General features: G+C 46.6%; 1 protein-coding gene across 2 annotated transcripts; it reads right to left on the reverse strand.

Annotated features, from left to right (window-relative positions):
• Positions 1-8,528: 8,528 nt before the first annotated feature.
• HLX (H2.0 like homeobox) lies at positions 8,529-18,790 on the reverse strand. 2 transcript variants are annotated; one of them, XM_053383116.1, is made up of 4 exons: positions 18,044-18,790; positions 15,301-15,480; positions 14,181-14,365; positions 8,529-9,488 (listed from the first exon to the last, which is right to left on the reverse strand). In XM_053383116.1, the coding sequence occupies exons 1-4, from the start codon at positions 18,558-18,560 to the stop codon at positions 9,090-9,092; spliced, it is 1,281 nt and encodes a 426-aa protein (XP_053239091.1). In that variant the 5' UTR covers positions 18,561-18,790; the 3' UTR covers positions 8,529-9,089. The 2 variants fall into 2 exon arrangements, with proteins under 2 accessions (XP_053239091.1, XP_053239092.1); XM_053383117.1 differs by lacking the exon at positions 15,301-15,480 and having other exon boundaries at positions 18,044-18,628.
• Between the last annotated feature and the right edge of the window lie 42,435 nt (positions 18,791-61,225).

A 61,225-nucleotide genomic window follows, 5' to 3' on the forward strand; every position in this document is an offset into this window, starting at 1 on the left:
AGCAGGTACTCCTCGCCTGAGCCTCCAGTGATAAAGATGGATCAAGGAGCACCGACCCCCATGCTACATACCTGTCCCTTCAGAGGAAGTGCAACCCTATGCAGAAGCAGTCAGCACCCCAACTCCTGAACCTGGAAACCTGTTGCCCACAGAGTCTCCATCTTATCAGGACTCAGAATCAGGTTATTGGCCTTCATCCAGCTCACCAACCACAAGTTCTGAAGAGTCATAGCCTCTCCTGACCAAAATGTAACAGAAACAGAGCTGGATGTCACCAGCATGCTGGTGAAATTGTGCCCCAGTGTCTTCATGACCTCCCCCAATGGCTTATTATAGATCTTAAATAGCACTAGGGACAAAATAGGGCCTGATGCCCAATCCCCAAACCCTGTTCTCTGAACCCAGCCTCATAAGTAGGAGTGGGACCACTGTATAAAACAGGGCCAACAACTCATAACTCTTTGAGATGGTCCAGGAGGATACCATGGGCAGCAGTATCGAAAGCAAAGAGCAACAAGATCAGGCTCCTGCTTTCCCCCCAAAGGAGGTCATCCATCAGGCCAGCCAACGTTGATTCGGACCCCAAACTAGGCCCGAATCTAGACTGCAATGGTCAAGGCAATCCGTTTCCCCCAGGGGTGTCTGCAGCTGGAGTGCCGCCACCCTCCCCAACCCCTTACTTCTAAGGAAGGTATTTATGACTTGGTGGCAGTTGTCAGGTCAGACCTCTGGTGCCTAACAAAACAAATGGTAAGTGGGAGTTTCAACACTAGGAAAGAAATCGGACCAGGCCATTTCTGGGGAGAAGGGCCGCTTAGTTGGCCCAAGTACTGTAGATCCAGGCTAAGTAAGACACGTTTGACATGCAAAGGAGCAGCTCCCCTGCCCACTCGGAGGGGTTGCCTCTTCCAATTAAGCGCTCCTAAGATCGCGGCCGCTTTCTTTGGAAGGAAAGCCCCACCAACTTTCAGGGGCGGGAATGTCCTGCCAAGGAAAGCGAGCGGAGAGCTTCCGACCGAAGTGCATTTCAAGGAGAAAGTGCCCGGGATTTCTTTGAGCCTTCTCCAAAGCCATTTCGAAAGATATACATTTTTAAAACCACCATTTTCTCTCTCGCTCTCTGGGCCGGGTTGAATAAATGGGGTTCCTCTTTTCAGAGAGTTTTTCTTTTTATTTTTGCCTGCTGAGCACGGAAAGCCAAGACCGCGTTGGAGAGAGACTGCCTGCTTCCCCTTTGAACGCATCTCGCGGGCCTTTCTCCTCCAAGTCCTGGAGAAGCCACCCATCGCCACGTTGGCACCGCCGGGCTGAAGCGACGTGGGCTTGGGAGTCAGTCCCTCGCCCTGATCTCAATGGCAACTCACTTCCAAGGAAGGTTGGTGGGGTCCCAACCTAAAGAAGCAGTCTGTAAATTCGGATTTAGGAACAAAACTTAGCTGCTGCTGCAGCTGCTACTGCTGCTGCTTTTATCAGCGTCATCTAAAACAGCGGTGCCCAAAGCGACAGTGGGGGGCGCTACGAGGCAAAGGGCGCTGGGGGGTAATTGGCTATCAGACTTTGAAAAGCTGGTGTCACTGGATCAAGTTCATCAGTTTTGTTGAATTAATTAACTAATAGTTTTAACTGGATTTCGAATAAACGTGCAATTTATTATTACTATTTTGAACTTTAGTGTGTCGCGCAAACCGCTATTCTGAATAGGGTAGGGACATTGGGATGAGTTTCTGGAATCAAGGGGGAACCAATGATATAAAATATTCCGCCGCTACTTTATTCAATGTCCCGCTGGTATCCTTCCCCAACAATGGCGATACTACACTCGCTTACTTGGAAATAAATCCCACTGAACTTTGTCGGCCTTACTTCCACGAAAAGGTGTCATGCGCATATAACTCTACTTTCTGCAGTGAAAATCGTTTCGCAGCGGTGTGGCCCTGAGACTCGTGTATTTGGGACGACCAGCCCGCCTACTTCAGAGTAGTCCCAGAGGTCGGTCAGGCTGATCCTAGGAAAATGATTTCAACGAGATATGCTTCACATTTCAGATCTCCTCTTCCTCCGGTATATTTTCAGATCTTTTTGTAAACCAAAATAAAAAAACTTAAAAATTAAAATTCTGCAGATCGTTGAGTCTTCCCTTTCCAGCGCAACAAAGCCAATATATATGGATTTCCCTGGTTGTGTTTCTTCAATAACGTTTGGATAACTAGTTAGTTACTTTTATAATGCCTTCCTAGGATGTCTTCTCCGAAAAGAGCTTAGCCGCATTCAATGGGCCTTAGACCCAGATAAATGTGCACAGGATTGTAACCTGACAATGCAAGCTTATACGTGTCTACTCAGAAGTAAGCCCCACTGAGTTCCACAGGATTTACTCCCACATAACTCTCAATAGAATTACAGCCTTCACCGTCCTAATGAGCTCTAATGGGCAATATTAAACACAGGCCGAAATCATACCCATATAAACTAATGGGGCCTGAACGTTTAGGAACAGCACAGCTACACAGATCCTCTTAAATGTCACTATTTCTGTATAACTGGGTGGTGAATCGAAATGTTAATTCCTAAAACATCGAACGACGCACCGTATTAGGTTGTATTTTTAATAGCAATGAAAAATACTCCCTATAGGGCGAATATCACCCCAGTCCTTTATTTAGTGGCGTCCTGGTCCTTTCTCAGACGCTGGACTTTCTCGCCTTGACCTGCGATGAAAGGGACGCGCCAAACCCTTTCCTTTGACAAGCCGGATCGTCGCCAAAGCTGTTAGTGCACCACTTGGTTCCGAATCAGTCTTCCCAGAGCGGTTTTGCTGCTTATTAAGAGTCCCCCTAGCCTGGGAACCTAACTTAGCGGTTAGGCTACAATCTTATACACATACTTGGGAGTAAATCCCTCTCATATTCAATGGGGCTTACTCCGGGAGTAAACCTGTTCTGGAAATGTGCCAGTTCCCGCCCAGCCTTAGGGACGCTTACTCCGAAGGTCGTCTCAGTTAGTTCTGTGGGACTTACTCCCTGGTAGGTTTGCACAGGATCGTGACCTCAGCCCCAACACCACTTACCTACTAGGGACTGCGTCCGATTTAGTTTAGTAAGACTTACTCCCGAGTAAACAGTCTTACGATTGCACTGTGGTATCTGAGGACTGTTTTTGTTCTGCACTCCCTTCCTTATACAGATATCTAGATAGATATATTTCAAAAAGCGAGGTCTCTCAGCTCCTGGAATCGGGATTATATATACACGTTTCCAACCCAGTGTGTGTCTGTTTGTAGACACGCAAACACATTGAATTGGAAGCGTGCATAGTCCCCGGCCCAGGGTCTAGAAGACTTCCCTTAAAGAAAAGGAAAAAAGACTTTCCTTAAAGGGAAAAAATTATAGATATCTATCATTTTAATCTGCCAGCGCAGCTCTTGAGAGACGCTTTATGCAGGGTAAAAAGCAAGCCTGCGAGGCCGTCCTCAAACCATGCATTAATTCCAGATTATTGTGCCGTTGCCCGCTTCTTGACGGACAAATATGAAATTTGCAGGAGGCACACCCTCACAAAAAATGTTTCCTTGGCTTCGCTTCGCCAGCAACTATATTTGTGTGACTCCTTATTTCATACGTGTGTGCACAGTACGTATATATGGGCATATATTCGGCAATTCGCTTTAGCAATCGGGCCCGATCCCGCCCATAGTAAGCGTTGTACCATTTATTTATTCTTTGGAATCTGAGTATTAAGCAGGTGGTTTCCAACCCTCTCCTTGAAATCAACAGGACTTTTCCAACATTTTTCACTTCAGCTGCGCACAGAGGTCCATTGTGTTTCTGGGAAAGGGAGGGGGAACGCTCGAATCTTTATGAATATGAAATTATGGCATTCGTGGCTGGGCTCCTGTAACAGACGGAGCCCCCAAGTGAGCAGCGGGAGATGTTGTCTTTGGGGAGAAACCCCAGAGCCTCCTGCTCACCGCAGATTGAGCCGAGGGGCCCACAAAGCAAGCTGGGCCGGCTCACCACATTTTGGAAGAAGGAATTGGGGACGACCCCAAATCCCTTAAATATCATATAGTGCAGAGTCTAAAATTTCCTGCGCCATGACCAGTAAGGCTGAAATTCTCCATCCTCAATACCTATTCAATATCCTAATTTTAGGAGTTTACCCCCGCCTTTCTGTCCCGAGCGTGAACCCCCGAAGCGACTGAGAAACAGAGTTAATATTAAAAACAAGAACTTATTTACCCCCCCAGCCCCCAGTCCTAAGCAGATGTTGGAATCGGGCCCGCCCGGGACGCGCGCAAACGCCGAGCGCGCCGGGAAGGGACCCTCTTTGCATTTCAAAGCGCCTTGTTGTGTGTTTAAGATGGAGAGGCTACCCAGGAAAAAAAGAATCATCACAGCTTTCTATTTCACTCTGAAATAATGTTCCACGCGGGCGAGTCATGGAATCATATATTGTTTAGCCTGCATATGCGAACTCTGGGATTTCCCTTCTCTGAAAAGTGCTTTTCGAGCGGCGCGCTAGCGGGACCTCCCTCTCGCGCCATCCCAAAGGCTACACGTTCAATCCGGGAAACATTTCGATGCAAGTCAGTCTCTGGCCTGAAATTGTACCATTGACCGCCTGGATGCTTTTCAGATTTCGACGGGTCGTTTGACCCTTATCCTACCTGGATATGGGACAGTTTAAATATATGGCAAGGCTCGCTCGTTCGGTCGAGTGAAACTCGCTTGCAATTACTTCCAAGCTGAATTCAGCGTGATTGACCTCTCCAGCTCTTGAGTACCTGAAGCTTAAATCTCAGTCCTTTTTCTGCGGCAGATGTCCCCCTTTTTCCTGAGAAGGGACTCAGCCTCCAAACGGAGGAGAATTCAAGAGCTCGCCTCGACTCCAGCGCCCCCAGTCCGAGTCTGCGCGCCCAGTTGGCATCTCTGGTCGGAGAGACCGGATCCTAAACGCCTTGTCTGGGAAATAAATCCCAGTCTTTGTGCCTTTCAAAGAAAGGTGTGGCGCATCTGACGCTACGAAGCTTATACGAGGAACGTCATATTTCAAGAGGATGAAAAGGGACAATTAAAAAAATAAATCAAAAGGTGATTTTTTAAAAAATTCGAGGGGTTTTTGCGACGGCGGCGATCTTTTTGAGACGGACTCCTGTACCCGATTGCTTGCTAAATTGTCCTCCATCTCACCAGTCAAAATCTGAACCAAAAAAACAGCCGAGGTCGTAAGAACACACACGTGTGTGTTTCAACGACACGCGTCAAGCAAAACACGCCCGTTTCTGGGAAGCGTGAACTACGCTGCCGCTTCATTCCAGGCAATGTGGAAGGTGGCTGGAGTTTGCTTAGTCCATTTATTCTTAACTCAATAAAATGACGCTTTGGGGAAAGGCCTAGGAACCGAATGAGTTCTATCTTTCCATATCCTGTTTTCGTCCTTCGGATCTCCTAAACCAAAGACGAAGTCCCTGTTCTTAAAGAAACCGATTTTTTTTTCGGTAGGCTTTATATTTTAACAGACTCTGGAACCACCCGCACCCCTTGTATGGGAGGTTGAAGCAAAGAAAGAAAATGAGGAATTTGTTTTGTGGTGTGTATGTGTGTATTTGTGTCTTAATTTCCTGCGAAGCCAGGAAAAAGTCAGACTGGAAAATATCACTTCCTGGCTAAGCCACGAGAACTATCTACCTTACCAACTCCGAAGTAAGTCCAACTGAGTTCAGCGAGGCCAACTCTCCAGCCAGCGCTCAGAAGATAACGACGCCAGTTTACAGGCACCTGTTGGACGCTTTGGAGAGCCTGCCTGGGTATCTAGTTCAATCTGTAACTCTAGATGAACTTAGATTTGACTTTCCACTCTCTTTAGTGCTTTTATAATGGAGGGCCATATTTATGCTGGGCCAGAGAAGGGTGACCCGCTTACAGGTGGAAGAACAAGACCTCATCTAGCCAGCAAACAGATCGGGTGGCTCGGATCGAATTATAGAAATGATGTGGAGGCTCCGTTTAGGCTCCGATTATTAGGCTCATTGCCTGGGGAAGGAAGACGTCTATGGGAAGTCAGACTCTCGCAGCTTTCCTCAACCACGGAGGAAGTAGACTAGGCCAACTGGTGGGAACCGATGACGCCTTCTGTGGACTTCTTCGGCTGGTGTTCCTCAACCTCCTTGGGTCCTCCGATGATGTTGGACTACAACTCCCATCATGCCCAGACAGTTTAGCCAATGGACACGGATGATGAGAGTTGTAGTCCAGCAACATCTAGGGACCCAACATGGAAGTCCAGGCGTGTGAACCGTTTGGACTGAATCCAGACTTGAGTCATCCTTTAGAGCAGACCCACTAAATCAATGGGACTCGTTTGTCACGGCTAACTAAAACTTCATCTATTTCAGTGGATCTGCTCTCAAGAATGAGTAAGTTTGGCTCGGAATTTCTGAACCTTTAATGTGAGCCAGATAATTAGCAGGTTCTTTTGCCTAACCCGGGGAAATCTCCAGAGCTCGTGCGACCTGTCTCGTGGGCTTGCATGGAGATTCAGCACGAGTAACATAAAGACAGAACAGATGCATTCATAGAGTGCATTGTCGGGAAAGGGGGACGAGAGAGAGGGCGAGAGCTAGCTTTCAGTCTTAATTTAATTTCCAGTTTGTGATTCAGGTAATAATTCAGGTGGGGAGCTCCACCTATTTTTAAGATTTATCCCCTACAAATTTGGTTGTACTGTAATCTAAGAGCGTTACTATCTAAGTGATGCTGCCTCATTTAGATGCTGAATCCTTTTATCTCCAACGTAAAATAAACACATTGACTCAAATATTCTTTCCACAGAGTTCAACAAGACTTGGGATTCATTCTAGTGCATTCAGAAATTACTCTGTGTTCCATAGGGCTTATTCCTAGGTACGTGTGCAGACTAAGGTTCCAATCCTATACACACCTACATGGAAGGAAGCACCATGAAACACTGTCGGACTCAAAGTGCAAGCCAAGCATGCCAACTCAGAAGTAAGACCTATTGAATTCAATGATGCTTACTCTCAGGTAAGTGCAGAAAAGGCTGCAGACTAGTTTCTAACTCCAGGAGCATGAGATCCAGTTGTTTAGAAACTGTTCTTAGGATTGCCTGTGTGGCACCAATTCTTTTATTTTAAATATTTCTTTTGGGTTTATTATTAAAACATTTATTATTATAATGGCAGCTTTCAACTACAGTAAAGCCACATCTACTAGAAATAAAAAATGAGAAAGGTGACAGCCCCTTAGTGATCAGTTATATTTAAATGCAATTTCTTATGACAAAACCATTGGTTTTATTTAACCTATTAAAAGAAAAGGGCCTTACTCACTGCAGCGTAAGATAATCTAAGGTCCACTAAACGTTTAGAAGCGTAAAGGAGCAAAGCGAAAGCATACCAACTGCGGCTTCCTCAGCTCAAGAACTGAAGCTGATTTAGTCCAGAAATTTCTCTTTGATGTTTAAAATTATTTTTTAAAGCAGTCATCATAAGAGGAATGTCTGTTCCTGCTGCTGATACGGTGAGTGAGAATTGGGTGGAAGGGTTGAATTTAGGGCAGGGACTATGTGGCCCTCTATAAGCATAGCCAAGATTCACAAATATAATTGAAAAGCATTGAAATTACTCAATTATCTGAGGTTCTGTCCCCCTTTAGCAGAAGCCTGCCCCACATGAAGTCATCTTTATGGAGCGATTTCCTTTAAAAAAATGCTCAACAACTTTGACTCCCCCCCCCCCACAAAATTACTGGTGATGCCCATGTGGCCTTTTAAATGTTGCTGGACTACCATTCCCATCATACCTGGCTATTGGCCAGGCCATGATGGCTGATACTGATGGCAATTGGAGACCAACATCATTTGGCGGGCCACAGGTTTTCCACCCTGGAAAAAAGACTTCAGTCAAGGAGTTGTCTCACTCTAAGTGTCCCAGCAGGGCTGGATTAACCATTAAGCAAAATAAGCACGTGCTTAGGGCATCATGGGAAGGGGGGCACCACAGAATTTTTCCATTGCTGGATTTTTAACATTAATAGTCACAAATTGCTCAGCTGAGCGTTCATTTTCTCAGTTGAAGTATATTAAAAATCACAACAGAACAACTATGCCAATAGGGCAGGATGGATGCCTTAGCTCTACTAAGTATAGAAGCAGATGTGTTATGTAAAATTAGTTCTGAGGATCTGATCAAAGACTTTGCAATTAGAAAAAAAGTAAAAAAATTAATTCAAATATAAATAAAGTGGAAGTATATAAAAATAAACATTATTTTCCATCTTGCTGCAGGTTTTGTTTCATTTTGGAAAATAAAATTTTATTTTATGGTTTATTATTGTTCATATTTTGAATTAGATATATATGAGAGTACCAAACCTCTCTTTCTTAATACTGTTTTTATTTATTTTTATGGTACAGAAGATAATTTGGAGCCTCTAAAGGTCTTAATTGTGTCCCAGTTGTGGATCAACCCAACTAGGCTGTTCTATCTAGTAACAAAACCAGACATCACAAATTAAACAAACAATTTATTTACAGTCTACTTTTCTGTTCTTTTTTTCAGTGCAGTATTTCTTGGCCAGATTACACAAAGCAACACATTTTGGCAAGGGGTTGGGGTTGGTGAAATACTTCACATTGTGAATGAGGGGAGGAAGGTGGGGGAGTTAAGAGAAGGACAAAGAAGAAGACATGGTCTCTGTGATTTCCTGGACCCGGGAAGGCTCCTCTGCCAGCAAAGATGGGAAAGGTCTCCCCTGAGCTACTTCTGTGAGTTTCCTTCCTATTAGATCCTGAGGCTGAGCAGGACTGCCCTCTCGCCACAGCCCACTCACTGCTGTGGGCTGATGCCCTACATAGTTCGAGAAACCTCTGATCTTCCCACCTGCAGCAGAGGTTAGTACCCCAAATCTGGTAGTTCAGAGGTAGTTTACCTCATAAAGAATAACATATTTCCTAGGGGTTATTGTACCCCACACCCACCTGCAGTTAGGGGGTGCTACTATTTCCCAAGCGGGGCGATCACTTGGCTTTTGGCGGCTTCCCAAACTGATAGCTGGTTCTCTGAGAGGCAGTCATGGGGAGTCCCGTAGGCAAAAAGAAGGCTCCAGGCGCCTTAGAGGTTCTCTGCCTTGGTCCAGGCCTGTGGGAGCCAAAGGCGGCTCAGGGTGAACTGCAGTCTCCGATCCGGCCGGGTGTTGCAGCTCGGGGCTGTGCCGTTGCAGGGCCTGCTCGGTGTCGGCCCCCACCTCAGTCCGTTCCGCATCGCTGCCGGGCTCCAGATCCAGGGATTCGGCCTCGCTGCTTTCGCTCTCGCCTTCTGAGCGGCTAGGGCTGCGCTCCACCTCTCCCTCGACTGTCAGCGCAGCGCCCCCTGCTGGCTTCTCTTCTGGCTCCTTCTCTTTGTCCTTCTGCGCCTGCGCCTCCTTGGAGTGCCTCCATTTCATGCGCCTGTTCTGGAACCAGACTTTCACCTGCAAGTGAACCAGAGAGCAGAGACACACAGGGCATCAGATGGGGGGCCTGAGGCTAGACTGCGATTCTCCCTCTCCTAAGGTCCAGGGCACCACTAACCTCCAGCCCATGTTCTTGTACCCCTGGCCCAGAGATATAAAAATAAGGAATTCATGTTTTAAAAGAGTAAAACATTCTAGTCTTCATGGGCATAGGAAAATAAATAAATTTCAGGGTTCAATTCTGAACACGTGTGAAATATTGTGTGAGTTTTCCTTTATTTTTTATTAGAAGGTCTTACGAGCGTAGAGAAAATATTTTCTCCGTCCACAACTTAGCTGTATTATAGTACCCCCTCTATTCCCTACTCCAATAATTTTTGCCATCACAGGAATCATGGGCACTTGATCCCATTGTGCTGAGTAGATCTGTGAAAGAGTGGCCCACAAGCCCAAGCTTAAGCAGAAATGAGCAGATCTGAATTTAATAAGAAAAGCACTCGTTTCCAGTTTTTGAACAAAAATGAATTAGAGAAGATAGGAAGTATGTTCAAAAGACAAAGACTTATTATTACTCTGGCCTCTCTTATTTCGATCTTTTAAAATAATTACCTTAAATTAAAACAGTTATGTAAAAAAAAATTTGAAATAAGGGAAAGAAATAACCGTAAATGCAGTTGTCGTCTTGATTTTTCATAATAGGCTCCCATGAAAATTGAACACATTGTTTAAAATACAGCATCGAGAGGCTATAGCAAAACCTAGAATGGTTCTTCCAAAGTGGATGGGTAGCAGTGCCAATCCTACTGTTTACTCAGAAGTAAGCCCTAAAGATTTCAGTGGAACTGCTAGGCAAGTACACACACAACTGCAGTCCAAAGATGTTTACTCTTTACTTAGTAATCTCCTCCCTAAGTGCACTTGGGTATTCTGTTGAAATCGATGGGACCTGCACTCAAATGATAATATGTCTGGTATTCCTGTATTAATCTAGAAGAGGTGTTTTCCTGGCAACTAGCCACAAAATCCCCATTGAGGTTTTTCTTCTCTGCCACCGGAGTGCTTTGTAGTTCTCTCTTGGGGTTGAGTATATTGAATGGACACACTTCAATTAAAAAGGAAAAGAAAGCCAGTCTGCTGTAACGAAAGGGCTTGCATCTAACTCAGATATACTCAGAGCAAACTCACAGGAATTAATGGGCCTAAGCGAGTTGATTTCAATGGATGTACTTGGAATAGATCTAAATGTTGAATAAACAACTCAATGTATATTACATGGATGGCAGTTGCTATCCCTACATTATGCAGGCAAATATCAACCATTCATTGAGGAAGTGATCTTTTGAAATCAATGTGTCTACCGTATAGTTTATTAGGCCTTCCACATTGTCACAATAGAACAGCACAGTCCCTTATTCCCCACTCCCTCCAATCTCATGCCCCCCTCTCTCTCTTTTAGCTAAAAGTATTTTCATCACTGATATTTAGTTGTTTAGCAGGCTCTACAGTACAGTGCTCAGCTTTGCAAGCTCACATAAGGGTTAGGATAAATTATTGCCAATTTTCTACTGGAGTCCCAGATTCACTGCTACCAGACTCACTTGGGTGGCAAGGCAACAGCAGACCAGCTGCACTTTGAAATCAATGTTGCTGGCTTTGTGGCTGATCTCTAATATTCCATAGGCAAAAGCTACTTGAACATAAATATTTTAACACCGACGATTTGGGGCTGCACTTCTTCATGTATGTGTGTCTTTCCCAACTGACAGTAGGATTGTCCTTATAGAAACCAAGGGCACAGACCAAGACAAGCTCTTTCAAACCCCACTGCTTTCAACCAGGAGAGATTTATGCTGCAATCCTATACACACTTTCCTGGGAGTGAGTCCCATTGAAGTCAATGGGGCTTACTTCTGAACCAATGTGCATATGATCACACTGGTAAACATATATGAACTCTCCCACTGAAATCAGTGGGGCTGGAGTGTGCATGATTTTGTTTAGATCATGTCCTAGATGTCTCCTTTATTTGTGCTTGTTCTCTTAGGTGCAAGAGGTTACATGATATTGATTTATTTATATTTAATTAATGTATTTTATAGATACAGATTTAGCAGCTATAGGTGACTGCCTTTCTCAAGTTCAGTGGTCACAATTATACAGTTATCAACATGGTGAAGTCTAATCCTGCATGGGATTGGGCCCCACTGAATAGAACTCTGATGTTCAGTAGGACATGCACAGCACTGCAGTCATAGTGTATTCTTTATTATACCTATATGCCCCTTCATCCCACAAAATATAGTCATGAGCTTAATCCTAACCATGTCTACTCAGAAGTAAAGCCTATTGAATTCAATGGGGCTTACTCTCAGGTAACCTAATTTATCCCGTTACTTTTGGTGCACCCTGAAGCATAACCCTATATATGTTTACTCAAAAGTATTGATTGGTTGCTTCTGAAAATTAACTTTAATTGGATTGGGACCAGTTTATGCACTGGTAACCTGATCCTTTTTAAAGGTAGGGTACAGCATATAATTATGTTAACATGAATGAAAATAGTACATGTGGTACAATGGTTAGTGTGTCCAGGTTTCAAATCTCCACTCAGGCCTTAAACTCACTGGGTGACCTTGGGCCTGTTGCTCGCTCTCAGCCTAACATATCCCACAGGGTTGTTGTGGGGATTAAATAAGAACTATGGACCCTCGTACCCACAGGACCACCTCTCCTGGTATACACTGCGGAGGACCTTATGGTCCATAAATAACAACACATTGGAGGTCCGAAGCCTCAAAGAAGTTAGATTGGTCTCAACTAGGGCCAGGGCCTTTTCAGCACTGGTCCCGACGTGGTGGAATGCTCTGTCACAAGAGACTAGGGCCCTGTGGGGTTTGACGCCTGGCCTTTGGCTTAGACTTACTCTGACCCCTTATATGGGATTTGGTATACAAATTTTCCCTTGGCTTTTTTGCTGGCCCATGTAGGACCAGCATGGATAGCTGGCTCGGGTGAATATCTGATGTTTCCTCCCTTTATGGTCTTGATTTATGGGCTACTACTAAAATGAGGCTGCATTTTCAGCTGTATTTTAATTAACTGCTTGTTTGTTTCTTTGTGGGGGTTTTTCCTGTTACGTTTTATTGTAATTCATGTTTGGTGTTGGCCGCCCTGAGCCCAGCCCTGTCCAGGGAGGGCGGGGTATAAATAAAATTTTATTATTTATTATTATTATTACTATGCAATCCACCGTCAACTCCTTAGAGAAAAAGGCAGGATGTAAAAGAAATGAATAAATAAATAAATAAACGTTCCTCAGTACACCTTAACATTCTGTGTGTATTCAGGAAGAAATATATTCCAATATATTTCCCTAGACTCCGAAACACACACACCACAAACATATAGATTTAGATTCTATTACACCGCTCAGGTTCTATTGCCAAGGGGAAATATTCTCTGTGTGCAAGGGATATAATTCCTCCTATAGAATATTTTCCATTACAATGAAATAAGGGGCTGGAAAAGTACTTTGAAAAATCCCTTGATGATATCCATGAGTCCTGCTGGACTGTTCTACAGCTCATTCGAGGGTGGGGAGAGGCTGGTCTCTCGAGGAGAAAGGTGTTTGGCTTGCAAGATTTTGCACCCATAAGCAGCATTTGTGTTTTTTCACCCCCACCAGAAACACCTCGACCTTGTCTAACAGTCAGCAGCTTGCCTCCAAAGCAGCATTTCACAAGACCGAAATATCACGCGGCCTCCCCCGCTTCTTTAGTTGCGTTTCCTACCAGGGCTGCGCTTCACAGTCAAAGCCCCCAAATCCTCATCTCCCTTCGCAGCCAATTTCGTCCTTCCTCGCTGGCTTTTCCCACTCGCAGCCAAAACAAACAATCCGGGTGTAACTGACATAAATCTTGGCGTGAACTTCTGGTCCCTTCCCCCCTTTGCTCGCTTCAGCAAATCGACATGTATTTACTGCATTACTAAGCACGAAGCAATGTGAAGATACCTCATATTAACGCTGCAATACTTTACAAATTAAGCCCGAGGCCAGGGGGGTGGGGAGCGCAAGTATCTCAATGCCTCTCTTCTCTCCGCCTGCCCACGGTTGTCTAATCCCCTCCGTCCCAAACGCGCAGCCCGATCCTTTACTGATTCCGCACCAACGGTGCGGCTGGACGCAAAGGGGGCTAGTTCGCAAGATTGCAGTGGTGGGAAGGGGGGAACCTCCGCTTTGGTTTACGCGGAAGCAAACGCAAACAAACTCGGCAACGAAAGATGCAAGGCTTAGCGATTCAGGGGAACTTCTCTTGGGGGAAATGCGCACAGGATCGAGCGCACGCTTTGCAGGGAAATCCTAAACGTGTCCTGGATTGTAGCCTTAGTGGACGAGGTTCCCGTTTATTTCACTACGTGGGTTCTCTAGTTCAAGAAAGCTTATACCACAATCAAACAGTTTTTAAAGTGGCGTAAGGCTCGTGTGTGTGTGTGTGAGTGTGTCACCCCTACTTCTCTGGAATTTGTAAAACATCATAAAGATGATGATGATTAAAGGCCTGCCCTCTTGAAATAAAGGGGAAATGTCCTCTCATCCAGACTTTTACTGATACTACATTTCACTGATTGTTAAGTTAACCCGATCCTAACCTTAGGCTCTTTTTCCCTGGCGCGTCGAACCAGGGATCCGCGCCCCGCGCAAGCTCTTACCTGCGCGTCCGTGAGTCCCAGCATGGCTGCCAGCTGTTTTCTGTCCGGTTTGGTGACGTACTTCTGGATTTCGAAGCGCTTCTCCAAGCCTTTCCTTTGGAGGTTGGAGAAAACCGCTCGGGACCACGAGCGCTTCCGCTTGTAGGTCTGAGGCAGCGTGTCTTTGGTGAGCACCGCGTAAGGCCCTGCAGGGTGGAAGGAAGGCACCAAGGAAGGAGGGAGGAATAGAGGAATGGAGAGAGAGAGAGAGAGAGAGAGAGAGAGAGAGAGAGAGAGAGGTGTTGAATGAGGGGCCGAGGCGCCAAAGAAGCAAAGGGCGAAGCGCGTTCAGTGGGGCGCACTGGTAGCCCAACAACTTCAGGATTCGGGCACTAATAAAAGACCCATGGGTCTCTTAGGAAATAGCCTAACAATAGATGTCACCTTTTTTTGCAAAATAACACTTAAAGGGTACTCTCGATTTATTTCAAAGCACTCACCCCACCCTCCCACCCCACTTTATAAGTTCACCCCACACATGAGTTCGACCTTTCTTTTACTTTTAGGCACCGTCAGTGTTGGAGATCAGGTCTGTTGAAGATCGTGCCCCCCTTATATCCCCTCCCATTCCCCGATTCTTCCTGAAGGTGAGCTACCTGTAAACTCATGACTTTCCAAACAGCACCTACTTCTCTTTGCAGTGTAAGCATGATCCCATGGGAACATTTCTTCCAAGTATGAACAGCCTTTTAGGCAAGGCCGAGGGGGGCCAAATTCTCGCAAGCACCCCCTCTCAATCCTCAAGGCTCTCTCTCTTACCACATCGTTCCTACACACACGGTTAGGGGCTGGGCACTCACAGCCCGCCGCCACCACCGAAAACTCGCAATGGCGCCCTACCGCGATCCTAAAGAACGCGCGCTTGGACGGCGCGGTTGTTAGGATCTGGCGCCTAATCGAGCCTTCTGCAGGTTTGCTTGACCGTAAGTCCCATTGACTCCCACGGCCCTTACTCCCAAGTAAACCGCGCGCGTTCCTGGGAATGCGAACGCCGGAGAGCAGAGCGAAAGGATGGCTTGGGGCAGAAGGGGGTCGCCCCGTGCGCGCTGGATGCGGGTTTAAAAGAAGGGTGCGTCTGTACCTGGAAAAGTGTCTTGAAACTGGTGCTGAACGGAATTCCTTGGGGTTGTGTTTAAAGGCCCCAGGACCGCGGAGGTCTCGTTAATGGGCTCTAGAGACGCGAAGAACTGGCCGGCCGGAGGCTGTAAGGCGGGGAGATGAACCCCAGATGGGCGACTGGTGGTTAATAAGGAAGTCAAATCTGCGGGCACAGGAACAAGGAGAGCTCGGTTACAGAAGAAGGCAAGGAGAGAGAAAAGGCGCACGTTCCCTTACAGCCAGGTTAAGGCAGTTTAGACTCTGGGCAGAATTAGGTCTTGTGGAGAGGCCCTTCTTTGGGATCCCCCGCCCGGTCGTGCCTTTTGCTTCCCTCACTTGGAAATACGGGGAGCCAATCCTGCTGTTCTTGGGGAGCCTCCTGCTCATTTGCTGAGGGGGGGCTCCACTTCTAACCCCCCCAAAGTCCTACCCTGCCGGGAGCGCGGCTTACCCTTGTCTAGACAGACGGGAAGAATGGTGGGCTTTTGCACGACGTTGTTGGACGGTGGCGAGGCTGCTAATTACACCCAGAAGGAGCACCGTTCCGTTCAATGGTTTTACTCCCGAGTAAATGTGGGCGGAGGAGCCTTGAAGCTGCCTTTTCCACTCACACCCACCCACGGTGTTACAGATATTTAATTTTATTTTTGACTTGGAAGCGAGCCGTCCCCACCCCCGTCCGGTTGAAAGCAATGGGACTATCCTCCCGGGTAAACCTTCTTAGGTTCAGGATGCGGGCGGTGGGTTGTTCTGGTTTTGCTTAGGATGGGTTGCAATCCCCAACTTTTTTCCTGCGGAGGTACTCCGGACTGAAGTCGAGAAGTAACCCAGAGAACTAACCCTGTGTTATCAGGGCAGGTTTGATGGCAATAAATGGGAACATTAACTTCCCCCAATTAAGCTCTTTGGCTCGGGGTGGTTTGAACGATCCTCCTATTTCGCAAGGTCCAGGGCAGAAGGTGTTGGGAGAAAGATCAAGGAAGAAGCAGAGGGGATTGGCGGATCAGAGCAGAATCTCCAAACCAACATTATTGGGGTATAGAGGCGCTTTACCGCGAAAACACACGCCTTTCTCTCAGCACCCCCGCCCCTGTTAAAAAGCTGCGTTCACTCTCTGCAATTATTAGTTTCACTAACACGTCTGGATTGAGCTCCCGCTCGTGATCCGGCACACTTTTAACCCGACACTCTTGGATTTATGTCCGAAGGGAATGGCGAACGTATTGACTTGGCAGAGAAGTTCCGTTGGGGTCAAGGGATTTTTATTTTTTAGCCAAGCGTGTAGAGGAGGATTTGGGGCCCACTGAGTTTTGATCCAAGCGATTTGCCTTAGCTATGGTGTGGATCTGGCACGGTTCCGAGAGAGAATAACAACAATAACAACAGCAACAACAATAATGACTTGGGGGGGGTGGCTCTCAAAAATCCCACTGGAAGGGAAGAGGTCTGTCTGTGAGTCACCCTCGGAATCCAAGCGTTGACGACCCATTTACCAAATGGAGAAGTGAAACCACCTTGGGTACAGTTCCTACTTGTTCGCATCAATGGGAATATTTAGCCCTGACTGCAATGGGATATTATTTCCATCCAGTGCCCCAGGCCTCCATGCTAGAGTTGGCAGTCTTTGGGGTGGATATGCCCCCAAGGTCATTTTCTCTCTCCCCAGACCCCACTACCCCAAAGAACAATTCCAAGATTGAGCTTGTTTGGGGATGGGACAAAAGAAATACGTCGATGATTTAAGTCGCACTGGTTTCAGAAGAAAGTGAGCTTAAGCATGCTTTCACTGCAATGTCGAAATCCAAGAAACTTACTTCCAAGTAAATACGTGCCGGAATGGGGAGGCTGGCGGCCTCTGTTTGTTGCTGCTGCTGCTGCTGCTGCTTTCTGAAACTTTTAAGCAAGCCGATTGCTCAACTGGGCGCTCCGTTGAGCAACAACCAGCACAAATATGAAGGCGCTGGGTTCCTTCCCCACCCGAAAAGCACGTCGATTACGCGATGAAACTTACGTTTCACCCAGCACAAATACTCTACCTATCCACGAACTGGTGAAGGCCGCCAGAATCACCCTGAGAACATTAGAAGCGCCCAGCCGGATCAGACCAAAGGACAATCCAGCCCACCGTGGTCAACTCAGATGCCCGGGGGGCACCCACATGAAGGGCAGGGGCGAAATAACGCTCGCCTTCCTGGCTAGGGTACCCACCACAGCCCTTCTCCAGGGGCCCTGAAATGCCAGGAGCTGAACCGGGCTGCATAGCTGTCAACTTTCCCCTTTTTTAAAGGGAAATTCCCTTATTCCGAATAGGATTCCTCGCAAGAAAAGGGAAAAGTTGACAGCTATGCCGGGCTGTCATTTTTCTAAGGCACGAATCTTTTAAATTATGGACATGGCTATCATTTAATATTTCCATACATATAATTCCAGGAATCAAACTCCGAAATCGGAGGGGCTTGCCTATCTGTCTCACTGCCTCCCTATTTAATTATCCATAGAGTCATGCATTTTTATACAAACAGACACACGCACGAGATCGATACAGCTATGAGCACGATCGACGGCGAAATTGCGCTCAACGTCCATTGGAATGAATGAGGGTTCCCTGTCAATCCCCTTTCCTGCTTCAGAAGCAGGACTCCTTAAATTCACCAGTGGGGTGGGGATGGGGAAGAGGGTGGGGATTTAAAAAATAAAACAAAATAAACCCTCGGCTTTCTCTCTACCTCTCAGCGTGTTGCTTTCCTTGAGTTTCGGGTCAAACTCGGCGGATAAAATGCGGTCAATCCCAAACTTCAAGTCTTTGCTGGAGGGCGCGGGCGCCGAGCCGGGATGAGTCTGGTGGCTGGGGCCCCTGCCTCCTCCGGGAGAGCGGTGCTGCTGCGGGTGAGGGTGGTGGAAAGCAGCGGAGAGAGGCGACAGGCGGGCGGGGAAGGCGACGGCCCCGTCGGGGGCCACCAGGGGCGTGGGCCGGAGCGGGGAGGCCGCGGCGTGGAACTGCGAGTGGGCATGCACGGCCCCCAGGTGGGCGGCCAGCGCGGGCGCTCCGGGCAGCCCGTCCACCGACGACGCCTCCCCGGCGGCGCTGGCGGCGGCGTGCAGAATGTCCGCGATGCAGAAGGAAGGTTTCTTGAGCCCCGACGGATCCAGCGGGAAGCAGCCGGGCCCCGACGGGGCGCAGTAAGCCGCCGACCACAGGCTGAAGTTGGAGGCGTAAAAGGGCGCCAGGCCGGCCGTGTACATCCTGCCGGGGCCCAGGGAGAGCCCTCCACGCCCGGCTCCGGCTGCTGTTGCTGCTGCCGCTGGAGGAAAAGTTCAGCGGCCGTCGAAGGAAGGTCGTCAGCGCCCACTAAGTGCCTCTCGGCCTGCGCGCATCGCTGGAGGAGCCGAGCGGGGACACGCAGCGCTGTGCGAGGCGAGCCGGCGGGGAAAGACAGGCGCGTCAAACCAAATAACAACAACTAGGCGCGGGGGAGAAAGAAGGAGGGGAACGCCGAGACAAGGAAAAGGAGCCGCCCGCCCACCTCGCTCCGCCAAGCAGCGCCTCCCCCCGAACCCAGGTTTTTTTTCTTTTCTGTTTTCCCTCCTTCGAACGCGGCGTCAAAAGAGCAAACACTTCTCCTGGCACAGCGGATTGGGCGGCCGGCGACCAATCGGAGGAGCGGAGGTGTAGCCGAGGAAGGACGAAGGGGCGGGGCGGCGGCGAGCCACGCCTCCTGCGCGCCCAGGAGGAGGAAGAGGCAGGGATGCCCGCTGCTTCTGCCTGCGCCAAGGAGAAGGGGGAAGATTCTGGCTCAACAGCCTGTAATGGCCCTTCTTTGCTGCACCCTCTCAAAGGACGAGGCGCAAAGAGGTCCGACGCAGGGCTGTCTTGCCTTTCTTTCCGTTTCCTGGAGGCGGTGAACAATCCGGAGTCAATTCGCATTCCTCCCAACGCCGCTTTCAAAGAGGAAGAGGGAGCGAAGAGGCCTCGTTAGCGAGAGGGGGGGTAGCTGGACCACGATTCTCACCATCCTGGACCTTTGGGGTGAGGGCTGCTGGGAGTCAGAGTCCAGTAGTATCAGGCGCTGCCACAGATTTTCGATCTCTATAATTTAATAAAAAGGGCGTCTCCTTCCCTAATTCAGTCTAAAATTTTGCGGATTGGGAAGAAAGATTAAACCTTCCTAAAAAGTTTTGCTTCCTAAAAACAAAATGAGCTTCTGAATTGTTCGGGCAGGGCAGAAAGGCCCCGTCTGGTGGCTCTTGCTTTGCATGCAGAATCGCGGGTTCAATCCCGGGCATCTCCAGGTAGCGTAGAAAAAAATGTAGAGTTCCTGCAAACATAGTTGGAGAGTCGCTGTTAAGTGTAGATAAGACCAATGCAGTACTGAGCTAGGTGGACTAATGGTCTGGCCCGGAAAAGGCAGGTTCGTATAATGTGCAGTAAAACACTTTAATATTTTATTGAGAGAAAGAGAGAGACCTCGCCAAGAGAGAGAGCGGTAGCGCAAACAATAGGAACCTTTGCTTCAGAATGCGCTACAAACAAAAAATATCAGCCCAGATAAGTGACCTTTGATTTGTATGTGATAAAAATGTAAATGTGCATCCTATGTATGTTTAATCAGACATGAGTCCCATAGAGTTCAATAGAGATTATTTCCGACAGTATGCCTAGGACAACCACGGCAGTCGAATTCGCAATATTCTACTAGATCATCCAAAGTTCTATTCCACTGAGTTCACTTGGAATGTTTAAATGGTGCTTAATTTTCAGTGCTTAACTCTCCCGTTTAAGTCAGTGGATCCTCAAAGTGATGAACTTTAAATGTCTGGTATCCTATTTTTTAAAAAAAAATAATGCCAAAGTCAAAGGTTTACAGTATGCTTCCTGCAGATCCAGCAACTAGTTAAGACGAAATAATCCCATTTAGACAAAAAAAGTCTGGGCTTAAACAGAAATACTAGAAGAGTGCGCTTCTCTCAAGTGAATGAGAATCCTATTAAAAGGTTGCTTTTTATTTTAAAATTACGTTTTAAAATCTATCATCAGTTAAGTTTGTTTTCCCACAAAACCAGTAGGCATACATACACTTCATAAGGCTGCGATCCTATTTACACTTTCCTGGCAGTGCACAGTGGGACTTACTTCCGAGTAAGCGTGCCTAGGATTGCACTGTAAATTGTGCATACGGTTTAAACAGAGACAGGAGCTGACATTTGCTTGAGAACGTATGCATTTAATCTATCTTTTCTGTGTACTGACAGCCATAGTCGAAGCAGAAGTAGTGCCATTAACTTCAGAAGGGTTTCTTGTAATGCGCCGAGGATAAAGTGGAAGTTATTTAAAGACATTTGCATTCAGGCAGTCAATTTATTTTTAAATGGTTGAATGTTGAGGAAATGGCAAGATTTTTCACTGAGCAGGTAGAGACTGAAAAGACCAAAAAAAAAACAACAACAGTCACACAAGTTTTGCATGGAATGAGGCACTGATTTCCACGGGAGAGGGTTTGCTACCTGCGCGTCATTTCCCCACTGACGTCAAGGGGGCTTAAATGGCCTTAGCCATGGCTGGCTGGGCTGTGTGCAGCTCTTTTGAAAATTCGCGCGCGCGTGCGCACACAAGGATACACAGAGAAAGAGAGAGAGGGAGAGAGGGGACAGAGAGAGAGAAAGAGTTGTTGAATGGAAGCCTCACAATCCTCGATTTAACTAACGCAGGAGTAAAAGAGTGTTTCTCTGGACGTGGCTGCGAGAGAATAAGCACATCTTTCGGCGTGCTATTTGAATATCAAGTGCCGGGAAGACGTATCCCAGCGTTAAAAGTATTTCATGAATCTCCTGCATAGATTTTAACATTTCACCTGTCAAAACTGCAGAGTCGGTTGTGCCAAAAGCCACTCCGTTTTTCTCCCACTTGTCACCTTTTCCTGCAGCCTGTTAATTTCCCTTAGTATCCGCCCCGCACCTGGATGAAACTGGGGTCTCTTTAGGTTTAACATGTTTCCATCCTTCTGAACAGGACGAAGCTTAGCTGATTCAAACCTTTCGAGGTACCCTTCCCCTGTCCGATAAAACCGACGTGTCCATACATCTTTCTGAACTGGGGGGGGGGGGGAATAACAATCTCTTGCTATCGCGTGCAGACTTTTCAGGGAGCAAGGGCCATTTAGCTCTTTGGGAGCTGTTTTTCCTTTGTTGCAAGAATCAAAATTACGCGCGGGTTAATGTACAGATTTGTGCACGATTCACTCATAATGGCACACGATTGTGCTTCGGGAGGGAGGTGCGGCCTCTCAGCAGCCAGAAGAGAAAAATGGGTTGCATTCTTGGACGCCTAGTTTTTAATCACTGCAGCTTCTAACTTCTGATCAATTGCAATTGTGGTTTTCTATTAATATACGATGAATATTATTAGGCTGAAACTGACACAGCAGGCAGTCCTCTGAAGAATACGGGAGGGCGCCTGCATCCGAAGGAGAAGAATCAAGACTTCCCTGAGGATCATGGATATGATCGGCGACTTGATCACCAGCCCTATTTGGCTACTGGATCCTAGGGGTGGTGGCTCAATTTCGACGGAACTCCTCCAGTTATCAAGCTAGCGTAGTTAGGATCACAGCCCAAATATCAATAATGTAAGGCCATGAGTGAAAGAGAAAACCAATTCTTTCGGGGGGGGGACCACATTATTCACAGAGAGAGAGGAGTTGCAAAACTTCACCTTGCAAAGTTCCTACACAAACATTGAGGATTTATTTTAATAAATAGCACCCCTATCCAAATGCCTGTTACAATAAAGCAGGCGGGTTTTCGGGGAATTCTAAAGGTAAATCCCAGTGGTTTGCTTCCCAAGAATTAGTGTTTTGGTATGAAGGAGCTCCTAACCCTGAGTATCTTTACTTGAGAGTAAATGCCACCGAAGATAATTGGAATTGCTTCAGTGTAACGATCCCCGCCTCTAAAAATTAAGGGAAGCCGTCCGTTTCAAAGTTGGGATTCCGCTGGTTTCAACCGCGTATGTGACTAAAGGACTTTCCCCCTGAAATCAAAATCGATTTATTTCTTTGGATCATGGCCCAGGGACTTCGCTTACACCTGGATGAGGGCCGGCTTGCGTGGCTGCAGCCCTTTTCCATGACAGCTAGTGGAAGAATTGCCAGTGGGTGAGGGGGATGAAAGTCCCATTTATTGATTTACTGAAAACGAAAACATTACAAAAGCCCAATTAACTGCTAAGTGGGTGGATTTCGAATAGCAAAAACAGCCCTTTTCTCAATCCGGTGAAGAGGATGAAAAAGGCAGAGGTTGGACAAATTCTGGAGGATTGCTCGCATTCCCAGAATTCCCATTCTGGACCAGGAATTGGGAATCGGAGTCACTCCAGATCTTTATGGACTCCAGCTCCCATCAGCCTCATTCAAGGTCAGGGAGGATAGGAATCGTAGTCCAACAATATCTGGAGGGTCGCAGGCTCTCTATTCCTGTTCTAGCAGAAATGTTTTTAAAAAACAAACTCTTAAAAAGCAAAATGATAAGTCATTCGCCTTCGTTTCAACTGGACTCGGCTTCACTGGATATGGTTGTATTAAGAGCGCAGCCTGGAGCCTCCTTTCTAAATCGGTTCAATTAAGGAACGGGAACATCAGGGAAGGTTTACTTTCAAGTAAACATGTTTGGACAGGGACCTACGGTTCTAAGTTGCAACTGAGTCGAGATCGATTTAAGGTCTGGGGTGGCGAATTGGCTCGTCAGTTACACGAATCAGTGTCTCATGGATAGATACTATTGTTTAGTTTGGAAAGAGCAAAACAACAACAACAACAACGCCCAGACAAATTTAAGCTCCCTCGGTAAATCTCCGCGGCGATGTGTGAAATAATATGAAATACACTATATGGGCACCACGTTCTAGTCTCACAGAGGTGGAGTTGGGCCTCTGGCCTTCACAACGAAACGTTTTCCTTCGCCCTTTTGTAGTCGCCGCCGTGCTAAAAAGGAAGCCGATCTGCCGACGACCCCAAATCTACTTTGTGTGTATTGGATAATCTTGGGGGGGGGAGGCAGGGCACATTTTGGATAAAGGAACGGAAAGATGCGGGGGAGGGGAGAAGGGAAACCGCTCGATCAACTTTTAAATGCCTAAGGATATCTAAAAATAACTTGTAGGAAATACTCTCCCAAATATGCTACAATGAAAAGGCTGACCTCGGGCTGCGCCTCCTCGCGCCTTGGATGGAGCGGGAAGGGAAAGCTGCGGCCCTGGTGGGGGATTCTTCGCGGGGTGGGAGCCCGTCTGTTATGGTTATTTTTGAAAGAGCACCGAAAGACCCACAACCACCCAGAAATCGCTTCTCTCCAGAGAAAAAGCGAAAGAGCAGCAGCTTTCACCCAGAATATTGTTGCCCTGTTCGGAAAAGAAGTGCTTCTTCACGACTTGACTTGCGGAACTCACTGCCCCAGGATTCCCTGCTTACCTCTACGTTAGGTGGTTGATGAAAGCACCCTTACAGTACTACTAGCCTGCCAATGTGGACAATGTGTCCGTCCACTATTACTAGCCACAGAGCTTCCATGGGCAGAGTTTGCCTGTACATACCAGATGCTGAAGACAGATAACAGCGACTGGTCATCGCCCTCGCGGCCTGTTTGTGATCCTTCTTGGCTGCCCGTTGTTAGAAGCTGAAAGCTGGATCAAATGGACCTTAATCGGATTGTGTGACAATGGGACGTTGCCAGCTATCTTTCAGTCTAGCCCACCTCACAGGGTTGCTGTGAGATTTGAGGAGAGGGCGGGGCTATCTAATTACATAGACAGAAGTGACCATTTACACAGAATCTACAGTACAGGATGCAGCTACACCAGCATCCCGGACGGATGGCCTTCTAGCCTATGCATAAATACCTCCAGCGAGGAAAGGCCTCTTTATACCTGGGAATTTTCTTCCAAGGAGACTTTGCTTTGAGCTCCTTGGAAGACATGCAATTAAATGGACAAATAAAGCCCGCTGCTTGCAGGTTTGGGCATCCAGCTTGTCACCGGGGCTGGGACATAAATTTTCCTAGGGGGGAAATAAATTGGGGGGGCAGCCATGGCTCCCATGGCATTTCCAGGTAGGGTTGAGAGTGAGAGAGACCCCCGTTTGGAGCCCCGGGAAACCGCTGCCAGTCAGTGAAAACAGTATTGAGTTGGGTTTACCAATTGCAGAAAGAAGGGTGGCAATCGCTCTGTGGGGGGTTAGTCAGGATTTATTTTTAAAGTTTTAAAATTGTGCACACAAACACACCCTCCCTCCCTCCCCTGCGAATCTCTCTCCAGGCCTCCTCCTGCTCTCCATCCCATCTGCCTGGCTGGGCTAAGTTCCCCTCCGAGTTCATCGGGGACTTTTCGCGAAGTCCCCCGGATGGGAAGATTAAAGGGAAAAGTCGCAGCTGTATATTTATGTTTTCATTGCTAGAAGGGAATTGGTTTCCTCGCATTTATTTTCGTGGTTGTAATACACAGGGGCGGATTTGCGTCACCCCCGCAACTTGCCGGTCGAGATAAAGTTGCACAAATATCGAGAAGGGAAGCGCTCCGGCTCATTATGGAGTGTGTGTGTTTTTCTCCCTCCCTCCCCCCTCTCCTTTTCTTCTCTCTCTCTCTCTCTCCCGCTCCGGAAGAAATAAGGATTTCTGCTGGATCCTAAAATACTGAAGGCGCTTCTATTTTGGGCCCCCAATCTCGCAGGCGCATCCGCTCATTTAGGCCGCCTTGGAGCCCATCAAAAACAGGAGATGACCTGGGCTCTGCAAAGCCACTCCGCTTCCTGCTTACCCTCTTCTTTCTCCTGGAGCAGAAGAAGCAGGGGGTTGCAGCCAGGGAACGACTCCGTCCTCCTGAGCTGCCTTGCGGCCACAATCTCGGCTCTGGAGACCTCCATGTTCAGAAAGTACTTTTTCCCCAAGTCACACAGCGCGTGGTTAACCTATGGAACGCACTGCCACAAGAAGTAGCAAGGGCCACCAACTTGGATGGCCTTGAAAGGGGATTGACTGTATATGCCTCTGAATGTCCGTTGCTGGGAATCACAAGTGGGGAGGTTGCTGGTGCGCTTGTGTCCTCCTTTTGGGCTTCCTGTGGGCACCCGGTTGGCCACCGTGAGAGCCAGATGCTGGGCTAGATGGGCCTGATCCTGCAGGCTGTTCTTACGTTGCAAGTTATGGGCTGCGTGCACGTGGTGCATTTAAAGCACATTCCCTCCTCATAGGAAAAAAAATAAATCCCAGCAGCTGTAGTTTTGTTAAGGGTGCTGAGAATTATAGTTTTGAGAGGGGGGAAACAGGCAGCCAGCCATGGATAGGATTGCAACCTTACTAAGAGCGCAAGCCTACAGAGGTCTACACGGAAGCAAGTGCTTAAATTTGGATTGGGAGAAAGAAATGGCTGTGATTTTATGTTGTGAACCGCCCTGAGACCTACGGGTAGAGGGCGGTATACAAATTTAATTAATACTAATGCTACTAATAATAATTCACACGTGCAAGGTCACATGCACGTGTGACCGGGCTTGGGTTACCGTCTAATCTTCACAAAGAGAAAAAGAAGTCTTTTAGTCGTCGGCGGTCGCCTTGCACCTGCGTGAGCCAAAAAAAACCCTGCAAAAATTCGTGCGGCGTTTCCAAACAAATGTGGGCCTTCGCAGCGCACCCAATGCTGAAGGAAATGCAGCTATGAGCGGCAGCCAATGTGGTCGGAAAGAAAGGCTGGTGAAGATGAGAGGGGAACTGCCCACCTGCAAAAGGAAGGAGAGTTTCGCCCCAGCGCGGAGCCTGTGACTTGATGCTGGTTTTTGGTCTGGCTGGTTGCTTTGTTGCCCCAACTGAAGGCGGCCTGGCGTTGCTCCAACACGTCGCCCTCTCCTCTTTCTCTGGCTTTCCTTAAATCCCCCCTGCGCTTCCTCTCCTACCCCTTCAGTTTTGCCGTTTCCTGAGGCTGCCTTTTATAGATGACCCCCATCCCAAAGGCATCCCATGACTCTCTTTCTTTCCTCTGAGCTGGAGTCTCTCTGTAGGTGTAAGTACACGTAGACATACACGCGTACACACGCACGCGCGCGCGTATGAACCGATATATAACGATCTAAGTAAAAAGGAGTCTAACCGGTGACTAAATCGGTACCGTAGTCCTTGGCGGGGCTTTAGAAAACACGCATTGACTCTTTGAAGGCGATTAAACACCTTAATCTCAGGTGTTCATCCTTGGGAGAGGGGGGCGCCACACTGATTTTAACGGCATTTTCGTCCCCGCGGGAACTGGAGCGGAGTGAAAAGAATTCAAAAGCATCAATTCTTCCGTGATCAGCCTTCTTTATGGTCCAGCTCTCATTTCCATACATCACTACTGGGAAAACCATAGCTTTTACTATACGGACCTTTGTTGGCAAGGTGATGTCTCTACTTTTTAAGATGCTGTCTAGGTTCAGGCTACCTAGCCCTGAATTAATCGCGCTCCCGGCGTCTTCTAGTGCTAACACAACCCTAAAAGTGTCACGGCGATGAAGGCTGCCATTCAAAACCCATTTGCTTAGAAGTGGGCCCCACCGAATTTAGCAGGACTTACTTTTGATGAGTAGACAGGGTTAGGATCGCGTTGCGCGTCGGCCTAAATAATGGCTCAGTCCACATATCATTTAAAGTCCAAGCGGTTTGACTCAAGGCCACGCGTCCGTCCCACAATATGGAAATCCAAAGCATGCTTAAAGCCTGATCCTATAGCAAGGCAGCCCTGTATAAGGAAGTTTTTTATCTTTGGTGTTTTATTGTGTTTCTATATTTTGCAGGAAGTCGCCCAGAATGGTTGGGACAACCCCTGCAATCCTTAGGGTGTACCTCGAGCAAATACTATCGGATCAAGACGTGAGCGGCTGCCAGCTTTCATTTCGAAAAGGGCTCCTGTGTTTCCAGGCGCACCAGATTAAATTTCCTCCATTGCTTAGGAAAGCCCGATGGACGTCTGTTTGCCTGGCGGCTCTGAAATGTACTGAAGCCCAGGGGGGTGTTGGTTGGGGACCCTCAAAAGCAACTTTGCCTGCAAAGGACCTGGGTGCCAAAGCGACACACGGGCATTCCTGCCGGATGCTGAAAATCTGCAACGTAAGTGAAATATATGCGATCATATTGGGCATTTCCTGTTTTCAGTGTCGTGCAGCGGGATGGTTGCATCAGGGAGTGCGATGTTCTTTTTGGTTGCTGAGCTTTGACTGCTGCTTAAAACACCTCTTTGAAGTGGCTGCAGGCAGCCCACGCTGGGCCACGGGGCCAGAATAAACGCTCTTGCAATTACCCTCCGGCGCTTTTATCTCCGTTGCAAAACCCTCCAGAAACCGACCCAGTCAGCCCCCGGTGACGCTCTTGCGGTCGCCTCGGCCTTCCTTCCCCTTGCTGTCCTCTTTCGCCGCTGCTCAGTGAAAGGACCTCTGCAGCCTTATCCTGCAATTTGGGTTTCTAATGGTTTGGAAGCAGGATTCCCGAGGCATTGACCCGGGATCGTTTTGCTATACACTGGTACCTTGGTTCTCAAACTTAATCCGTACCGGAAGTCCGTTCCAAAACCAAAGCATTCCAAAACCAAGGTGCGCTTTCCCCATAGAAAGGAATGCAAAACGGATTAATCAGTTCCAGACTTTTGAAAACAACCCCTAAAACAGCAATTTAAAATGAATTTTACTATCTAACGAGACCATCGATCCATAAAATGAAAACAATAATCAATGTACAGTGGTACCTAGGGCTGAGTACTTAATTCGTTCCGGAAGTCCGTTCTTAACCTGAAACTGTTCTTAACCTGAAGCACCACTTTAGCTAATGGGGCCTCCTGCTACTGCTGCGCCGCCGGAGCACAATTTCTGTTCTCATCCTGAAGCAAAGTTCTTAACCTGAAGCACTATTTCTGGGTTAGCAGAGTGTGTAACCTGAAGCGTATGTAACCTGAAGCGTATGTAACCCGAGGTACCACTGTACTGTACTATAAAATAAATAAGTCAGTATTGTAGATGATAAAAATCAAAATTATTTTTTTTTCTTACCTGCACTGATGATAGGCATTCTTTGGATGGGGGGCTTTTGACCATTTCCGCAATCACACAATCCATCAATCAGTTGCTGAACTGGGTTCCACACAGTTAAAAAAACAAATTAACCAAAAAAAGCCTCAAAAACAAAAACGCAAAATAAATAGCAAAAACAAAAGCGCCAAACTTGATCCATTCTGGAAGTCTGTTTGACTTCCAAAATGTTTGAAAACCAAGGCGCAGCTTCTGATTGGTGCAAGCACCCCGGAAACAATAGCCGACAAGCGCATCGGACGTTTGGCTTCCGAAAAACGTTCAAAAACTGGAACACTTACTTCAGGTTTTCGGTGTTTGAGTACCAAGGCGTTTGAGAACCAAGGCCTTTCAGAACCAAGGTACCACTGTATTACTTTTCTAGAGCTCACTTTGCCTTCTGGGACATGAAGACCAAGTATTGTTCAACAGGGGCTGAGAGCTCAGTGACAGAGCATCTGTCTTGCAGGCAGAAGATTCCAGGTTCAATTCCTGGCATCTGCATAGATCGCTGGCAGACAGACACCCCTGCTTCAAACCCGAGAGGGCTGCTGCTAGTCAGTGTAGACAATATGGAGCTAGATGGACCAATGGTCTGACTCAGTATAAGGCAGCTTCCTATGTTTCTTCTATTAAAGGGCATAGCTCCTCTCTCTCTCTCTCTCTCTCTCTCTCTCTCTCTCTCTCTCACCTGCTAGATCAGGCCAGTGGCTGACTGAGTCAGTGATGCTTGTGGGGAAACCACAGAGGACCAAGCACAAGAGCCTTCTCCCCTTCCTTCCCCCATGCTTTCCAGAAACTCCTAGAATTTAGCCATGTAGCCATTGAACAAGTCATTCTTCTTCTCACAACAATGCTACGAGGTAGGTGGAAAGAGGCTACACACTTCTCCAATAAGTAAGAATTTGAACCCAGACTGCCTCCATCTTACTCTGGCACTCTGCCCTGCAATGGCTTCATCCCACCAAAGAATTTCTCATTATTTCCTACCCTGTCTAACTACAGAGCACCCACAAACCCTCAATTTTACGCACCCTTAATTTGCATAGGAGGGATGCGGGTGGCGCTGTGGATTAAACCACAGAGCCTAGGGCTTGTCGATCAGAAGGTCGGCGGTTCGAATCCCCGTAATGGGGTGAGCTCCCGTTGCTCGGTCCCTGCTCCTGCCATCCTAGCAGTTCGAAAGCACATCAAAGTGCAAGTAGATAAATAGGTACTGCTCCGGCGGGAAGGTAAACAGTGTTTCTGTGCGCTGCTCTAGTTTCGCCAGAAGCGACTTAGTCATGCTGGCCACATGACCTGGAAGCTGTACGCCAGCTTCCTCGGCCAATAAAGCGAGATGAGTGCCGCAACCTCAGAGTGGGCCTCAACAGGACCTAATGGTCAGGGGTCCCTTTGCCTTTAACTTGCATAGGATTCAGTGGGATTTACTTCCCACTGCATTAGAGAGGGCCGCATAAGTCCTTTGTTTGTTAAATAATTTGAAAGCAATTTCTAAATCTGCTTACTTGGAGATAAGTTCAACAGAGTTCAAAAATTCAAATAATCTCAAAATGGCCATTTTCCAAAACTGCATTTTACCCCCAGTTAATTTGAATTCAGCTTCTGTTGTTTTGCATTGATAACCCTATCAGCTAATTAGGAATAACGACATGGGCATGGCAAACTAGGGGAAAATACTTGTATTTGAGCCAGCTGAGCCCATTTTAACACAATAGGACTGTAAGAAGTGTCATGGCTCAAGGGCAGAGTATCTGCTTGACATACAGAAGGGTCTGGATTTAATCCCCAACATCTCCAGGCAGGGCTGGGAATGTCTTCAGTCTGAAACCCTGGAGAGCTTCTACTATTCAGGGTAGACAATACTGAGTTTGGTGTCCTGAGTCCTGACTGAGAATGTTATGTACTGAGTTGAATAGGATCCAAAATGCAGCAGTCTGATTGGTCCTAGAACAAGAGGATTCAGAATGCAGCAGTCTGATTGGTCCTAGAACAATGCAGCAGTATGATTGGTCTGCAGGAGCCACCCAATCCAGCTCCAGGTGTAAGTGAATCCACAACCTGATTGGCCTACAGGAGAATCCCGGAATTAGCCAGTCGCATGCAGCCCATTGTGTAACTAATGTATATAAAGCAGATATTTTGGGGGAACATTCATTCCTCCTCACCACTATGAGCTGAATAAAGAGCATGAAATCCACTCTCAACTCTGAGTATATTTCAGAGAATAAGGCAGCTTCCTATGTTACTAAGATCCATTGAATGTGTCATCATGAGGTCTGTGTAGTCTGGTGCCCAGGAGTGTCTAACTTGTGGCTCTCCAGATGTTGTTAGACTTCAGCTCCCATCATCCCTGGCTATTGGCTGGCCAGGGCTGATGGGAGTTAGAGTCCCAACAACATCTGGAGAACCACAAGTTAGCCACTCTTGGTGTAACAAGGTGAGGGAAATGGAAACAATGAGGCCATAGGAGAAGGCCTGTCGCATCCATCGGAAAATGGTCAGGCCAACACTGGCATTGATTTGGATCAGATGGGGATTGGTGCCTCTGCAACAACAGCTCCCATCATTCTTGCTGGCTGGTGTTTATGAGAGCCAGTTTCCTGCTTATTTCAGGATCTGCAATACAGACAACAACCATTTTATGCATGTTCAATATGTACACAGCTGTGCACACACGCATTATTGCAAACCTGGAAGTGGCACTTAAAGGGTAAAAAATGACACCCCCAAAGATGGCAAAAGCAACAAAAATGGTGCAAAACAGCATCTAGCAATCCCACAAGCCTTTGCACTGACCTTTGAAGCCAGTGGAGAGTTGGAGTCTGAGCAAGGAGGTTTTTGCAGGCTTTTTCAATGGTGTTCCCAATACAGTATATGCAACTTCAGTTAAATGCATGGTGCCTTGGAATGTAACTGCTACGTAAATGTACTACAGATTGGGCTGCCAGATGGTCACCTTCTGCTTCCAGGAGGAGAAAGAGCCCACTTACTCCATCCTTCCGCTTTTGAACAGCTCTTACCTTCACTGGAAATGGTGGTTTGCTGAAAACGGCAGTGCAGGCAGGTAATTTTAGACTCTGGGCTTCAGGTCTCGGTGAGGGCTCTTGAGCTAGCAATATACAGTGGTACCCCGGGTTACATACACTTCAAGTTACAGACTCCGCTAACCCAGAAATAGTACCTCGGGTTAAGAACTTTGCTTCAGGATGAGAACGGAAATCGTGCTCCGGCGGCGCGACTGCAGCAGGAGGCTCCATTAGCTAAAGTGGTACCTCAGGTTAAGAACAGTTTCAGGTTAAGAATGAATCTCCGGAACAGATTAAGTACATAACCAGAGGTACCACTGTACCTACTTCAAGATGAGAAAGAAGCCTGCCCTGTTGGACAGCCGCTGCCCTCAAACCCAGCCCTGGGCTGAAACTGGCTTCCCACTGGCTGCAGGGCTGCTCTCCGCAAATCAAATTCCATTGGATTGATTCGTTTGGGTAATCCTGAATTCTAGTATTATAGAAGCAGGAAGTCAGGGAACCTTGTCTCTGTTCACATTATGATTTATCAGATTGATAGCTCCAAGGAGCTCAAGGTGGCTTACATGATTCTCCCCACTCCTCCTCAGTTAATCTCCACAACAACAACCCTGTGCGGTAGGTTAACCTGAGAGGCAGTGACTGGTCCAAGGTCACTCAGTGAGCTTCACAGCTGAGCGGGGACTTGAACCTTGGTCGTCCATCAGTGCTATTTTTCTAGAAAAAGAAATGCCAGAACAGCAATGGTGCCCACTAGAGAGTTCTGGCTGAAAAAAGCCTTATTATTATTATTATTATTATTATTATTATTATTTTATATTATAGTAGCGGCACCTGCCCTGTGGAACACCCTCCCACCAGATGTCAAAGAGAACAACAACTACCAGACTTTTAGAAGACATCTGAAGGCAGCCCTGTTTAGGGAAGCTTTTAATGTTTGATACATTACTGTATTTTAATATTTTGTTGGAAGCCGCCCAGAGTGGCTGGATGGGTGGTTATTAATAATAATAATAATAATAATAATAATTATTATTATTATTATTATTATTATTATTATTATTATTATTATTATTATTATTATTATTATTATTATACAGCCATTTGAGCTTTTCCTTGTGGTGAAATTGCTCCAGGTCCTTGACTTTAACAGAGAGTTCTACCTAGTTTAACTGGACAGGAAGACAATTGTTAGTGGTAAGAGCTGCAGGCACACTGTTCCTTTAAAGCACATTTGAAGCACATTTTCCACCTCAAAGAAATCTGGGCGCTGTAGTTTATTTATTAAGGGTTGCTGGGAACTAAAACAACTCTACAAGCTTAGAAATCTATTACTACATCGTCTTATGAACTTGTACCTCCCTAATATTTTTGAAATATAATCTTTTTTTTTTTAAAGGCTGCTGGAAATTGTAACTCTGTGAGAGGTAAACTACAGTGCCCGCTGCCCAGAATTCTTTGAGGGAAAGAATTGCAATTTCCCGGTTAATATGCACACCTGTCCCCAAAGAGCAAGGTCACGCTGGAAAATGAATGTTCTGGCGCCGCCTGCTGGCCAACTGGCAATATTACAGGGTTCAATTCTAAGACTGCTCTGTTCTATCCCGCTGTGCCGGCGGAGGGGAGGGATAATGCAAGAGCCTCTCAGTATTAGTTTGGATGCAGACGGTTTTCCTCTGCAACAGAAACAAGAATGGACATTTCCTTAATGGCTAAGCAATGCACAAAAGGTCAAAAGTTCAGATTTGCTTTACTATAATTCAGGTTTATTAGATTTTGGAAGGACCTGAGATGCTGTCGGGTTGCCAGTGAGTGATGGCATGCGTTCAAGGAAAAGAACAATAGATGGAGCCAGGTGGTGGCTGCACTGTGCTGCTTGATAACCCATTACAAAATAAAAACAAAAACAGAAGAAGCCAGGTCATCATTTGCGGTTTCTGGACAGCGGAGCTCACCTGCCTCTGAAAACAGACAATCCAAGAGTGTTGTTGTTGTTTAGTCATTTAGTCGCGTCCAACTCTTCGTGACCCCATGGACCAGAGCACGCCAGGCACTCCTGTCTTCCACTGCCTCCCGCAGTTTGGTCAAACTCATGCTGGTAGCTTCGAGAACACTGTCCAACCATCTCGTCCTCTGTCGCCCCCTTCTCCTTGTGCCCTCCATCTTTCCCAACATCAGGGTCTTTTCCAGGGAGTCTTCTCTTCTCATGAGGTGGCCAAGTATTGGAGCCTCAGCTTCACAATCTGTCCTTCCAGTGAGCACTCAGGGCTGATTTCCTTCAGAATGGATAGGTTTGTTCTTCTTGCAGTCCATGGGACTCTCAAGAGTCTCCTCCAGCACCATAATTCAAAAGCATCAATTCTTCCGTGATCAGCCTTCTTTATGGTCCAGCTCTCACTTCCATACATCACTACTGGGAAAACCATAGCTTTTACTATACGGACCTTTGTTGGCAAGGTGATGTCTCTACTTTTTAAGGTGCTATCTAGGTTTGTCATTGCTTTTCTCCCAAGAAGCAGGCATCTTTTAATTTCATGACTGCTGTCACCATCTGCAGTGATCATGGAGCCTCCATTGTCCAAGAGTGTAACACAGATTAAAAATCATGCAGCTCTGCATCATAAGATAAGCTAACTTGTAGTGCAACCCTACACATAGCTAGTCAGAAGTGAGTCTCATATGGAGCTTCATGCCAGGGTGATGTGCATAGGGTTGCAGCATTAGAGAAGCTCAGTAGTACAACACACGTTTTGCCTGGAAAAGAACCCAAGTTAAAGCTCTGGTATCTGCAGGTAGGTCTGGGAAGGACTGCTGTCTGCAACCCTGGAAATCCACTGCCGGTGGATGCAGAGTGGCAATATTAAATTAGATAGCTGGCACATCATTCAGATCAGATCCCAGCCTTGCAAAGTGGCGCAGGCTGGCAGGGTGGCACGAGGAGCCAAATGTGCAGTGCCCCTTAAAAGATGTGCCCAGGGCCATTGCCCTGGAAGCCTCCCCCCACCCCACCCCCGTACATAGAAGAAACTCATCCAACCCCAACATAACAGCAGCCCTTTAAAATGTCCTATTGCCTCCCCTTTTGCCTCATCACAGTCAAAACACAGCCAGGCTTCCTGCCTCCAGTGGGACTCTTACAGCTTAAATTAATAAACATGTATGATTGTGTAGCTCATATACAAGCCCCTTAGGGTTGCCTTTGAGCTTGAATCTACTGAAGGGTAGATCAAGTCCTCAGCAACTGTTTACCACCTCGGCACTTCTGCTGTTTCCTCTCTTCAAGCTCCTGTGGGCTTTGAAACACTTGAGCTCCCTCCCTGCTCAAAGGCAACTAGGAAGGAGGACAGAGAGACTCCCCCTTAGCGCTCACGTTGATTGGAGCTGCCACGGTGTGGTGTGTTGGTCTCCAGCTTGTAAAACTGCAGACCGCTGGCCTGGTGCTCTCTCAACCTCTGCGCTTCAACAGGCAGCACACAAAATGCCGCTGCAGCAAATTCCTGGGATCCCACGCCTTGGAAGCGGGGCTTGGGGAATGGCTGCACAGTCCATTGGTCTGGTACCTTGCCTGTGGAAATATTCATGATTCGAACAGTGTGGTGCAAAAAGAATAGAAGGACAAGCTGCACACCATCTGTGATTAAGCCCTGGAGCAGACTTCCTCACCCTCGGCCCGCCAGATGTTTTGGGCCTCCAACTCCCATGATGCCTAGCTACCAGGACCAGTGGTCAGGGATGATGGGAACTGTAGTCTCAAAACAGGGCCGAGGTTGAGGAAGCCAGCCCTAGAGGGTTCACCAGGCAAGATAGCTCAGTTGGTAGAGTGTGAGACTCTTAATCGCAGGGTCATGGGTGAAAGATTCCTGCATTGTGGGGGGAGTTGGACTACATGACCTTCATGGTCCCTTACCATTCTGTGCTTCTATGACTGTTATTCCTGCTTCTTCCTCTCCAGCCTCTTTTGATTCAGCCCTGATCATTTGCTCCAGACTCTTTCTGAAAACCCCCTTCACCTCCATTACTGACATTCCTGTAGTCATGCAGGTTTATCCTCAATCTAAGTCTTAAGGATGTGGTCTTGGGGCATGTCATGCAGCTGTTCTGCTGAAGCTAAGCAGGTCTGGATCTGGTCAGTGTCTGGATGGGAGACTGCTTGGGAATCCCATGTATGCTGCCTTAATCTCCATAATGGAAGAGGGGAAGGATATGCATGCAATAAATAATGAGCTGATTGGCTGTCATTTCATGATGCGATCTTATTCTCATACTTGCAAAAGAGGTACCAGTATATTTTCCTACTTTCATTCCTTGCTTCTCTTCTTTTTTCATTTGGCTGCAGTCATCTCTCGTCTACATCTAACTCCTTTCCCAGTGGCTGCTGCTTCATGTCCCAGGCCTCCCCTCATTTCCTTCCCTCACCTTAATACAGTTCATAGATGCCCTTCTTCTGTGGCAGAGGTGGAGAGCCTGTGGCATTATTTGACCACAACTCCCACCCTCCTCAGTCAGCATGGCCAATACTCAGGTATGATGGGAGATACGCGCTGTGGGTTAAACCACAGAGCCTAGGACTTGCCAATCAGAAGGTCGGCGGTTTGAATCCCCGCGACGGGGTGAGCTCCCGTTGCTCGGTCCCAGCTCCTGCCAACCTAGCAGTTCAAAAGCACGTCAAAGTGCAAGTAGATAAATAGGTACCACTCTGGTGGGAAGGTAAACGGCATTTCCGTGCACTGCTCTGGTTCGCCAGAAGTGGCTTAGTCATGCTGGCCACATGACCCGGAAGCTGTACGCTGGCTCCCTCGGCCAATAAAGCGAGATGAGCGCCGCAACCCCAGAGTCGGTCACGACTGGACCTAATGGTCAGGGGTCCCTTTACCTTACCCTTAGGAAGGAGACCATCTTTATTTCTCATGTTCAGTGGGCTAGGAACTTTTAGGCAACACCACTGCTTTTTCTTTAGAAAAACAGGTGCCAACACTCACCATAAAGATGTTACAATAAGTGTCACACTTTTTAACCAAAAAAAGAGAGATGCTAGTACTGCATACCCTTGAGGACCCCTTGGGAAAAAAGCACTGGGTGTCATCAAGCCCAACCAATCCCTTCTTTGATCAAGTAGAAATTTGATGACGATTTTCAGAGAAGGTCTATGTAGGTTTACAGTAAATATTGCTGAGCTTTGGAAAACACACACAACAAATAATAAAGAATCTTCTGAAACTAGGCTCAAAATGTGCGGACATGATTGGCGTAGGCGGGAGGACTACTTGATTTTTAATGTGTTTAAAACACTTGGATTTTTATAAAGCCACTCTTTAAAACCATAGAAAAAGCTAGCTTTTTCCAGTCAGTATATGAGCAGCTCAGTGAAAAATGATTTTGCGTTGCTAGTGGGAATTGCATGGTTGGTGTTCAGAAGGCATGTGTAATGTACGCTCTGGGTTTCTTAGGACATTCAGACCCAGATGGAAAAGTAGTGGCTTTTATTTATTCTCTTGGTTCTCGGCGGCCTTCCCTTGCACATCTAACCAAGTGTGCCAAGCGGAGAAGTCAACAAACTGTTCTTCCCTGTGAATGAAGAACAACCCGGCTGCTTTAGATGCCTATTTTTACACCTTCTGTTTGTTCTTTGGGGTGACGTTGTTCCACACGGTTCCACCAGCCTCCCATTGTTCCACTCCTCAAGAAGAATGTGGCTGTATTGATTGTTTGTGCGTCAGCCCAGATCTCTCTGGAGCTGCGCTCGGATGAAATTAGATAATTTCCATTAGTGGGACACGCATTATTAGTCCCCAGTGCCAAATGGAAAAGCGAGCCAAGATGACTATTTCTGGCCATGTTCACCTCAGGAAGGAACCTTCTCAGCTTTAATGGGCTTGTGCTATTGTTGGTCGCCTTCTGTTTGACAGGGAGCCAGCAAGGGTTGAAAATTGTTTAGAAAGCTGCATGAAATATAATACAACCTCAGCCATTTGCTGCAGCACATTCCAGGGCGATGTTTATTTTGAAAGAAGGGGGGGGGGGAATTATTGTCTTTGGCAGGGATGGGGAAAAAAACCTCTCCTTCATAACTCAGACTCAAGAACATAAGCTTCTCGTTGCTGTTTTCCTCAAAAGTGCTTTGCAGATGTCATTGAGCAGGGATGTCTACTGAGGTGGGCTGAGGTTACTCACAGAGTACCTCCACTCATATAAGCCTCCATGTCCTAATTAATTAATCAATTAATTTTATATACTGCTGAATTGATGTACCTTTCTAAGCTGTTTACATACAAACCCAAACTTTAAAAATAAGTAGACATAAAATTTATTGGAATATCAGTTAAAACCAGCAGTTATAGAAACAAACATACCCGATACAATTATGTATCTGGGTAAAAGATAAAGGTAAAGGACCCCTGAACGATTAAGTCCAATCAAAGGTGTCTATGGGGTGCGGTGCTCATCTCGCTTTTCAGGCAGAGGGAGCCGGCGTTTGTCCACAGACAGCTTTCCGGGTCATGTCGCCAGCATGACTAAACCACTTCTGGCACAATGGGGCACAGTGCCGGAAACCAGAGCACACGGAAATGCCGCTTACCTTCCCACCACAGTGGTACCTATTTATCTACTTGCCCCATTATGCTGTTGAACTGCTAGGTTGGCAGAAGAAGAGAAAGAGCAACGGGAGTTCAACCTGTAGTGCGGATTCTGGGTAGGCTTGCTTAAATAAACCAAAACTTCTTAGCAGAGATAAAAACACACACAATACAATGAAAGTATCTGCCTAATATCAAGAGGCAGGGAGTTCCAAAGAGCAGGTGCTTCCATGCTGAAGGATTGATTCCTTGCAAGTGCAGAATGAACCTTATGTGACACTGGTTGAAGTGCCAGTTTCCACACACTGAGTGGCTGGGTGGGCACAAATGGGCTAAGATAAAAGGGATTTACATACTCATAGTGGCATCTTGAATTTGGCCTGGATGACAAATCGGCAGCCAGAGAAGATCTCCAAGCAGGGCTGTAATACGCTGACAGGGTCTCACTCCTATTAGTGCAGAATGCTGCAATTTCTGGACCAAGCCCAAGGGAAAGCACCACTGAAGTGTAGGTGGGTTCTCACGGGGCAAGACACAGTGATGACAGCAAGAATCTTTATTGAACTAACAGAACTGGACAACATCAGCAAAACAACTGCTTATATACATTTTTGAAGTCCTGGGCCACTCCCAACGTGATTGACTGTCTAAACTTCCAAGCTGTGAATCATGACTCAGAGTTCAAGGGCCAATGGCAGAGGCCCAAATACTGAAATGTTCTGTGATTGGATATCATGTATTGAATCAAAACACAGGTGCTCAGAATCCTTAGTCCAGACTCAAGCTCAGGCAAACACAGACCACTGAATACATAACAACTACACAGTGTGCACCACTGTCTTGCCATTACCAGTACATGGACTACTGTGGTAAAGCTTTCCTGATGCAGGAATGGCCACAGCTGTCATACCAGCCAAAACTGCTAAAAGGTGCTCCTGACCACGGAGATGGGTTCTTCCTCCAGGTGTTTTCCTTATCAGGATTTAAACTGGTGTTCACTTTCAACAATAGTGTGTCAGGGACTCAGGGCTGAACACGGGGCAATGAATGATGTGGAGTCAGAAGGGTGACTGGAACTGGGAGTCAGGACCAAAAGGACTCTGGAACAAAGAGCAAGACCAAAAATGCAAGACACACTAGAGCTCAGGAAGACCTTGTTGCTCAAGCAACATTCAGTGAGACAGGAAGCTTGACCAGAAAGAGCCAGCAGCCAGCTTGGAGAAAACCAGTCTGGAAGTTTCCGCAGTGAGATGCTGTAGTGATACGACTCACCACATGGGGGCAGCACTCAGCAGCACTGTGCTGTACGATAGATATCTAGCTTTCTACTGAAAGGCTGCAATGATGCAGCTTGCCACACGGAATCATAGAATCATGAGTTTGAAGGGAAAACAAATAATGGAATTAATTAATTAATTGGTCTCCTAATCACTTTTCATGGCCACTTGGTAAGTCTGGGTCAAGGTAAGATGCGAACAGTGCTACCTTAGATGTTTCTTCCCAGAAGTAAGTCCCAGGAAAGTGGGCATTGGATTGCAGCCTAAGGGGTGAGCTGTAGGCTTTCCAAGACATTTGCCTGGCCACTGTTGGAAAGAGGACGCTGGACTCAATGGAGCCTTGCAGCTGTGGCTGATGCCCATTGTAGCTGGTAGGGTGAAAGGCAGGGAGACCAACAGCAGGGGGAGCCAGAGCCAATGACAGGCAGTGTCTTTTCAGTCTAGCTTTGTCCCCATCCTCATCCCTGCCAGGTTCTACAAGGGCAACATGGAGGCTAAGGAGGAGGAGGAGGCTGACAGCCAGGGCCATCCCTTAATCTGGTTGTAAATAAGGCAAGTAAGCAGGTGGGAAGGAAGAATGGCTGAGGGCATACTGAGGTTAGTGGGATAGTGCCCCTGTAGCCATAACAGAGCAGCCTCCTCTGGAGCTTTATCTATGATCTGACTTGCTCCACCCTTTTGGTGCACATGGATTTCCTTGGTTGGCCTCCCTTCAATTCCTTTCTTTGCCCAGAGCCAGGTGGTTGCAAAGGCGTGATTTCAAAATGGCAGGGTGGAATCGCAGAATCTGAATGGGGTTGCACTTCCGGGGTGGACCAAGATGTTGCAGCTCCTGAGGCGAAACACCCGTTGCCATTGCCATTTCCCAAAGCTCCCTTCCCGCCCAGCAGCAAAGCTGGGCAATGGAACACCTCTGGCTCCTGCTGACTCAGGAAGGGGGAAGCTTTGCCATGGGTCTCTCTCCAGCCCTAGGAGGGGGTGAGACCAGCAGCAATGCTAGTCAGCAAAACACTCTGCTTCTCTGCCGCTGTCAACGTCTCCCTTACCTGGGTTGCTTCTGCAGCGGTGGTGGGGTGGGCAAGGAGGCTGCCCCTCTTCTGTTTTTGCCACCTGAGGTGGCCACTGCTTCACTCCGACTCATGTGGACGCCAGCTCTGTTGCCCTTTTCCAAGACTTCCCAAGGTCAGGGAATGCCATGGGACAGGAGAAACTTGCCATGTCTTGGTTCCTGTTGCGAACCCAACCACTGTAGTGAGGATGCGCCAGTCCCTTGAGAGGACAGATCCAAATAGTCAAGTTAGAGAGTCGGGATCATTGGATACAAATAAGGGTCTATAATGCAAGTGCTTATTCAGATCTTGCTCTTGGTCTGCTGCAGGGGTTGTTAACATCCATGGAAGGAATGCAGTGGGTTCAGTATCAGCCCTCTAAACATTCCCCATTAACCCCATTTCATTTCCCTTCTCTCTCTTCCCTCCACCCAGCCTACTCTCAGCATGTACCTCAGTGGGCTCCCTAGACGCTAGTTTCTGAAAATTATTTGGAGCGCAGAGATGGTGGGAATGAGCTCGTTCTCAGCCTTGACAACTCCCCAAAGATCTATCTTTGTTCGATATAGCATGGTTCTGTTCTGTAAATGTCATCTTATAACAATTCTTAATGAAAGCGGGATTGACTTTGGAAGAGAAAGTTTCTGATCTTGTGGCTTTTCCAGCGTTTAAGGTATCTAAAGATATGCCAGTGCGGTGATTGGGAGGGGAGAGAGAGAACTAGAACCACTCTTTTCCTCTCCCTGCTATGCATTTTGTAGAGTTTGGCTGAAGGAGACATTGTAGGCCCCTCCAGAGGCCCTATTTATTGTGCTGTCATGATGATTTGTGCTCATGATGCTATTATTATTATTATTATTATTATTATTATTATTATTATTATTATATTTATTTATTATTATCACCACTGATTTATTAATTGCCTTCTAACCCACCCTCTCAAGGCAATTTATAAGATAACTAAAAAGAGAAAAACTACAAATACTTTTTAAAAAAGACTGAAACCCTAAGAACTGGTCACCCGTGCTAAAGAACGATTTGCCCAGCTGGGAAAACTTGCTGGAGCAAAAATTTCCTCAAAATGCTCCTGGAAAGTACAGATAGCAAGAGCCTGTTGTATCTCAACAGGAAGCTATTCTGCAGAACTGGAGCTGCAGCAGATATCAGGCTGTCAATACTGTTTACACCTGCAGAAGTTTCAGGGTGGTCACGCTGCTTCATTTCCAATCACTGCACGTACCCAAACATTCATCTGAAATTCCGTAACTCTTTTTGTTGTTGTTGTGCCCCTTCAATAGCACCATAGCACAAGATGCTCCTCCAGATCGTAGTGATGCAGGGACCTTGGGGAAAGCATCACGGAACAACTAGTGAAACAGAATGATATGTGGATGGATCGTGATAAATCCACCATTAATGCATTCTTCTTGCTTAAAGTGTAATTAAGCAAGGTTAAGAGCACGGTGCTGATAACACAAAGGTTGCAGGTTCGATCCCCATAAGGGGCAGCTGGATATTCCTGCATTGCAAGGGGGTTGGATTAGATGATCCTCAGGGCCCCTTCTGATTCTATGATCAATGACATGTTGCAAAATACAACCTCCCCCCCCCCAAAAAAGGCCACTCTGTAACGGCCCTGTATCAGTAACCAAACAAGCTTTCTTTAAAAACAACCAACAGGGATAGGTTTGAGAAGTGGACTACATTTCATTTTACAGCAGCCTCCTCCATTCCCATTGGCATTAATATCATATTGATGTTTGAGGCAAAAGGTGGAAGTAAAAATAGAAGAGATACACAGGATGAGGAATTGGAATAAAGACTTTTTCCCATATCAACAATCACCATAACTGGTTAGGAATGGTCAGCCAGCCAAAACATGCCCGCCCCCATCCTCTGGTGTCTCAATATGCTGTGCTGCTTAAATAATAAGGATGATGAGGATAAAATTAGAAATTGGGAGTTTGGGAGGAGATTGACTGTCATAAATCATCCAATTTTTAAGGTTGATGGGAGCAAATGTCCTCCAATTCTCAAAGCTATTGAGTCAGAAAAACCTCTTATGGGATGTTAGTGTTTGAGGGGGAAATAACTGAGGAAAACACAGTAATAAATCCAGAGAACGTGCAGTTATTGGGGCTTTAAAAATAATTGTTCTGGTGAGGAAAGAGAGCAACATAATAGCTTAATGGCCGTCTGATTCCTTATGCTCTGCCTCAGTCCCCAAGATCTTCTGGGACCGGCGGACATCACCTTCCACTCCGAAAGAAAGAAAGAAAGAAAGAGAGAGAGAGAGAGAGAGAGAGAGAGAGAGAGAGAGAGAGAAAGAAAGAAAATCCATCTCCACCCACAAGGTGTGAATCCTAGGAAAACATATTGTTGTGAGTTTTGGAGGGGGGCAGTCTGTCTGTTGCCCTGAGTCCCTTCCAGTTCTTGGGTTCCTGTATCTGTGGGGGTAGTGGAAGATATGAAAGCAGGTCCCTTGTTTAGGCAGTGGCTGGGGTGGACGAGTCAAGCACCATGGTTAGCACAAGCAAGTAAGTTAGGTCCAGTCATGACCGACTCTGGGGTTGCAGCGCTCATCTCGCTTTATTGGCCGAGGCAGCCGGTGTACAGCTTCCGGGTCATGTGGCCAGCATGACTAAGCCACTTCTGGTGAACCAGAGCAGCGCATGGAAATGCTGTTTACCTTCCCGCTGGAGCAGTACCTATTTATCTACTTGCACTTTGACGTGCTTTTGAACTGCTAGGTTGGCAGGAGCTGGGCCCAAACAACGGGAGCTCACCCTGTCTCAGGGATTCGAACCGCCGACCTTCCGATCGGCAAGTCCTAAGCTCTGTGGTTTAGACCACAGCACCACCTGCATCCCACCTGGCTAGTAGGTAGAAGAATAACAGCCTGGGCCAGATTCAAACTTGTGATGAATGGAGGAGCAAAATATTTTGGGGTGTTAATGCTGTGAGCCCCTCCATCTCAGGCTCAGGTCTCTGCTGACCTTCATTCCAAGGAAACTGAATCCTGCATAAGTGCCGGGAGCTCTGGAATCTCTCGCTGCTTGGAGATGAGGGTGGCAGGCAGCAGCAGACCCTATTTTCCAGATTTACAGAAGCCATCCCAGTTTCTGATTTGATCCCAGAATGTCCCTTATTTTCATCAGAGAAATGTTGGAGAATATGGAGTTATCCAACGCCCGAGCCATCTGAAGGCAGTCCTGTATAGGAAAGGTTTTTCTAAAATGTTTAATGTGTTATTATGTTTTTATATATGTTGGAAGCTGCCCAGAATGGCTGGAGCAACCCAGTCAGATGGATGGGGCATAAACAGTAAGATTATTATTATTATTATTATTATTATGGAACAGGACGTCCCTACTTTCAACAGAGAAATGTTGGAGGGTACACAACTGTGTGCAAGAATTTTCTGCAGATGATCATTATTATCATGGATGTGTTCTGAATATTTCACCGCAGCACTGGCCAAGTCAGTTAGCCCCTCTTTGCTCTTCAAATGTTCCCCATCTGCTAAGTGGGATGGGGAAATAACTTCCCTTTCTGGCAGGGATGTGGTGCAGGCAGCTGGAAGAGAACAGCAGAGATTTTCAAAGCCAGTGAAACGTTGACCCGCCAGATGTGGTAGGCCATGGAATCTCACTGTAGCCCAGAGTCCTTTGGGGCTACTTTCCACAGACTGTCTATCAACTTGTATCTACCAGTATACAAGGTCCATTCACCAAACTCGTTTCTGAGGCCCTTCTGGAAGCCGATGGAAAAGCACATAGTAAAACAGACATTTCTAGTGGAATAAATCTACAGTTCCTTAAGCCAGCGGCATGCGTCTTATTTCCTGCGCAAAGATGAGAACTAGAAGCATAAGCCTCCCTTTTGTGTGTACATTGCGCGTGGAGTCAATGGACTACACTAAGGTCTCCATCTGGAGTCATTTTACGGTACAAGAGCTGGTCTCTTCTTAAAGGGAGCTAATATAAAAATACCAGTTTGAAGGAGGAGGAAAAAAGCAATATGTTTTATAGAGCTAGTAAGTTGGGGGGGGGGCTTTATTTGAGGGTCCCATGAACTTTCATGAATATATCCAAAGAGATTTATATTTTTGTAACGACTTCAAAGTCGTACGTGGTTGTTTTTAATGCTGATGGTGGCAACATCATCGGTTGAAAAAGTCAGTGCACTCGAAGGCCAAAGCTTTGCTATTGTAAATAGTGCTATTCAAACTACCCGTGAAGGATAGTGGTATATTATTATTATTATTATTATTATTATTATTATTATTATTATTTTTATTAAATTTGTATACTGCCCTTCATCAGAAGATCAGAGGGCAATGCACAACACAAAAATAAAAAATCAAAACACAAGAATACATAATGAAAGAAAAACAAGAATAAAAACAAACCAATAGCTCCCCTCCCACTAATACATTTTTTGGAAGAAAAAAACCCACCATAGAATGTTAATCAACCAAAGGCCTGGTTGAAGAGGAACATTTTCACCTGGCGCCTAAAGATATTAAATGAAGGCACCAGGCAAGCATCCCTGGGGAGAGCATTCTACAAATGGGGAGCCACCACAGAAAAGGCCCATTTTTTGTTACCACAAGTATTTGTTTTCATGTATGTATCCCCTAGCTATAACTTTTTGAACCTTCAGAAGGGACTTGGGCTGTGATCCTGTGCATACTTGGTGAAGGGAATCACTTAGACTGTGTACACACGACCATTTGCTCCAGGCCCAGTGCTCTCCCACCATCGGTGTCAGAAGCCAAGTTCACATGACCATCACATCCACACCATTTAAAGCACATGGCTTACCCCCGCAAAGAATTCTGGAGACTGTTGTTTACCCCTCTCAGAGCCATGATTCCCAGCACCCTTAACAAACTACAGTTCCCAGGATTCTTTGGAAGACATCATGTGCTTCATATGTAAGGGGCAGATGTGACCTTTAGCCACAATTCATATGTACCTTTTAATTTCCTGATAAATACTCACATTTGATATGTTTTCCCTCAAGTCAGCTTCCATCCCCTTTGAAAATGGAAGCCATCCATTGCACATGCACAGATGGTGCCTTCGTTGACTAGGAGTTTGGGGAAATTGCAGATGCATTGAAACAACCTAGGTAAGGTAAAAAAAGGTAAAGGACCCCTGGACGGTTAAGTCCAGTCAAAGGCGACTATGGGGTTGTGGCGCTCATCTCGCTTTTCAGGCCAAGGGAGCTGGTGTTTGTCCACAGACATACTTTCAGGTCATGTGGCTTCTGGCCACTTCTGGCACAACAGGACACCGTGACGGAAACCAGAGCGCACGGAAACGCCATTTACCTTCCTGTCGCAGTGGTACCTGTTTATCTACTTGCACTGGCATGCTTTCGAACTGCTAGCTTGGCAGAGGCAGGGACAAAGCAATGGGAGCTCACCCCATCATGGGGATTCAAACCACCGACCTTCTGATCAGCAAACCCAAGAGGCTCAGTGGTTTAGACCACAGCGCGCCCTGCTCCCCATAACCCAGGTAATGGTGCACAGAACAATGTAAAACATGGCTTGAAATGCGGCGGAAGGGAACCAATCTGGCTGTGTTTTAAACTGCTAATGCACAATGCCCTTACTAGTAAGGCACATGCTATGCCTGCAGAAGCTGCCACCCCACCATTTGGTCCCTGACATCTTTGGTTAAAAGGATTGTGCAGCAGGTTATAGGAAGAACCTTTATCTGACTCCCTGGAAAGCTGCTGCCACCTCAAGTGGACCCTTCAGCTGGTGGGTCAGGATTCACAACCAGGTGGCAGCTTGATTCAAGGTGGATTGCAAGAGCAGCATGGCCACCATGCAAATATGTGGCAAAAAAAAAGGAACCCCAAATTCATGTTGGGCAAAAAGGAGAGTCTGAAAAAGTTAAAAGCCTACTGGAATAGGTGATACTGGGATAGACAAATAGCTTGACTTGATGTAAAGCAACATCTTAAGGGTTTTCCTATATACTTGGGAGTAAGGCGCACTGAGGGACGCGGGTGGCGCTGTGGGTTAAACCACAGAGCCTAGGACTTGCCGATCAGAAGGTCAGCGGTTTGAATCCCCGCAACAGGGTGAGCTTCCATTGCTTGATCCCAGCTCCTGCCAACCTAGCAGTTCGAAAGCACGTCAAAGTGCAAGTAGGTAAATAGGTACCTCTCCGGCGGGAAGGTAAACGGCGTTTCCGTGCACCGCTCTGGTTCGCCAGAAGTGGCTTAGTCATGCTGGCCACATGACCCGGAAGCTGTACACGGGCTCCCTCAGCCACTAAAGCGAGATGAGTGCTGCAACCCCAGAGTCAGCCACAACTGGACCTAATGGTCAGGGGTCCCTTTACCCTTTACCTTTAAGGCGCACTGAATAAAATGGGGCTTGCTTCAAAGTAAATGGGCATATGCAGCTGATCATCTTGAGCACTGGCATATAGGTTGTATTGGTGGATTCCCCCAGATATATGGATGATCAGTCTCTTTGTGAACGTGTCTTAGGTGGCATTTGTGGCAATTTCTTTTAAGAATGTTTACAAGCATATTTATAAATTTTAAAAATGTGAATTTACTCAGGACAGCCCCAGGAGAAAAGATTTGAAGAGTCCAATATGTTCTGTCTGCACAATTGCAAACACATGTTTTGAATTCCATGGTGAAATCAAGGGGGTGAATTTGGCACAAACAGCAGATTATATACCATCTCCCACTTGCTCCTTCTACTTCCCTGGTCTAAAATCCCCCTCTCAAAGTGGCTTGGCTTTTCTTTGCCTTTTTTAAAAGGCACTGTTAACATGCATTAGCACATAATGTATAGTTAGCTCATTAATCACTAAACTAGGCTGGCAGCACCTACAATTTTTCATGTAATCCTCAACCTTTGTTATGCAAACGTAACTGTTCATTGACTATATTTTTGGAGCCATAAGTCTGAGAACAATAACAGCATCAACATTTTAGCGTAAGCTGAAATTCACAGAAGGTTGACATCTGCAGGCCATGTCAAAATTCTGTGGGGGGTTTTCTGCATTGCATAGGATTTCAAAAGACTCATAGCCTTGATGATACCCTTAAAAGAGCTGAAAAAGCAAATTTAGTACAAGGCCAATTAATGGGGGCTAGAATTAGTTGCTCTGATAGAAACTGGTGGGTGGGGACCTCAAAAACAACTGAATGATCAGTGGCCGTAGAATGCTGATGGAGAATGCTGATGGAAACAGAAAACCAGACAGGGAAGGAAAATGGAGTATCATTAAATAAGTCATGGCTGGCTAGCTGGCTGGATCGCAGAACAGGAGCAATGCACATTCTGCAACATTTTGTTGCAGTTCTCATGTGTCTTTTTTTAAGAATTGCATCACTGTGTTATCCGATACCACAGGCAGGATTAAGGCTCTCTTACCTCCAGCCAGGCAGGAATCAGGGCCAGCAGGGATCACAGGTGTAGAATGTTAATATCTGACCATAATGCCAAATGGGTTCCAATAGAAATGGGTTACGCCCTGCAAACTGCAGACCTCCTGCAGCCCGACTTGAAAGGAAGAGGCTGTTGCATGCCTTTTAGCTCAATGCCTGTTGGCTTGCAGAGAGCTGTGCCCCTGACGTGTCAGCCATAATGCATTCTCCTCCTCCCCCCCCCCCACCTTTTAATTTTGTTGCCCTGGTTATTTCTTCAGTCCAGATGTTCACAAACTGGGATCTCCCACGATTAGAACAGGCAACAAAACAAAATTATCACACCGATTAATACATTTGCAACAGCTGGGAGCAATTTCTAAATCAGATTATAAAGCTGCCTGGGGAGCAGTTATAGCTGTCCAAGCTGTCAAAAGCTTTCGCAACATCCAGTTTTATAAGCTGCATCCCTGTAAGGAAAGTTCCCTGCAGAACATTCTATCTGAATAAAGGGTTCAGGCCTTCAGAATCCTGAAGCAAGAAGTCCCTACGCCATTTTGTCATCTCTGGCTCTCTCAGGCCAGACCTGCCAAATTAAATGCCCTGGCCTCAGGCAGCCGCTTCTCTCTGCCTAATGGTAAGGCTGGACTGAGCACCCATCTTCCCCAGCCCTGCCTAGAGATACCAAGGATTGAACCAGGACCCTTTGCAGGCATAGTCCGTCCTCTACCACTGAGGAGAAGGAGGAGGAGGAAGAGGAGGTTGGATTTGATATCCCGCCTTTCACTCCCCTTAAGGGGCTAACAATCTCCTTTCCCTTCCTCCCCCAAAACAAACACTCTGTGAGGTGAGTGGGGCTGAGAGACTTCAGAGAAATGTGACTAGCCCAAGGTCACCCAGCAGCTGCATGTGGAGGAGCGGGGAAGCGAACCCAGTTCACCAGGTTACGAGTCCACCGTTCCTAACCACTACACCACACTGGCTCTCTGAGCTGCAGTGAATTCCCTTTACACATTGAGCTGGGAATAAGGGTCACGGAACTCGGCGGATTCTGCTCCTATGATGGAACTCCCCCTCCTCCTCCTGTGCAGCTCCTCCCCAAATCTGTTCTGAGGGGTCCCCTGAATCTCCATAGCAGATGCGGGGGTGCAGGCCACAGGGAGAGGGAGGGAAAGTTCCATTGCATGAGCAGAAGTGTAGTTATCTGGGGTCACTGGAATTGTGTGTATATATGTTAAAGACCTGTAGCTCTTTCTGCTGCAGGTCTTGCTACCCGCCCCCCATGTCCTAATGCTGCCCAATCAGCATGAAAGGGGAGATTTTTTTGAGCCACTGAGAACAAATCTTCTCACCTTTTGTGCTGACGGGAAAGGAGGCTTGTCAGCCACTGAAGATTGCCTCCTAGGGTCACTCTGGAGAAGAAGGCATGCAGGAAAAACCATGAGGAGTTGTTGTTCAGCTTGCTTTAAAGCTAAGCATTTAGGAATACTGAAACCACAAGGTGCTTCTGTTTCAAGAGAAAGGTGTGCAAGTTTTATTACTTGCAATGGAACTTCAAGGAAAGCACAACTTAAGTCACCCCCAAAGAAGATATTGGAGCACTCCAAATCATATAGCCATGTACGTGCACAGAAAATAGAAGATCTAGCTGATCTTCATTTATCATTAAACAGCATATTTAAGTATTATTATTGTATAATTAGATGATTACTGCATAACTTTAGGAGGTTGTATAATCTTTGAAGGGACATGGCTATGAGGTGCTGTGGTTGGGAGAGGCTGTGGCTGTGGCTGTTGTGAGGGGACCCTGCACTACTGAATTCATCGGTAAAAAGGTAAAGGTAAAGGGCCCCTGGACGGTTAAGTCCAGTCAAACTTGACTATGGGGTGCAGTGCTCATCTCACTTCAGGTTGAGGGAGCCGGCGTTGGTCTGCAAACAGCTTTCCAGGTCATATATCCAGCATCACTAAACCACTTCTGTTTTTTTTTTAATTATGTTTATTAAAATTTTTGAAAAAAATATAAAAGAAAAACAGAAAAGAAAAAAAGAAAGAAGAAAGAAAAGAAAAAGAAAAAACAACAGTTGAAAAAGTTTACCTTAATTACATTCCGTGCCCAATTTCCTTGACTTCCCCACACCTGCCCTTCTTGTATTCCAATTCCAATTTTTAGCTCAGCAATTTTTGTCCCCCCACTTTACCTTGTTTCCTCTAATTCAATTTACTTAATCAATTTTAACTTCTAAACCTCAATCTTTATATTTCAAAACTTATTCTTAAAATACTTTTCCTAAATTCCCCCCATCAATTTAATTAACCTATTTTAACTTAAAAATCTCAGTCTTTATACACCAACACTTATTCTTAACAATCTTTTGCTAAGGTCGGCCCCAAATCTCTCCCCAAAATCCCCATTTTTATGTTAGTGGCAAAAACCAACTTAATTAAAACAGAATATATTTGTACACCCTTTGGATTCCCGAAGCCCTACCACCCCCTTTCCCAGTTTCGATCCCCAACCAAAGTCCATCCGTCCATCCGAAATCAGCCTGGCGATCTCACATCCGAGGCACTTAACCCTCTCTCAATTTCTCTCTGTCGGTTTTCTTGATAGTCCTTTATTTTAAATTCCGAATCTCGAAGAGGCTCTGTTCCAATAAGGTCCATATTTCTTCCAGCCAGACCTCCATATTTAACAATGGAGCCAAAATCTTGTTTCTTACTTCTCATAAGTCCAAATGTCCCAAAGGCTCCAAATTCTACATTGGCCATATTTGTATTCCATATGTCTTCAGATCCCCATAAGAGGAGATCTCTCCAATTTCCATTCTTCACTTCCAACCAGACTTTCATCGTCATGTTCTTATTTTCCATTATTTCCAACTTAACAGGCCTCTGGCTCTCTTTAGTCGTCTGCAGCATCACAGCGCCTCCTTCTTTCTCATGTTCCTCTTTAAACGCCACCTCAAATGACTCAGATTCCTTCTCCTGTTTGGCTGTAAGGATTTTTGGATCAGCAACAACACTTCCCTGTTCATCTGCAGGAGCTTGAATCATATCCTTTCCAGGCTCAGCAACTTTATTTACTGTTCCCTTCATTGTTATTACATTCACAGTCAAAACATTTGTCTGCTCCTGTAGTTTTCCCAAGAGAAGGAAGGTCTTTTCCAATTCAGCCAGTATTTTTCCACTTACAGCCATTTTTGTAATGTCCTGAACCCCCTCTAGAGGGATTCTAGTTACTTAATGTCTTCCAATTGCCACCCAAAAGACAAGTTAACCTTTTCTTCTTTCTTTTTAACAATTTGTTACCAAATTGTATCAAATGTAACCAGCAAAGACAGCAGAGACACAGTTCTCCTTCCCCCCCCCCAACTTTGACAGCTAATTTGACAGCTGTCAAGATCTATAAACCTCTTCCGCAGGCTCTGTCCCCGATCGCTCCCGGGTTTTGGGGGAGGGGTGAATTCCGTTCTCAATGTTAGCTCTTATCCTCCAGCACAGTCACTTAAATTGGCCCAATATAAAGTTAATTGCTCTTTTCCACAAAAAGAAAGGTATTCTCACAACCTTAGTAATAAAATCCTTGCTTTACGATGTTTACAAGGCGGGTAGGCTGACTTCCTTTTAAACACCTTGCCCGATCGTGCCGAATTCCCAGAAATAAATTTCCCTTTTAAGTCCAATTACCGTGTTACTCAGGAGTCGTTACTTTTGATCCAAATGTTCAAAGGAAGAAGTTAGCGCTCTCCGTCCATGGCATGCGGCTTCACTCAGCAGGGGAAGCAGTCGAACTCTCAGCACCACGCCGCCCTCCGTCCCCCGTTCCAGAGCCTTTAAAAAGGCTCCTTTGCGGGTCGGGGGGGCGCAAATGGTGCCCGCCGAGTCACCAGGTCCACAGGCTTCAGTGCCTGTGGTTTCTAAGGGTCCCCGCGTCGCCGCGGCGGCAGAACCCGACCCCTGTTGAGCAGATTCCCTCCGGAGCTCGGAGGGAATCCGCCATTAGACGATGGCGCCAACCCGGAAGTGCCACTAAAAAGGTAAAGGTAAAGGGCCCCTGGACGGTTAAGTCCAGTCAAACTTGACTATGGGGTGCAGTGCTCATCTCACTTCAGGTTGAGGGAGCCGGCGTTGGTCTGCAAACAGCTTTCCAGGTCATATATCCAGCATCACTAAACCACTTCTGGCACAAAAGGACGTGGTGACGAGTGCCAGAGCGCACAGAAAAGCCATTTACCATACCTTCTGAAGTAATCACTACACTACTGTCCATGGGTAGAACTCATTTCATTTGCATAATGTCTTCATTGGATGCAACCCAATGGGGCATACCGTATTTTTCACACCATAGGGCGCACCGGACCATAGGGCGCACCTAGTTTTGGGAGGCGGAAAACAAGAAAAAATTATTCTGAACCCCAGAAGCCAGAAGAGCAAGAGGGATCTGGCTTCTGGGATACCGTGTGGCTGTTCTGGCTTCTGGGGTAACCGCGCCAAGCCTCTTCAGGGCAGCGGGATGAAGGCTCCCCCTGCCCAAAGAGGCTGCGCAGGGCTAAAGCAGAAGCCAGGACAGACGCATTGCTGAAGGGGCACTGCGCCTTCTCTCTCTCTGCGCAGTGCCCCTCCTTCACAGGAGAGGCGCTGCGCAGAGAGGGAGAAGGGGCAGCGCCCTTCAGTGAAGCTGGAGAAGGAACAGAAGAAGACCCTTCTGTTCCTCCTCGGGCTTCGCTGGACAGGCACGTCACTGCGAAGCGGGAGGAGGAACAGGAGACCCTTCTGTTCCTCCTCCGGCTTCGCTGGACAGGCGCGTTGCTCAAGGGGCGCTGCGCCTTCTCTCCCTCTCTGCACAGCGCCTCTCCTGTGCAGAGAGGGAAAAGGCGCAGCGCCCTTCAGCGAAGCTGGAGAAGGAGACCCTTCTGTTCCTCCTCCGGCTTCCAGCACAGGCGCGTCGCTCAAGGGGCGCTGCGCCTTCTCTCTCTCTCTGCACAGCGCCTCTCCTTCACAGGCTTCCAGCACAGGCGCGTCGCTGCGAAGCGGGAGGAGGAACAGAAGGAGACCCTTCTGTTCCTCCTCCGGCTTCGCTGGACAGGCGCGTTGCTCAAGGGGCGCTGCGCCTTCTCTCCCTCTCCTGCGCAGAGAGGGAGAAGGCGCAGCGCCCTTCAGCGAAGCTGGAGAAGGAACAGAAGGAGACGCTTCTGTTCCTCCTCCGGCTTCCAGCACAGGCGCGTCACTCAAGGGGCGCTGCGCCTTCTCTCTCTCTCTGCGTAGCGCCTCTCCTTCACAGGAGAGGCGCTGCGCAGAGAGGGAGAAAGCGCAGCACCCTTCAGAGAAGCTGGAGAAGGAACAGAAGGAGACCCTTCTGTTCCTCCTCCGGCTTCCAGGACAGGCGCGTCGCGGCGAAGCCAAGGAGCCTGCATTCGCTCCATAGGACGTACACACATTTCCCCTTCATTTTTGGAGGGGGAAAAGTGCGTCCTATAGAGCAAAAAATACGGTACTCAAGTAATATGTATAGAATCATGCTGCCTCCTTCATTCCCATGGCAGATTGCTATTGTTCTGCATCAAGTCCATATCTATGCAGTGGTCTGCAGGGAAAGAGCTGTATTCCCAAAGAGAATAATTTCGTATTAAGAGGTGTGAAACAGGACAATATTCAGCAGATGGGCTGAATTCTTTCTCGAAAAGGAGTTTGTGAAAAGGGATCCTAGCAGCCCTCAATACCTGGAGGTCCAGGCACCAGCCTGGGCGATGCAGCAGCACCCCAGGGCTGTGAACCTGTGAACAAGAGGGGGGAAATCTTTCCGTGCCTGGTGAACCCCTTCAACAGCCTCTAGTGTGAGAAGATGGGCCTGACCTGCTACAAACTTGTCTCCCAAGAAAGCTTTGTTTGAAATGTGCAGCTGTATTTATTTTTTGCAAAACCTCCGATGACATTTCTTTGCTTTACTTTGTGCAATTCTGCTGAGCTTGACTGCCCTCTACATTTCAGTAAGAGGAAAACACTGTAACTTGAATTAGGGACACACACACACAAAAACACACATCCTGTGATATCTATGTGTGCAGTTGACATCAGAGATCTGGAGGATGCCTTAAAACACATAGGATTGGGCACCAGCAGAAATGCGCCACCTTTTCATAGCAGCTCATATATCTTCGCATTCACCACCACACCAGGTGTGCACAGGAACCTTACGTATATGTATGTGGTCGGCTCACTTTATCAACTACGGAGACCACAGTGTTAACAGATTCCTTGACTTCTGAGAAAGACCCCTCAGGGGTCAAAACACGTTTGCTCTCTAATATAAATCTATTCTTTCTTTGTTGCATCAGTTTAATGCTCAGGCATTATTCAAGATAGATGAGAACATAAATTGTATTTCATCCACATCTGTAATATACTGTTACAAACAACCCCCGTCTTTGAGTGTTGCGAGATTCCAGAAGCCCAGGAAATGAGGCACAATGAAGGCCGTGGTGCCTTTATGATATGTGGTTTATTTACACATATATACAAACTGAGCCTACAGTGGAGGGGGCTGACAGCATCAAAACCCCAAGGGGTTATTGTTTCTCCCATAGCCGCAGCCTAGGATTCAAACAGAAATCAAACGAGCTCCAAAACATAGCTCTGAACCACTCTCCAGCTTGTTGACTTTTACAGACTGCCACCTTCTCGCAAAATCGCAACCCAAAACTCTCCGCTCTTTGTCCCTGCTAACTTTCTTGGAGCTCAGTGAAAAGGAGAGCCTGTGACAATTCCGTTAAAATCATAAAGAGAGATCTGCATTGGCTCCCAATACGTTTCCGAGCACAATTCAAAGTGTTGGCGCTGATCTTTAAAGCCCTAAACGGCCTCAGTCCTGTATACCTGAAGAAGCGTCTCCACCTCCATCGTTCAGCCCGGACACTGAGATCCAGCGCTGAGGGCCTTCTGGCAGTTCCCTCACTGCGAGAAGCCAAGTTACAGGGAACCAAGCAGACGGCCTTCTCGGTAGTGGCATCCTTCAGATGTGAAGGAAATAAGCAGCTATCTTCTCTTTAGAAGACATCTGAAGGCAGCCCTGTTTAGGGAAGTTTTTAATATTTGATGCTGTGTTGTTTTTAACACTTGATTGGAAGCCGCCCAGAGTGGCTGGGGAGACTCAGCCAGATGGGCGGGGTATAAATATTATTATTATTATTATTATTATTATTATTATTATTAGCAAATAATATGCTTGTCATAGCAAGTGGTGTGTTGTAAGAAGAGCCAGAAGACACAGCAATACCTTAATGCACAGGTGGGAGACCTGTACCCCTAAGGTTGCCTGCAGCCGGTGGAGGCAGGTCCAGTAACGCAAACATCCATCTGACCTCGACGATCAGCCTCCAACACCCCCCGCCTCTTACTTACTTCCCATTCAGAGATAGCACTGCTGCCTGTCAGCTTCCTCCTGCTCAGTCTTAGTTTGTCCTTGTAGAACTCAACTGATGTGATAATGGAAGCAAAACTAAAGACACATTATGGCCAGGTAAAATCACTAGAGGAGGGTGGGGTGTGGCTGGGGGGGGGGGCTGGTCCGGCCAGAGCTCCAAATGCCAAATAGAGAGACTTGAAGGATCATGTATGGCCCTTGGATCTAAGGTTCTCTGTCCAATGCCTTAATTTTTCATGGATTTCAGCTTGCATGTGTCTTCTGAATTCAGGCTTCCAGATGCAGCCCCAGAGTTTTGGCTGACTCTACGCATCTTCTATTGGAAGCAGACGTAGCTATTATCCTGGCTCCACAAAAAGTTCAGGAATCTGAAGATGACATCCATGCACACCTATTACCTTCCAACTGTCATGTGAGAAAAGGATGCAAGGTTTAAGAACCTGGAAGCCCGTCTTCCCAAATGTTATGCCAAGATGCCCCCATGTAGGAAAAATATGCCATTGTAAATGTTTACACCGTCTGATTTAGAGCTATACAGTTTCCCTTCAGCCATAAACCAGAACAAATACTTAAAGATTTATTACATCCTTCCCTCCAGAGACTTAAGTAACTGTAGTTAAATAATTGAGCAGTTAAACAACACAGAGTACCATTATTCTACTTCCAGGATTCCTGAGAGGCATATTGTTTTCCAAAGGGATTAAGGTCTAAAAGCTGAGCCTCTAAATATGTCCTTTGTCATTCCCATTGAACAAAGGGCACATGTGTAATTTTTTCCCTTATGTGCTCCATCACATTACACTGTGCTTCCCCCTTTCCCAGAAACAGAAATGAGCCGATCTCAGAGAGACCTGAAGGCTTGCTTAGGGCTCATCTACACGCTTTCTTTAACCATATGAAGACTGCTTGAAACTGACACCAGATGAAGGCTGGCCTTGGCAATTATACAATAACCTTGAGCCAGTCACCCACTTTATATTTTACTACGCACGGGAGGGGGGGTATTTGAACCAGAACAGCGCATTCCTGGTGGCTGCTGGTGCTGGCCTGAATAGGCTACATTTGATGTGGAAGGGTAATGATGAAGAATCGCCCCACAAAAACCACATGTGTGCTCCTCATATTGATAAAGCATTTGGGAGGGCTGAACAGGGCCGTGGTCTTTGTTCTCCTGCTATGTGATGAAGCATCAGTTCATAAAAGATGTAGTTTTGCATTCAACCCTGTCCTGCTCAGAGTAAGCCTACTAAAATTAATGGGCATAAGTTAGCCATATCTCTTAACTTCCATGGGTCTGCCCAGAATAGTTCTAGCATTGAATACCACCCACACTTTCCCATCTATCTCCCACAATGGGAGGTCCACTGAAACTGCAGGTCTGCTGTATAACAAAGTGCTATAAATGTTGACCAGGCATAAGCGTTGCCAGCCATTCTGGCCATAACTTTTGAAAGGCAAAATGCATGGTAATTGAAAGGCAAAATGCATTGATTTCAGCAAGGCATTTGACAAGCTGCCCCATGATATTCTTGTAAAGAAGCTGGTAAAATGCGGTCTTGACTATGCTACCACTCAGTGGATTTGTAACTGGCTGACTGACCGAACCCAAAGGGTGCTCATCAATGGTTCCTCTTCATCCTGGAGAAGAGTGACTAGTGGGGTGCCACAGGGTTCTGTCTTGGGCCCGGTCTTATTCAACATCTTTATCAACGACTTGGATGATGGACTCAAGGGCATCCTGATCAAATTTGCAGATGACACCAAACTGGGAGGGGTGGGTAACACCCCAGAGGACAGGATCACACTTCAAAATGACCTTGACAGATTAGAGAACTGGGCCAAAACAAACAAGATGAATTTTAACAGGGAGAAATGTAAAGTATTGCACTTGGGCAAAAAAAATGAGAGGCACAAATACAAGATGGGTGACACCTGGCTTGAGAGCACTACATGTGAAAAGGATCTAGGAGTCTTGGTTGACCACAAACTTGACATGAGCCAACAGTGTGACGCGGCAGCTAAAAAAGCCAATGCAATTCTGGGCTGCATCAATAGGAGTATCGCATCTAGATCAAGGGAAGTAATAGTGCCACTGTATTCTGCTCTGGTCAGACCTCACCTGGAGTACTGTGTCCAGTTCTGGGCACCACAGTTCAAGAAGGACATTGACAAACTGGAACGTGTCCAGAGGAGGGCAACCAAAATGGTCAAAGGCCTGGAAACGATGCCTTATGAGGAACGGCTAAGGGAGCTGGGCATGTTTAGCCTGGAGAAGAGGAGGTTAAGGGGTGATATGATAGCCATGTTCAAATATATAAAAGGATGTCACATAGAGGAGGGAGAAAGGTTGTTTTCTGCTGCTCCAGAGAAGCGGACACGGAGCAATGGTTCCAAACTACAAGAAAGAAGATTCCACCTAAACATTAGGAAGAACTTCCTGACAGTAAGAGCTGTTCGACAGTGGAATTTGCTGCCAAGGAGTGTGGTGGAGTCTCCTTCTTTGGAGGTCTTTAAGCAGAGGCTTGACAACCATATGTCAGGAGTGCTCTGATGGTGTTTCCTGCTTGGCAGGGGGTTGGACTCGATGGCCCTTGTGGTCTCTTCCAACTCTATGATTCTATGATTCTATGATTCTATGATTCTATGGTAATGACCCAGGATGTTCAAGGAATATCTGTCTATGGAAACTCATTATTAAAGTATGGTATGTGTGTTGAAAAGGAACATAAGAAAAATGGGGTGCTTTGTAACAGAGAAATGACCAAAAGACACAGAGTGCGATCAGATCTGGGAACTCCTAAAGAAATGGTATCTGAGGCTGCAGATGTCTCTCTTTGAAGATCTGAGGTGTGGCAATGAATTTGATGGTTTTAGGAGTGCTATGCTATCTGTCTCCTCCTATGCTCAGCTTGTGTATTTCTAAATAAAGCAAATACTGGGAAAGTGTTGTAAGTTCTCAATGACCTTTCCTCCCAAAGCAAGCCAAAATCAGAGAAGCGTCACCCACCGTCACCCCTGAAATCATTCACCTCTCTGGGAAGTGGACACTAGGGCTGGGCGATACTGTATATCAATGTATCGTGCAACACTGGTTTGAAATTTGCATCACGATAATTGTTTCATAATATTTGAGCTGGCAATATATTGAGAATCACAATGTGTGTAAAAGCTAGGCGATATCTGGTTTTCAACATCGCAATAACTCACCAGCTAAACCTCACAATATCACCAGCTTAACATTGCAATCTAGCCAAAGTCTGAAATAAGGATGGAACTATGCAGAGGTGAACAGGACAATGTCCTGGCAACTGCTACTAATTAGAGGTCTAAAACAGATAAATGACAATATTATCAATCATCACACACACAGTTTCATCAGCAGGCAAACCGAAATGCATCCCGACAGGACTTTGGATGCATTTTGGCTTACCTGCTGCTGAAAGTGAGCATGAAGTGATTGATAGTATCATTTATCAGTTTTAGACCCTTAAGTAGTAGCAGCAGGTGCCAGGACATTGTCCTGTTCGCCTCTGTGTAGTTCCTTCAATATACCAGCTATCGCGATATATCACAATGTTTAGCTGGTGATATATCACAGTACTGAAAACCAGTTATTGCCCAGCCCTTGTGGACACTGCATAGAAATATTCAGTATGAGGGCTAAGCCAAAACTGAATGCCATAAGAGCTCACTAAAATTTGTATTCAATATATAGCACTTAATTTTATGCATCTGAAGTATACTTTTTTGTAAGTGTTTTTATGTACAGTATTTACATTTTTTTCAAAGTAGCTGATTTTCTGTTATGCAAAGTGGAGAGGTGACTCTTTAGCCTTTCAACTTGCTTTTTGTTGTAGGGTTGTAAATATATATTAAGGACTATTTAGCTTCAGGAACAAAAATTGTGTTCCAGACATTAGACATATACACTCAAGTTGCTTAAACTGAATGAGACCAAAGGTATATCTAATCTAGCATCCTTTTCCACCATAGTGGCCAACCAGGTGTTTATAGGAAGACCACAAGTCGGACATGACTACAACAGCCCTCTCTCCACCTGTGATTCCCAGCAGATGCAGACTGCCTCTGACCCTAAAAGCAATATATACCAATCATGTCTAATAGCCACTGAGAGCCTTATTCTCACTGAATTTACCTAATCTCCTTTTAAAGCCATCTAAGTTGATGGCCCTGACCACAATTTGGAGAATTGAATTCCCTCATGTTCTAGACAGGGGTGGAATCACTCTACTCACTTTCAGCAGGCAACTTGAGGCAACACTACAGGTAGAGCCCCTCTAAACTGAGCAGAGGAAGAAAGAGACACTGCTTAGGGGCCATGTGGAGAACATCAGGCACAGGGTCCAAATGTGGAGCACCAGCCCTATCTGACCCAGAGGACTCTGCCCAGACCATCCACCTCAGATGACACACCTTCATTGGCTCTGCACTTGCACCTGCCTCTACCTGGATGGAATGCATCCTTGAGCTATGCTAATACCTCTTGCTTGCCTTGAAGGAGAGTGGCTTGTGTCTTTGCAACACCAACCATGGCTATGTGACCCTTGGAAGGTTGTCCATGGGAAATTATCATAGACTTGTAGAGCTTGAAGGGGCCCTAGTGCAATCCCCTGCAAGGCAGGAATATTCAGCTGTCCCATATGGAGATCGAACCTGCAACCTTGGTGTTATCAGCACCACACCTGAACTAGAATGTGGCCACCAAACTGAAAAAGGTTCCCCACCCTTAACTGGGGGGAAATAGTCTAATGTGGAGTTTTTGCTGAAGGACTTAATATTGTTTCACCCCCCATGGAAGCATCTTGCAGGACCATCAACAGCCACTATTCCATCAAGTCTGAAGCTTTGGTCAGATATTGTCTGAGGTATAACCTTAGCGGGGACATGGCTATGGGAGCTACACTTCTAAATCTAGCACCACATCACTGCCTATAAGTGGTCTTTTCCTTAGCTTAGAGATTTGTGTTCTCCTTCCAGAAATCCAAAGGCCTCAAGTAGATAATTACTGCTCTACAAAAAGAAAAACAAGCAAAGGCGGAATCATGTTAACAGCCATTTGACAATAGTGTGTTTTTCAACTGACTCACACATTCTCTCTCTCTCTCTCACACACACACACACACACACACACACACACACAGAGCCTCTCTTTCTGTGCGCTTCAATTGGTTTGAAATATAGCCTAGCATTTATCTTGGCTGCATTAACAAGATCTGTTTTACCAATACATTTATATTTATGATGACTAAGGGCAGATTATAGCTGTTAAAGTTGGTCCTCCTGACATGAAAACACTACTTTGTCATTAATACATTTTCTAGTATAAACTGTGATGTCAGGTCAATGGAAAGGGTGAAAACTTTCCTAAAGTATGCACATGTCTTTTTTCCCTTCTTCTCCGAGCAATTGAGCCCTAATGGAATAACAAAAGGTCATAATAACAAACCATTACAGCTTTGGTCTTGGCAACGAGGCCTACAGAAGAATCTCCAAGAAACAGCCATCATTTCTCCAATGTTATGGCATGAGGGTGACAGGAACGGTACACAGATGTGGGCGCAGCACGGCGGTAGCTATGTGAAAGCTGAGCGATCAATTAGTCAGTTGTTTACCAAAAGCTTTCCTAACTGACGCTAACCAGAGCTCCAGGAAAGAAAGAAGATCCCGGCAGCTGTCACAGGGAGCCCACAGAGCATGCGCTCAAAGGCTAGCGAGGCTGCTATAGCCAGCCCACTCTTCTGAACACAGACCAACAAGCAAGAAGCTAAAATGGTGGCCCCTTTTTGATCTGTTTCTCTTGCCTCATGTGCCATCATTTCTTGGGTGTCACATCTATAGTTAAGGAACAAAAGGAGGGGGCCACCAGGTACAAATACAATCGATGAGACTTAACAGGGTTTCCATTTTGCAATGGGGGCACTTCAGAATATGGAGCATTTTTGTCTTACAAAGATCTAAATCAGGCATGGGCAAACTCGGCCCTCCAGATGTTTTGGGGCTACAACTCCCATCATCCCTAGCTAACAGGACCAGTGGTCAGGGATGATGGGAGTT

This window comes from Podarcis raffonei, chromosome 3, assembly GCF_027172205.1.
Source record: "Podarcis raffonei isolate rPodRaf1 chromosome 3, rPodRaf1.pri, whole genome shotgun sequence".
Taxonomy (NCBI): Eukaryota; Metazoa; Chordata; class Lepidosauria; order Squamata; family Lacertidae; genus Podarcis; species Podarcis raffonei.

What these genes read in the sequence shown, in the direction of transcription:
- HLX (XM_053383116.1), bottom strand. Translation starts at nt 18,560, where the DNA reads ATGTACACGGCCGGCCTGGCGCCCTTTTACGCCTCCAACTTCAGCCTG. An exon ending in GTTTCAAGACACTTTTCCAG is followed by an intron (nt 14,366 to 15,300) that starts GTACAGACGCAC and finishes TCCACCCTGCAG; the next exon opens with GGCCTTACGCGGTGCTCACC. An exon ending in TGGGACTCACGGACGCGCAG is followed by an intron (nt 9,489 to 14,180) that starts GTAAGAGCTTGC and finishes GTTCACTTGCAG; the next exon opens with GTGAAAGTCTGGTTCCAGAA.